Source organism: Dipodomys ordii, unplaced genomic scaffold (assembly GCF_000151885.1).
Source record: "Dipodomys ordii isolate 6190 unplaced genomic scaffold, Dord_2.0 Scaffold39, whole genome shotgun sequence".
Lineage (NCBI taxonomy): Eukaryota > Metazoa > Chordata > Mammalia > Rodentia > Heteromyidae > Dipodomys > Dipodomys ordii.
In genome coordinates this window covers 12,583,404-12,645,587 of record NW_012267255.1, presented here as the reverse complement: position 1 = coordinate 12,645,587, position 62,184 = coordinate 12,583,404, and the positions used below count along the sequence as shown (strand labels likewise).

General features: G+C 37.8%; 1 protein-coding gene across 1 annotated transcript; it reads left to right on the top strand.

The window, feature by feature from the left end:
* The first annotated feature begins 3,005 nt into the window (after positions 1–3,005).
* On the top strand, positions 3,006–51,557 carry Arhgap29 (Rho GTPase activating protein 29). The gene is made up of 23 exons (XM_013018325.1): positions 3,006–3,136; positions 8,022–8,258; positions 19,913–20,047; positions 24,117–24,213; positions 24,554–24,626; positions 26,400–26,448; positions 26,855–26,992; positions 27,935–27,999; positions 28,460–28,570; positions 28,661–28,741; positions 28,917–29,099; positions 29,591–29,728; positions 37,261–37,418; positions 38,019–38,158; positions 38,315–38,419; positions 40,312–40,410; positions 41,150–41,289; positions 41,580–41,768; positions 42,046–42,183; positions 45,233–45,465; positions 46,623–46,950; positions 47,085–47,193; positions 49,510–51,557. Exons 2-23 carry the CDS (start codon positions 8,054–8,056, stop codon positions 50,364–50,366), a joined length of 3,771 nt encoding a protein of 1,256 aa, XP_012873779.1. The 5' UTR covers positions 3,006–3,136; positions 8,022–8,053; the 3' UTR covers positions 50,367–51,557.
* Positions 51,558–62,184: the final 10,627 nt, after the last annotated feature.

Below are 62,184 nucleotides of genomic sequence, written 5' to 3'. Positions count from 1 at the left end.
GCCTGAACTCTGGGCCTGGGCGCTGTCCCTCAGCTCTTCAGCTCAAGGCTAGCACTATACCACTTGAGCCACAGCACCACTTCCGGCTTTTTCTTTTTGCTTATGTGGTGCTGAGGAATCGAACTCAGGGCCTTGAGCATGCAAGGCAAGCGCTCTACCACTGAGCCACCTTCCCAGCCCTCAAGGGTTTTTTTAAAAGAGAATTTTCTTTTAACTTCTTTTGCAACTTTTTTGTTGTTGTTGAATGTATCAGGCTAACTGTACTGTAAAATGCCCAACAGTCCAGATTTTGCCTAATGCATTTTGTGGATAATTTATGACCTCTATCTGTCCTATGACTTATAAAGTTGTCTGTAGTTATTGTCTGATTATTATAGGGTATCTTAACCTTGGCATTTTTGATCATTTGGGGCAAGATAATTTGTTGAGGGTAGGTGTTCCTGTTCACGTAGACTATTTGACAACATCCTTGTCCTCTCCCCACTAGATGTCAGTAGTAACTCCTTCCTCAATTGGGACCACCCAGAATGTCTCCTGAGGCTGTCCAATGATTTTAGGCCCATGTTGTGCTATGACAAGTCATCTGCCTAAACAACAGAACCAACTTCAAGATTATGAAGACATTTTTCTAGCAAAATTAACAATACAGAGTATACTAACATTTACAGATACATTATTTTCTATTCAATCTGCTACCAGAGACATTTTGAAAAGAACACATGAAGAAGATTTGAGGAATGTGTTGGTTGAGGCTACACAGAATGACTCACACAAAAGTGCCATGTAGAGGATATGAATTTTCATTTGAAAAGGCCAAAAATAGTAGAGACAGTAGTAATATAAAATGGTTTTAAAATACATGCAATTTCTTTTCAATTATGAGTTGCTTCCAGAAACATTTTTCCACAACTGAAATATTTTAAAATGTTGGACTTCTATAAAGATACAAGAATGGTTTTACTTTGGGGAGGAAAACTTTATAGTTGCATTACAAACCCATAATTTTGGACTTAATGATAAACATTTCATTAATGTACTTTTCATCCTTAAAATTTATGTGGTATAAAATTATTTTAAATAAAGTCAGGACAGGTTAATAAAGTAAGCCTTTTAATTTAAACTTGAGTTGCCATTTTTGTATTTGCAAATATCATCTGGATGAAGGATGGCAGATAATACTTTTTTTCAGAAGATGTAAGAGCAAGAATGATACAAAAAGGCTTAACAAAAACTTTCTTTAATAACCCTAGCTATATTTTAACCACCTAATAATTCTTACAGATTTTTTCTGTAGGGCCAAACTTTGCTTCCTTGAACTCTCTGCAGGTCACTCTGTCTTCCACTATTGTGGGCCTTCAGAATCGTCTCCTGTTGGTACACTTCAGTTTTGAGTCATTGTTGATTTCATAAGTATATCATTCTTCAGTGGCACTTGGAATGTTTTTTAGGTGTCTTTCATATTACTAGTGATTTCAATCTTGGTACAGTTATGATTAAGGCTTTAGTGGGTGAAATTTTAAAAGTTAAGTCTGAAATATAATTATGGAGCTAGGTAAAAAAGAGCTTTCAGTTTTATCTTTTTCAAGTAACAACCTGGGAGGTGGATAATTAACTTCATTTCCCTCAGAACTTTTTGCTTGTGTGAAGTGCCCCTTCTCCTTCCTTTATCTGAGGGTGGTCTCTCTCTCTCTCTCTCTCTCTCTCTCTCTCTGTGTGTATATATATATCATCCTGGTTTTTGTCTCAGTTTTACTTATTTCTAACTTATTTTCTCCTTCACAAACTCCCTTGTCTCTGTAGTTCCTGTCTTCTTTGCTCTACTTTAATTTTTCTCCTTTTTTCCCCTCTATTTCCACAATTGTCTGTCTCTGTCTCTTACACCTTTCTTTGCTTCCCCCCCCCCCTCCTCTCTCCTCTCCTTCCTATGCCTCATCTTCTGTCCCATTCAGTATGGGAGTTTGAACTCAGGGCCTCATTGAGTTTGCCAGGCTGGCACACTACTCTTCAAGCTACTCCACTAATGCAGTTCAAAGATAGTTTAGTTTTGAGGTTCTCTGGGTATTTGTGGCACAAACTAGGTGTTCTGTTTGAGGGCTGATGGGATAAATTTGTGTGAGTCTGAAAAATCACGTTTGTCTTTCTACAAACAGCTTTTCCTGCAGTGGTTTGAAGTTAGAAGGTATCCCATTCTCCTGTCTCACTACCCCACTTGTCACTCTGCTACACGTTCGCCTCCTTATTTCTCTAATTTCACCGGTTGCTTGGTTTTTGCCCGTCTCTCTGTGCGTACACTCCCACTTGCTTTCCAGTTCTCACACTGTCCTGGGTCGTTTTCAGTTTGTCCTGTGTGTGGTCCTTTCTCTCTGTGCCCCAAGACTATGCACCGTCAGGCTGGCTGTGTTTCTGGGTTGTGCCAGCGCTGAGGTGGATCGCATGTTGCAGTGGAACGCTTGCTTGTGCTTTCCACCCGTGCTGCTTTCTCCGATCGTTCTTCCTTACTCCTTTTCTTTGAGGTGGTTTGCTAATGCGGTTGGAGAAAGTAGATAGGTAAAACCCGCCAGATAGTTGGCGGGTTTGGAGATAGCTAGCGCATTCTGGGAGGGTGCTGCCGGCGGGGTGCCCACTCCCTATGTGGCCACCTCTTGGGTTGCAGGGCTTGGGGAGGACGGCCAAAGGTGTCCCACAGAACTCTTACCAGAAATAATTTTCATCTGGGAATGCCCATTAGTTGGATTGAGGCTTCAGGTGACTTTCCCCCTTGCTGCCAGCAGCAGACTCGTCCCGCGGCACTAGGGACTGGGTCTGGGCTGGGGTACTGATGACAGCCGGCAAGCAAGTGGCCCCCACCTGCTGCAGGCCACGCCTCCACGGGCGCGAGCCAATGGGCTGGGGCGTGGGGGCAGGACTTTCCTGGAGGGGCGGGGCTGGGGCGGGCGCTCGCGGCTGGCGCGGTGGTGGCGGTGGCGGTGGCGGCGGCTGGGGTGGTGGCGGCGGCGGTCGCGGCTTGGCCGGGCATCCAAGGGCTGTGCATGGGGGATGGGGGCGGCGAGCTCGGGCCCGCAGAGACCGCGGCGGCGGCGGCGGCCGTGAGAGTTTGGCGGGCGTCCGCATCCGGGACGCAGGATGGAGCCCTGCGGTGAGTGAGAGGCTGCGGCTCGGGGGCTGCTGGCCCGCACTAGGTCGCCTGCGGCGGTGGCTGGCGAGCTAGCTGCACTCCGGGGTCCCGGCGGCCCTGGCGCGGGCCTCCGAGTGGAGGTGGTCGCGGGCAGGACCCGGGATGACGGGCTGGCGGGTCTTGGTGAGGGTCCCACGGGTCCTGCTGGGCACGAGGGGCCTAGGGAGGACCCGAGCCGCAGCTGGGTCACCGCCGAAGTGAGCTCGGAGCTCGGGGGAACGGCACTCCGCACGCCGGATGAGAACTTCTCGCCTGGCCGCTTGCTCGCTCGCTCGCTTGCTCGCTAGTGCGGCTCGCAGTCCCCGGGATGGGTCCAGTTATTTAACTCGTCTTTCCTTCGGGGAAACTGAGGCCAAGCCTGCCCAGCGCGCCGAGCAGTGCCCGACCACGGCCGGTCGTGAGCCGGGGCGCCGTTGGTCCCGCCACCCTGCGGGGCTCCTCACTCTTCGGGCAGCCCGGCCCCGGCCCCGAGGTATTTTAGGATTCCCTCCAGAATTGTTCTCCCAGGAGTCCTCGGGGTATTCTGCTTGAGCATTCTTCAGGCTCTCCAGATCGTCCCAGTTATGTGCTAGGCATATTTGCGGTCTTGAACTCGAGGGGACACATACTGACGGACGAGCCTCGTGAACCCCACATCTGGTTTTATCTTCTTCTCTTAAGAGAACTTGCCTAATTCCTTTTCTGGGGAAGGAAGTTCCCTTCAAAAGGCGATGCTGGGCGCCCCTTCCCTTCCCCTGGGTGTGGCGCGCAGGTCCCCGTCCCTTTGCCCAGCGTGGCCGTGCTCTTTGGCACGGGATAGCTCCGGCCGGCCAGAGGCTAGCCCTGCCTGCAGGAATGCTAGACATTTGGAGCGTGGGAGGCTGGGCAGCTTCCTATTTTTTAAGCAGACTGCGTCCAAACTGCGCAGGAATGAAGTGTATGTGTGGTGCATGCCTGCCTTGAGAAATTGTTTGCATATTACTAATAAAAACTGTCGTGTTCCCGTTCTGTTTTTATGGGGGGTGCTTATTAAAAATACAAAGACCTTCAGAATTAACGACTGATTTTTTTTTCAGTATCTTGAAATAGATTCTTACCAAGGCAGAAGTTGTGCTGAAATAGCAGATTTCTGAAATATCTAAAATAGTTCCTCAAGTAGAAATAATAAAGTGGGAAATATTAAGTACAGGTCTTTGCAGCATTTTATATGTCAGAGTTCAGTGACTAAAATAAAAATCACCCTTATTACAGTGTACATTATAGGGTTTTTGTGTATGGGACCATGGATATTTGATTGACGTGGGAATACTCGAGTTTTGGGAAAACCACCCTTTGGGAGATGAGGATGTTTGCATCCACAAATATTTTGCTCAAGAAATCTGTTTGCACAGTTCAAACTTCACTTGGAAGCAGTCTTGTAGGTTTCCATGAAATCAGTTAAGCCTCAGGGATTGTTTCCAGGGCTGTATTCTGGCTAGCAACCCATAGATACAGTGTGAAACTACAGTTTGTTTATTACTTAAGTGTGCTTAAAAACAATCTCCCACAATAAAGTACTGCTGGTAGTAGTGTCTTAGTCTTCTTGCTAGGTACCATGCTAAGTACTTTGCACACACTAGCACTTAAATTGCCAGTTAAATTGCCTGTTGTAGTCTGTTATTAACTACATTTTATGTTGCCACTAACTAGAGGATGTTCATTTTAATACATGGGAAAGTAGTGTATATGATCTTGAAAAATGTCTATTATCTAAACTTTCTCATCATTTTGAAAGTTTGGTTTAAATTGATTATTCAAAACATCTTTTCAATTGTAATGTTTCATTTAAAAAATTTTAAGTGCCAAAATAATAAAAACTAACAAAATTAGCACATTAATCATAGTGCTTTCTTAGAGGTAGAATAAATCCTTAATTTTTATAGCCATCTTTACCAATGGCAGTCACTAATTGTCTAAATTACTAAATTTAAAAGCTGCCAGAAAGTTAAACAGAAAAGTATAAACTGCAAAAGTGATTAAGTTTGTTAGTCTAATTTTCTTAGTGATTTGTAAAAGAGCTGTGCGCACAAAGCAGTTGAGTTTTATTGTTGTATTTTTGTTGGTGAAAAGGGGGATTTGGACATAATGCACAAATATTGCCACAGATTCATTTTAGAAATTAAGGATTATTATTAGATTATGAACTACTTTAAAAATTATATTCCCAGAAATAGTAAGTTGAAATTAACAAAAAGATTGCATAAGGGAGATTTAAAAGGTTTTGTAAAATGGTAGAGGTTCACCCTATTTATTTGATCAGGATTAAGAGAGGTGTTTTTAATAATCTTGTTTTCTTTCGTTTAGCTTCATATGCTTCTTTTTCAGAGAATTTTAGAGAATTAAAAAAATTCTAGCTAGTTAGAAGTATTTTATTATTACTCTATTTATTGTTTCTGTAAAAATCACTTGTAACTTCTAAGCCTATAAGTCCACAATTCTTTCTTCAGATTCCTTCATCCTTCAGAGTTTGAGAAAGCTATCCTTTATATGCTGAGCATTGTGCTGTGAGCAAGGAAACATGGTTAACTGACAGACCTGGGCTTGATTTTCTCCAGATTGTAGATTAGGTGGGAAGACATGAAGCATCTATTTGAACTCTGATTCATGCAATGATAGAAATTTATAGGATATTATTGACTTTGTAGTAGAGACCACTTGCTGAGGAATCTGCTATAGTTTGGTGGTGGTGGTATAGGGGGACTGCAAGTCATACAAGAAAGGAGATTTCTTTAATGAAGTGATCTCTGTGCTGAGCATAGTAGAAAGTAAACCAAGGAGAAAGAGAGAGGAATATTTCAAGCAGATAGAATTACATGTGGACAGGACCCCGAGTCAAATAGTTTGTATTTTTTTTTCAAGCTTTAGAGTCAAGTATAAAGTCAATTTAGTGAGTTACAACTTGCATTTTAAGACATGATATTAGAAAAAAATCCAAACACGTCACAGAAATCCTTAGGAAACACATGCATTCTTACATACAACAGCAACGGTATTCACAAGTATACTGGTTATGATGCAAAGTTATTTCATGCTGTAGGTAACAATAACTGTTATAAGAAGGAAGAGGAGGCATGTGTAGTAGGAGTGCTGAGAGCTAGGAATATGACTTCAGATGACAATGCAGAGGGAAGTGGGAAGTAGATCTCATTGTGACTTTTCACTTGTTCTTTGGGAGAGTTTTGAGCAGAGCAATGACATCATGAGATTTATGTTTGAAAAGTTCACTCACAATGTCTGTAATGGGACAAGAATTGATTTGGAGAGATCATCTGGAAATTAGTGCAGTAGCTCAGATCAGAAATAGGGGTAATTCACTAATGTAATAGTGAGACAGACAGATTAGAGAACTAATCAAGAAGGGAAAAAAATCTGAGTTGTGTTTGACAACGATAATAACAAAACTTTCAAGACAAAATATTTGAAAAACTTGGTTTTTGTCTTCGTTTTGTTTTGTTTTGAGACAGTCTCTTTTGCCATTGTAGCCCAGGCTGCTTTAGAACTCTCTATGTAGCCCAGGCTGTGTATTCTCAATCCTCCTATTCTATCACTAATACTAGGATTACAGGTGACAATGCTGAGCTAATTTAATTCCCCTAGTTGTTTCCTTTTTTATTTCAGGAAATACAAACTAAGTTAGGACTTGTAATTCTTGAAAAGTAAGGGGAGGATGAATAAGGAACAATGTAGAACTTTCTTGAGGGCCAGTGGACCAGGATTAGATTTTTAACAACAAAATATATTTTGTGATCCCTTGTGCTGAAACATTACCTTTTTATTATTCTGAAATCAAAATATATTTATTCTTAATCTCATATTTATTTGTTCATGCAGAGTATGTGAGAGAATCCTTAGAACTTAATTTCAGCAAACATATTTTTGATGAGCCTTGGTAAATCAGACATGTGTTCTTGTTCTCCTGTCTATGCATCTTTATGCTGCCATAACTGAACTTCTTTTATGTGCTGAATGGGTACTTCGGTCACATTCAATTTTTATAACAATTTTCCTAAGTAGGTGTTGTCAGGATGTTTTTCTCACTTTGTAAGTGAGCATAGAAAAGCAAAGAGATGATAAACAGCTTATCAGGTCATACAGTAGATGTTAGAGGAGGATTTTGAAGCATTTATTTTTTCAAAGCCCCTATTTCATCCTTATTTTTGAAGGTGATATTCTGGAGGCAAAATATGACCTTTCCTTCCGGCATGTGAAAGATCAGAGCAATATTTAAAAATTAAAAAAATTCTGTACCCCAGGAATTAAGAGGAAGTTATTTAGGAGCACAGAATTTGGTGTCAAGGTTGATTTAGGGTTTAATTCCCATTTTATCATCTAAGATTGCACACAAAACATCAACCTCTAAACCTCATGTTCCTCACTTGTGAAATGAATATCAGAATTGTCAAAATTACTGGACACTTCATAAATGGAAGCATTAGCTGGGCGTGGGTGGCTCATGCCCATAATCCTAGATACTTAGGAGACTTAGATCCAAGGATCGAGGTTCAAAGCCTGCCTGAGCAGGAAAGTTTGTGAGACTCTTATCTCCAATTAACCACCAGAAAACTGGAAGTGGTGCTGTGGCTCAAGTGGTAGAGCACTCGCCTTGAGCTGAAGAGCGCAGGGACAGCACCCAAGGCCAGGGTTCAAGCCCCATGACTGACCCCCCCCCCAAAAAAATGGAAGCATTAGAATTGCAGTGTTTTATTTATAAGATCTAAAAATAGGATTCTAAGGTGGGCCATGGGCTATTGGTAAAAACTTAGTATGTTTGCCTGGCTGATACAGTGTTTGTGTTTCTCTTTCTTGTTTTTGTTTCTTTCCCCCAAAGGATTTCAGTTTTTCTGACTGTTTAATGAGAGGATGATTGCTCACAAACAGAAAAAGGCAAAGAAAAAGCGTGTTTGGGCATCAGGCCAACTGTCTACTGATGTTACAACTTCTGAAATGGGGCTCAAGTCTGTAAGTTCCAACTCCATTTTTGACCCGGATTACATCAAGGAGTTGGTGAATGATATCAGGAAGTTCTCCCATATGTTACTATATTTGAAAGAAGCTATTCTTTCAGGTTTGTCAACTGTTTTTTCTTAGCATTCTTACTGGATAGTTTGTTAAGTTTGAATGCCAGTTTAACTACAGATAAGTGTGTATACTTTGGTAGGAACAGGATATTCTGCTTTAGTTATTTCATGACTTTTCCTCCCAAATGTTTGATGTTTACAATGTAAACCATTTTGTAGTCAGATAATAGCACAATGCACAATAAAAAGCTTTGTTTAGTGTGAGCAAGCAAGACAGTGAAAAAGAATTAGTTTCTTCTTACAGGTCCATTTTACATGGGAAAATTTGGAATCAATGGTGTTCTAACCTTTCTGTCAATGGTAATACACTGATTGGTTTTTAATAAGCAGATTCATGTTTGTAAATTACGTTGTTGATATTTTGCCTCAAATTCAGTTTTCCATATTATTGTCAAAATTTAAAAATGATTGCATTTGCATGAAACTTTTTCCGCAACAGTAAAATTTACTTCTCTTTTGCTGACCTGTAACCTTTTCTTAAGGTTAAGGGATAGTCACAGGATTTAGTCTCTGTCTAGAAATGGATAATGGAACATGAAACTCGATTCTTCTGAAGCAAAGGACTATATGCATTCCTAGAGCTTTCAACTCTTATATCTACCAAGGTCTCTAAACTTTCACTGTCCCTGTAATATTCAATTTGATTTCAGTAGTAATAGTTAGAAGCAGTTCCTGTTCTTTTGTGATAAATAGCAGTTTGTAATTGTTTATCTAGATAGAGAAAGTGAAGATTTCCAGTGGTATTTTGTATGAGACTCCTAGACATTCATAGACAAGTATCACATTTCAGCATATATTTCTGCATATGTGTTAAGTGTTTATGCTGATACATGTTTTGTAAAACAGAATCTAAAGTCACATCTTGTGCTGGTACTAAATTAAAATTTTATTTCTAAATAAGTTGAACTTTTTAGTATTAAAGCTTAGTATTTGTGTTAAAAAACGAATTAGAATAGCTTGAATTTGGTTTTGTTCCTAAAACAGTAGTCATACGTTCTTTTGAACTTGTGTAAATATTCGTAGAAAAGTTGTTTATGTTCTATTAATTTTAATAGTTTGATTTTGAAGCTAATTGTGGATTTATTAAATGTCAGTAAACATGTTATTGGTGAAAGATATCCTAAAGATATTACATTAGTAATATATTTCTTACCAAAATGACACATCTACCATTTATATAAAGAAGTATAATTTTGTAATAAAGATTTGTTAACCGGGTTAATTTTTTTAAAAAATTAAGTTTACATATAGTAAAATTTATCCTTTCTGGCGTCGTTTTCATTTCTGGTTAATTTTTTTAAGATGAAATTTAAAATGATAAATTAGTTGAAAATTTTACTTCATTTTAAGGTAAGACATTTTATTTAACACAGCAACTTAAGTTATTTTATTTTATTTATTTGTCGGTTGTGGGGCCTGAACTCTGGGGCCTGGGCGCTGTTTCTCAGCTCTTTAGCTCAAGGCTAGCGGTCTACCACTTGAGCCACAGCCCCAGTTCTATCTTTTTCTGTTTATGTGGTGCTGAGGAATCGAACCCAGGGTCTCATGCATGCAAGGCAAGCACTCTACTACTGAGCCACCTTCCCAGCCCTTTAAGTTGTTTAAATTAGTATAAGTAATATTTTAGTTAGAATTTCTGTTTATTGTTATTTTCCTTAGGGTATTTATATTCTTTAAAAATTCTTATGTAGTTATCTTTTGTTTCACAGATTTAAAATGAAGGTATTTTAAAGTGAGTTGGACCAGTTAAAAGTTTTTTTGTTTTAATTTATGATTAGATAATTCAAGAATTAGAAAGGAAGAGGATTGAAGTTATCCTGAGGAAAAAGAAAAAGAAAAGTATAAGATACAAAACCAGTGGGCCCGGTGGCTCACACCTATAATCCTAGCTACTCAGGAAGCTGAGATCTGAGGATCACAGGTTCAAAGCCAGCCCAGGCAGGAAAGTCTGTGAGACTCATCTCCATTAAACCACTAGAAAACCGGAAGTGGCGCTGTAGCTCAAGCAGTAGAGTGCTAGCCTTGAGCTGAAGAGTGCAGGGACAGTGCCCAAGCCCAGAGTTCAAACCCCACAACCGATTAAAAAAAAATACAAATTTTTATTAGTATTTTTGGCCACAGAATTTTCATTTTTTGCCCCAATTTGATTTTAATACTTGATTTGTAAATCATAGTTAAATGGACATATGTCTGCCCAACAAAAATCTATTGGAAATTTAACAAGAATTTGTTTTCTTTGTGTTGGATCATTGTTACCAAAGTCCAGAAATACTCTTAATTTGAGTTGTAGAACCTTTTGGTTTTGTTTTCTTTAAGGAAGCATGAATAAACATATGAAAGAAACCCATTGTAAAAGATAAGAATACTTAGTAGTATTCGTGTGTTTAATTTTGATCATGATTTTAGAGTATCAGACTGACTTATTTACAAGAATCACTGAGATTTAGTCTTCAGAAAGGCAGATGAAATAATAGGCCACAACTATTTCAGGTGGCAAAATTATACATATTCCTGTGGACAAAGGTCATGGATATTGAGAAATATCCTTGAACCTCTCTAATTACCACCATAGCAATAAACAGCGGCCAGGTTTTTCTCTTGGAGTGCAAGAGCCTTGTAAGTGTTTTCTCAGTGCCTTCCTCAATATTTAGTCTTGTCTCTTTACTATGAAGAGTACCAGTCTTTGACCTTGTTTGTTATATATTTATTCACATGCATTAGCTGTTTGCCCTTAAGTATAATGAATGTGACTATAGAGTTAAGTTACTTTCTTGTCTTATCAGAATATAATTTTTATGTTTGCATTAGCTGTAATGAGGTCATGATCTACAAATTCTTTTGACTATTGCCTCAAGTGTTTAATCATACAATTGAAGTTAGACTTAGATGAATAGACTTGTGATTAGTTTATGGTTATGGTCTCCTTTGTCTTCATAGTAGATAAGTAGAAATGATGTGCAGGTTGAGAATCCCTCATCCAAAACTCCAAAATTCAAAACTTTTTGAGCCCTTTGGCCATGCAAAAGTTTTAGAAGTCAAACATTTTGAATTTTGGATTTTCAGATTAGGGATGCCCAACTATTATAGTCTATGAAAATATTCCCAAAGTGAAAAACCCTAAAATTGGAAATATTTCTGGTCTCATTTGGATAAAGGATGCCATTTTTGATAAGGGACACTCAGCTTCTAAATTATATGTGATACTTTTCATTTTACAGAATACTTGCACACAGAAAAATGTTTAATCATGAGTTTTCCACAAAGGTAGATGCCTTTACTCTATTTCATGACATATATGTAATATGTCATAATATGTACATAAGTATGTATAACAAAGATCATGCACTTTTGTAAGTCTTCAAGTTTTGATAATTAATGACTTCCTTTGGAGCCCAGATGTTAATGGAGAAATGTATATTTTTTCCATGCTGTCTCAGCTCTGTCATATGGTAGACACTCTGCAAACACTGCTCAGTTTTCACTATTTCTTTAGCTAATTCTGTGGGAATTATCTCGTTTCATTCTGTGTATGATAGCCATGAGATTGTAGCCCTTCAGTTACAGTAGCTACTTTTCACATACTCAGTAGCAGATGTGGCTTGTAGCTTACCTTTACAGATCAAAGATACAGTACATTTTGTTATTTCAGAAACTTCTGGCAAATAGTGCTGGTATAGACATTTGGCCTTCATTAGTATTGAGATGAGTTCTTAAGTTACAAATAAAATTTATATTCGAAGAGTACACCTGAAATCCTAGCGACTCAGGAGATCTGAGGATTATAGTTCAAAGCCATCTTAGGAAGGAAAGTCCATGAGACTCTCCAATTAACCAGCCAAATGCAAGAAGTACAACTGTGGCTCACAGTGGTGAAGCACAAACCTTGAGCCAGAAAGCTAAAGGACAGTGCCCAGGCCCTCAGTTCAAACCCCAGGAATGGCACAAGAAAGGAAAGGAAAGGAACAAAAAGGGGAAAGGAGAGGGGAGGGGAGAAGAAGGGAAGGGAAAAATAAGAATGAGGATGTGGCACTTGTACCACATGCTGTCATTTTATCATTTTGTGATTCAAGGTTTGATTGATGTTGGAGACTGTTCTGATTTATGTACAGTACTTAGCTAAAGACAGCTGAATATTTGTTTCAAAATTGTGTGATGCATTTTACAGAGTATCCCTTCTCCCTTTGCCCCATGCCATCCATTCTGTGATTTTTTTGTGTGTGAATTTTATGATAGGTATTTTAAATGTGACATTAATGTAAGTTTTCCAAATAAGGACTTTGAAGCTCATATTGTAATAGTGATTAAGGAACTGATTAGAAAAAAAAAAAGTGTTTGTCAAAGGGCTCTGTGCAGCCAACAGTTTTAATATATGCATGAAGTCTTTCTTCCTTTTTCTTTTTCTTCCTTTTTTTTTCCAGTCCTGGAGCTTGAACTCAAGGCCTAGATGATATTCCTGAGTGTTTTTGCTCAATGATGGTGATTTATTAGTTGAACCACATTTTTACTTTCAGCTTTTTGGTGATTAATTGGAGATATGAGTCTCACAGACTTTCCTGCCTGGGATGGCTTCATACTATGATCCTCAGATCTCAGCCTCCTGAGTTTATAGGCTAATAAGATTATAAGCATGAGCCACTGGTACATGGTTGAATTTTTATTTTAACTTACAAATAAAAATATGTGAGACCTTAATATGAGAGATCCTGAGATTGTGAAAACATTCCATTCTTACTTTGATATATAGGGTAAGTGGTTTTGTGACAAGTGGTTTTGAGTTTGGTTGATCTTACACAAGTAGCAGGTGTGGAATTCCCTGTTTTAGATCTCTTGCCAATGCCATTAGATACATTATGAATAATTACCGGGATAATTTTGGCATCTTACGTTAAAACATTGAAGGTACTCACTTTTGTATGTGCACTTGGTGTTTATTGATGATTCTGTAGATTACTATGGAGTGTGAGTATTCAGGTTTATAGTTGCTCTTTAAGAAGTATTGTGTTCCATAATTCAAATAACAGTCTTAAATGTTCTTCTAGCTTATGTGGTAATTTTAAAGTATGTCTTTGTGACACATTTCCCCATTCCTAAGTAGTACAGTATTAATTAGCAAATCTTTTCAGTTTTGTTAGAAGGAATAGTGCACATTGTCTGCTTTTTCTGCTATTTGCTACTTGGAAGTATTGACTATCATTATAAAGTATGTTGAAAGGAAAAACAATGGTCTAATGACTCCTGTAAGCTTTATCTTTCAATTATATAGCTATATATATATATACACTTCAAATGGATTTTAATGAAAGTTACTATTGTGACTATGGTTGCCTTCCTTTTCTGATGTCTTCCCCCTTTCTTTTTCTTTTTTTTGATGGGGGAGGAATGGTGGTGGTTTTTAAATAGGCTAGGGAAAAACATAGATTTATTACCAGTTTCAGATAAACTAGTTAACATTTTTAAAAAATGTTTTCAAATTTAAGAGTATATTTTTATTCTATAAAACATAATCTGGAAAAAATTATGCTAAGTGGAGTAAGTCAAATTCAGAGAGACAAAATTATGCTGAGTTAGAGTAAGTCAGACTCACATATCTGAACGTTAGGTATAAATTAAAAATGTGTATGAAAAACATACAGGATCATATGCTTTTATACACAAATATATTGACTATAAGTATGATATACTCAGGGAAGGATTGCAATAGTGTAACTCCTTTAAGTTGCTAACTTAAAAGTTAGCAATATGAATACCACGAAGCAGAAATGTGTTGTCAGGAGGCAAGGAGAGTTCAGTGGGAGGCAGGGCAGATGAGTGGAGAAAGGATGGATAAATGCAGTCCATGTTCAGTGTGCATATATGGCTGTGTGTAATATGTAACATATTAATATGCATGGCAATATGTTAATGAGTTTAGATATGTAAAGCTCTTAAAGTAAGTGTCTTCCAGGTATTATTTTTACAGTTCCCAGTAGCAGAGTAAAGAAAGCTGCTGCTCCTCCGCGTTTACTTTCATCCTGGGAATTCAAAAGTTAGAACAGAAAAAAAAAAAATTAGGAGTTTCCTAGTGATAAGTTCTGATGCTTTTTTCCTTTGGTTGTTTTCATTGTTTTCCCTAGAGAGCTTAAGCTGAATTAACAAGACTGGCTTTAAAATTATTGTCAGTTTTTCTTTCTTTTTTTAAATCAAAGAAAACATGATTTTTTTCATTTATTTACTTAAGTATTTCCATGAAGTGTTTGCAGTATAAACATTAAAGTATTGTGTTAGTGCATGAGAACCAAAATGTGGAGCTGGCTAATCTGTTTTCACTTGATAAGCTGAATGAAGCAGAAAATAAATGGCACAAATGGGTAAAATAATAAATCTAAATTAAAATGGGACTAGATAAACAAGCAAAGTTTGGGATTGTGCTTTACTATTCTAGATAACCAGTATTAAGACCAATTGGACTTCAGTATATTCACATTTATGATACCTTTGTACTATAAGTTCAACTTTATCACATTTTTAATGAGGACATAGTGACATTTAAAGTTGGACTAGAGTGAATATTGTCATTTAAATTGCTATGTAAGCTGGGCACTAGGGGCCTACATCTGTAATCCTAGCTACTCAGGAGCCTGAGATCTGAGGATTGTTGTTTAAAGCCAGCCCAGGCAAGAAAGTCCATGAGACTCTTATCTCCAGTTAGCCACCAGAAAACTGGAAGTGGCACTATGGCTCAAAGTGATAGAGTGTGAGCCTTGAGCAAAAAAACTCAAGTACAGTGCCTAGGCCCTGATTTCAAGCTCATGACTGACCAAAAAATAAATTGCCATGTATATAAAACATTCTTTTTTCCATGTAGTTGGTTAACCTTTTTTTGTTTTGTTTTGTTTTTGGGTGGTGGTGGTATGATGGTACTGAACTGATGTGTTTGCAAGGCAGGAACTCTACCACTTAAATGAAGTTTCCAGCCTTTCTTTTTTTGCCTTGGTTATTTTTTGAGGTAGAGCTTTACTTTGTGGCTTCCCCACGTTACTGACAATGGCAGGCTCACCCTGTGTACCCAGACCTCATGCTTCCCGGGTAGGTATGCACCATTGTGTCCAGCCATTGAATGAGATGATGTCTCAAGAACTTTTAGGCCCACATTAGCCTTGGACATCTGCTTCATGGGTAGCTAGGGTTACAACTTTGCAGTACCACACCTGGCTATTACTTTAGATTTTACACATGAAATGAAATTGAAATCAAAACATGTGGGTCCTGGCTATATAAGAATCTTGGTTACTGAATGTATTTCTGTATGAGGCATATCCATTTTCAAGAGTATTTATTTTGAATGGCTTATGATTTACTAATGATCACTATTTGTGTGTATTAAGACAATAAATAATTTCATTTCTGTTGATATTTATAGCTACCTTGGAAGGTAGGTCAAATAGGAATTTCTATCAGTTTTTACTGGTGATAAATCAAGAAACATTTCAGTCAGGAAAGTGGCCTGTCAAGGATTGGGACCCAGGTTTCTTAATCAAAGCCTAAATTTTTCTTCTGCATCAAGCAGCCATCTTTCTTTACTTCCTCTACTTAATGTGTTAGTTTGTGGCAGAGAAGAGGAATATTTTGGCATTGATGATGGAGCCGTTTTCTGTCTATTTTCCCTCGTTTTACTTGTGGTAGTACTGGGATTTGAACTTAAGGCCATGTGCTTGTTCTGCCTACCTTCTTCTACTTGAGCCATATCTCCAGACCTGCTTTTGCTGGTTATTTTGGAGATAGAGTCTAGTGAACTTTTCTGCCCGGGCTGGCTTCTTAAACTCAGATCTTCCAGATATTCAGAAGCCTGTTGAGTAGCCATGATTACAGTGTGAGCCACCACTATACTTGAAACCCCCATTATACTTTCAGTTCTCCAGATCACTTTTGCTTCATAAAGAGAATATGAGGTAATTTTATACTAGGGGAAAATATTTAATGAAAGTAACTTTTTTCTGGTGCACACATATAGTTGAGGGTTTGTTAGTTTATGAAGGTCCCGTTGAAGTATTATCAGGATATGCCGAAAATAGTCTGATAATAGTCCTAGTCATTGACTCTTATGTAAAAGAATACATGAATCCTTGTTTAGTTGTATTCACTTTTGGGCTTCAGAAGTGTGTTTAATCATAGGAATTCCAATTATTTATAGTGTAGTATAAAATATGTTATTAGATAGTTTATTTTTCAGGATGTTGATTTGGAACAACTTCAGTGTCTGTTTCCTACATGGACTTTCCTTATAGGAAAAAAAAGGGAATTTCAAGCTGGTAAATCTTTCAAGAAAAACAATAACAGGTATTCACATGATATCTTTATATCATGCTAAAAGGAGCCCAGAGAGTTTTCATGTTACCTACTATGTTAGAAATTAAAACGACAAGATTTAAAAGTATTTGTCAGATGCTGGGGGCTCATGACTATAATCCCAACTACTCAGGAGGCTGAGATGTGAGGTATGAAGCCAGCCTGGCAGGAAAAATTCATGATACTCCAACTAAACACCTAAAAGCTGAAAGGAGCTATGTCTCAATTGGTAGAGTGTTAGCCTTGAGCAAAAAAGCTAAGGGATAGCACCTAGTCCCTGAGTTCAAGCCCCAGTTCCAGCAAATAATTTTGAAGTATTAGTTTCTATATATTTGTCTTTACTCTGAGAAGAGCACAGTTGATTGCTTTATTTAGGCATTAATGCAATTAAAATTTTTCAGTTCTTGCATATTATCGCACACTAGTTTTGAATACTGATGGCTGTTGACAGTCAATTAAAATCAAGCTGTTTTCCTGAGACTTCAAAACAAGACAAAGTACTATCACAGAATTCTGAGTATCTATTAATATATTTATATTTAACATTTATATTAGAATAAAAATGAAAAAATACTTTTCTTTTTTACTACTTTGGGTCATTATGCCAAAGTACATGAAATAATTCTTTATTTACAAAAGAGAAATTTTGTCATTGTTTACAGTCCATGGTTTGTGGCCTGTTATTGTATATACAATGGAACAAACATCTTTATACCATGAACTATGGGACAAAAAAGAAGAGAAGAAATAGGAGTCTCTGAGTTCTGAGGGTCTCTTCTGGTCTTTGTGGGGGCCATTCAGCATTCAAACTAGAATGTTAACATAGGCTACATTTCTGTAACAGTATAGTACAACTCTTTGTGGTAGTTCTTCAACCTTGTTTTTGGTAGGTAGGCAGAAGGACTAACATATGCTAGCATAGACTTTGCTATGTATAGCTAGGCTAAAATAAGAAGCCAGGAAAGTTTTGTAATTATTTCTTACTCATGTTTTTTTCAGGAATATCTTTTATTTGAATGGGGCTGGCTTCCATTTTAGAGCTAACCTATGTCTACTATTGCCTAAGATAATAATTACTGGCTGCAGATGTTTATAGAGAGCTATGTTTTAAGTGCTTTATGGGTTTTAAGTCCTAACAACAACTCTACGAAGTAGCTCTCATTATCTTCTTTTTATAGGTGTGAAAACTAGACACAGAGAAAGTAATTGGCTTGGAGTTTTTCAGACATGAAGTTGAAAACCAGATAGTCTGATTGCATTGGATGTGCATGTGTACATGTATGTGCCAGTCCTAGGGGCTTGAACTCAGGTCCTGGTCACTGTCCCTAAGCTCCTTTTGCTCAAGGCTAGCACTCTACTACTTGAGCCACAGCTCTCCTTCTGGGTTTTGGTAGTTAAGAGTCTCATTGGCTTTCCTGCCCAGGCTGTCTCAGCCTCCCGTGTAGCTAGGATTATGGGTGTGAGCCACTGACGCCTGGCCTGCTATACTTTTTAATAATTGTTGTTGTCTTAACTAAGTAAAACTACCTACCTAACCACTGAATTACTGATTTCTTTTTCAGTAACTAATTATGCTATACCTACTCTAAAACAAAAAACTCTCCTAACATCTATCTATCCATCTATCTTATCTATCTGCTTTATATATATGAAATACTTAGTGTTCATTTAGTTCAAATAATTTAAACTGGCTATTTATATTTTCCTTAGTGAAGTTTTGAAAGTCATATGTGTATTGGAAAAAGCCAGGCCATCTGCTAATCATTTACTCAGTTGTTCAGTTCAAATACAGCAATGTCAGAATTATTAACCCAGACAGTACTTTATCAGCTACAGAACAGTGTTCATGTGCATTTCCTTTGCCTTTTCCAGATTCTACTCATTTCCATAGTTACTTAAATTAGCACCTATTCTTCTGTGTCAGTAAAATTGGTTGTATGAATGAGTCAGATTTTCTTCTGGAAGGCACTGTGTTCTCTTGGCATCTAGCCCTACTTGGACTGCTCTTCTTAGGTGCTTCACCCTTTCTTTGTACTGCTATACCCAACTCCTTACAGTGCTCCCCCCCTTTTACCTGGAACACCCTCTCCCAACCCTACACATTTCTTTCTGTCTTGATAGTGCCATTAGTGAGTAGATGATATTTTGCTTTTTCCTTCTGTAGGTTTTCTTTTTGAGGGTATGCTTTTAATCTTTTTGGAAAAAGAATTTGTGTAATTAAAAAGAGCACTTTAAAAATTGTTTTGTTTTTTAAGCTATTTCAGTAGGAAAGTCAGTAGCAGAGTATCCTGCACATACTAACACTTAATAAACGATAATCATTATTAAACACCATTGCTCTGTAACATCACAGAAAAGAAAATAATACCAGACTATCATATTTAGAGTAGATTACTTTAGAGTTTTAAAGGTAGGGTGAAGTGTCCTCCTTTTGAGGTACAAAAGTATTTTGGTTTGGATGATACATGATATGGTCACCATATTTGGAGATTGTGCATTCCATTGACTGAGGTGGTATAAAAGAACAGATAGGCTGGGGTTAGAGTAGTGTGGGATCCTGGGGAAACACACCTACCAGGGCAGCCCAGCTTTGTCCCAGCTAAGGAAGGAGGCGGACCTGAGGTAAACAGATTTCAAAAGTAGGCAAAAATCTGGATAGTCCCCAATTTTCATCGTCAAAGATAGGCATGCATTTTTAATGTAAGTTAAATCACAGTTTTGAAAATGGTGAGGTCACATGATGGTCCTTACATATACCTTGTTCCTATGGTTACTGGTTTCCATTAACTAATAATGTAGCCAAGCTCTAATACTGAATATTGGTTTTGATTAAGTTGGTCATTGTATCAGACTTTGGGATGGGGGACTTTGACTTGTTGCTATATTATTAAAATATACATGATAATAAGGCACAGCTCAGTGGTAGAGGGTTTGCCTTGCATGTACAGGGCCCTAGGTTTGATCCTCATTGGAAAGGAAGTATGTGATAATAAGAAGGATAGATAGGAAACACCTTAAATTGCTTCAAGGGAAATAAAGATAGCATATTTAGACTGAGTAATTTTTTTTAAAGTAGTGTTAAATTGATCATAACTATGATTGCTTTTGAACTCTTTAATGAATTGACTTAGGATTATCTGAAGGTAATGTAGGTTGTATATTACTCTAATAGTTAAAATAGGAATATCTATTTAGTAGATAAATTTTGTGGAATCAGTGCTTTGTACTTAAAATATACTTCACATGATCTTTTGTAGCTTTGATTTCTAGAACTTTTGCTTTGAAAAAAATGTAATTTTTTTTGGTCTTTTTTAAGACTGTTTTAAAGAAGTCATTCATATACGCCTGGATGAGCTTCTTCGTGTTTTAAAGTCTGTAATGAATAAACATCAGAACCTCAATTCTGTTGATCTTCAAAATGCTGCAGAAATGCTTACTGCGAAAGTGAAAGGTAAGGAAGATATATTAAAAGTGGGTAGTTGTGGGCAAAAGGGATCCAATGGTACAGTTTGGTCTATATGATTACAGCACTATCTTAGCATTTGTATGATGTGCATCAAAGAGTTAGGTATGTTCTGATGTTAAAATATTCCCAAGTCATACTTCAAGCTTTCTTTTTCATAAAATTAAAACTGTATTTGGTAGCAAACATTGCAATTATGTTAACTTACACCGAACACCTGATATTTAAAATTTGGGTTTTATGAATCAGTTAATTGGTAGGATAGTTTTGAAGCCTTTACTATGTGAAGGCAAGGCATTTAGATGTGGTCATTTGTAGTGATCTCAACTAGTAAAAGGAAACAAAATGGAGAAAAACAAGGCTTATTTTAAGATATGAAAATGAAATTAGAATTGTTAAGTAAGCTTATAGTGTATGTTTATGGGTAGGTACATATATGTACATGCAACATCAATACTTGAAATGACTTGCCACTCACTTTTGTTAAAATTCTTTGGGCCTGCAATACATAAGAAGTATTAACAGCAAAGGTAATGGTTAGATCATTTAGAAGAGTGTTGAAATAATGGGTTATGAAAAGGCTGAAGGTCTGTTCTAAGAGCAAGCTAGGGAACAGTACTGATAGAATGTTGTCATATACAAGGCTGAGTTGGATGGCAAAATAGAAGACTGAATGTTCAGAACCGTGAAGGAGTATGAAGTTAATGATGTGGACTTGTAGCAGTGGAAGAGATAGCACTGACTCAGTGTGCAGAGTAGATAAAGGGTGGGTGTGAGATCAAGGGACAGAAGATGGAACTCCAGAAGCATCCAGAAAGCAGGAAGATGATCTGAAAGAAGTGTCCTGGATTTAAATGGTGCACAGTGTTGAGTGAGTCTAATGGCACTGATGAGGCAATAGTCATTCAAGCAGTGGTGATATAAAAGGTGGCTGTTGGGTAGCCATGATATAGTGGAGTCAGTGACAGACAAGGTCACAGCAGTCCTATCTGTGCATAGGTAGGAGGGAGGCACAGTAAGCAGTATCCTAGGCTGACTAAGGAAGGGAAACCTCTTTATTTTAGTTAGTTTTACAGATCAAGTGCAGATATTGACTGGGCTGGGATAGCCCCTTTATAAGAACTCTGGATGTGAAGGAGGTGGTGAAATTGGTGAACACATATTTGCAAAGGGTAAAGGGCAGTGTCAAAGGATGAGGCAAGAAGAAAAAATAAAAGCCTACCAAAAAAAAAAAAGTAAAATACAGCCCAAACGTGAGGACCCTGTCCCCAGAAGTGCACGAGTGCACGTGCACACACGCGCGCGCACACACACACAAGCTCCCCCCCCCCGTGTCATTTTCTTTTTTTCCTCTATTTCAGGCAAGATGGGGAATAAGTGTTGAGGATTAATTTGAGTGTGAAGCCCAGGTAGCTTTTGTTGCAACTTTAAAAAACATGCTTAGTAACCAAATTTGTTTTTAAATAGATTGGTTACAAGTGCTATTTAACTCCACTTAGATAGGGAAATTTGTGTCTATAGATAGTAAAATTTCCATGCTTGGAAATAGCAAGCTAGTTGAATTGTCAGTGGCTATTGTGTGCAGTCAGGATGTCCTGGGGAAGGAGCGTAAGAAGCATTGGCCTGTGCTGCTGAGCACAGTCCATAAACAGACTTGAGGAGAGGGGTCTCTCTGCTGCCTTGAAGATCTTTCTGTCGTTGAGGTAAAAGTCTTCTGAATATTATTTCTTACAGTGACTACCTTGGGGTAGTGAATACTTGGGGTTATTGTTACCTTTTATTTTTGTACTGAACAAAATTTGAAAGAAGATGACTTAGTTCTCAGGAAACTTACTGTGTTTCCATAGGATTCCATGAGACTAGGAAACTGAAAATTGTGTTTTCTTTGGGTAGGTTATGTTTCTAAATAAAAACTTTTCCCTATTCTTACTCGTATAGCTAAATATATTGAGACCTGCAAAATGAAGTCAGATCAGACTTATTTAATGTATCCATTTCATAATAATACAGTTTTTAAAACCTAAAAAGTCAAGGGATAGAAACCATTTTTGAACATCTAATCTGTGCCAAAAATCAAAATGTTTACATATTTCAATCTTTGCCAGAAATCCTAAACCTATAAATATATTTTTAATTTTTATTTTAGCCAGTCATCAGTGGTTCAGTCTAGGATTCAATATAGAATTCTTTCATCTTTTTAAATAACAGTGATCCTAGAATACAGAATAGTGTTAGAATCAAAGATGTATAAATTTCATATTACCACAAGTTTGAATGAATAAACTGTAGCCACTTCCTATGCATAAAAAATGAGAAATTGAATCTTCAATTTCTTGTATTTTTATTGTACATGTGGAATTTACCTTGTAATAACTGTAAAAGAAAAATCCTTAGTATTCCTCATTACTTCTAGTAGCGATTTATATTTCCTGTGTCTTCTGTCTCTAATCAGGAAGGTCAGTGTGACAAAATATTTGCAATGTGGCAATAGAGATAGTCTATTTTTTTTTTTTGCCAGTCATGGTGCCTGAACTCTGGGCCTGGGCGCTATCCCTCAGCTCTTCAGCTCAAGGCTAGTGCTCTACCACTTGAGACACAGCACTACTTCCAGCTTTTTCTGCTTATGTGGTGCTGAGGAATCGAACCCAGGGCCTCATGAATGCAAGGCAAGCAGTCTACCACTGAGCCACCTTCCCAGCCCCAAGATAGTCAATTTTTGAAGCAGATAACAATATCTTTAGAACTTAGTAATTTATGATGTGTACCTAGTATTTGTATTTTCAGTTATTTGTAAAATAAGTAAAAATAACCCTGGTATTCAAGTTTTTCATGATTTATATTTTGCCCTTAATTTTTAAATGGCCAAAGAAAAAAGAAAAACATAAATGAAACATCCACAATTGTCAAAGCCTCATATTTTTTTCTGTTCTGCAAACATGGTTCATTCACACAATTGAAAATACAGATGGTTAGCAGAATATTCAACAGTAAAGTTTCTTTCTTCAGATTCCTAACTACCAATTCCATTCCTTTCTCTAGATAAGCAGCAACTATTACTGCTTTCTTTTATTTCTTTCCAAAGATAAACTGCACCTATACAAGCAAATACAAATGGCAGGGTTCTGCTCATTTCTCTGCTCAGGAAGGGTTTCTCTGTTCTCTTGTTACTATTTTGTTTTGTTTCTTAAAAGCTTCATGATAATCCATTTAGTCTATTCACTACTAATAAATATTTGGATTGTTTTTAGTTTTTGTTTAAAGTGATATTTCAGTAAATGGCTATGTAGATTTCTAGATGGGCAATTGTGGCTCACAGAGCATTGTATTTATACTTTTTAATATTGCCAGATGTCTCTAGAGGTTCTGTTAGCAAATACGTGTCTGTGTGTGTGTGTGTGTGTGTGTGTGTGTGTGTGTGTGTAAATATATGTGTGTGATTTGTTGGCACAAGAATATTCAGAGTTGTTTTTTTTTTAAATGCCAGAAAGCAGTAAGCAAGAGAGAAAAAAATAAAAGCCTAGGGCTGAGAAGGTGGCTCAGTGGTAGAGCGCTTGCCTTGCATGCATGAGGCCCTGGGTTCTGTTCCTCAGCAACACATAAGCAAAAAGAAAAAAGCCGGAAGTGGCGCTGTGGCTCAACTGGTAGAGAGCTGAAGAGCTGAGGGACAGCGCCCAGGCCCAGAGTTCGGGCCCCACGACTGGACCCAAAAATAAAAAATAAAATAAAAGCTCAGAACACTGTTAATAAAGTGATCTGATGTAACGTGGACTCTGACTCCAAGACTGATTTCACACTGAGTCACTTTTTAGATATGTCAGATATGTAATGCTGAGAACAGTCAGTTTGGAATGCCAGCAACTTTTATGCCAAGTGATTCTTTAGAATGATTTCATCAATGAAGAACTTTGACATCCTATCCATTTTGTGTATTAGATACTGTAGTTTCTGGATCTTTTAATGCTTGTTAGTAATGGTGAATAATTAAAGGCTTCAATGATTTTGCATATAGTTTCAGATATTTTCTTCCTCACTTACTATAACCAACCTTTCCTTATAGCTGTGAACTTTACAGATGTTAATGAAGAAAACAAGAACGATCTGTTCCGAGAAGTGTTTACTTCCATTGAAACTTTGGCTTTCACCTTTGGGAATATGTAAGTAGAGGATTGTCAACTTCAAGTAACTTGTCTTAAGCATCTTAATGAGTAGATTGCATAAACCAATGATATACACAGAAAGCAAAGTCTTACTTAGTAACGTGGCATTATCACAACTTGGGAAAAGCTACATTCTATGTTGCTTTATTACTATAAAATCTCATTATAGCTGTTTAGAAGCAGTATCTATTTACAAACGACTGTTGTGGTTTATGGGAATGGATTCCTAGGTTTTTGTCAGGTTCTTATTAAGTAACTTCTTCTAGATGATATATGAAATGTAATGACAAAAAATGTAGCCACTTAACCTTTTGATATCCATTTCTCCCCTGGATAGACTTACAAGCTTCCTTATGGGAGATGTAGGTACTGACTCATTGCTGCGACTGCCTGCCTCTCGGGAAAGCAAGGTGAGCTAAGTTAGTTATTTCTTAGTCATATTTTTTAATTTAATAATTTATCTTATTTCCCAACTTAAATTCAGCATTACTCTTTGCTAGTTTTAATATTTATAATAGTAGTAATATTTTCATTTAACTGATTTCATTTTTTCATCACATGTAAAAGATTTGAAGAAATTACATCAGGGACATTGGTTGATTTTTCCTTCTAGCAAGGTGCTGGTGGCTCACACTGGTGGTGCAGGAGGCTGAGATCTGAGGATCAAAGCTAGCTCAGACTGGAAAGTCCTTGAGACTCTTATCTCCAATTAATCACAGAAAATGCCGAAGTGGTAGTGTGGCTCAAGTGGTAGAGCAAAAGGAACTCAGGAACAGCACCCAGGCCAAGACTTCAAGCCCCAGGACTGGCAAATAAAATAATATAATAATAATAATAGCTAAAACTTATTTAACAGTGCTTGTGTATCCTGAACGGTGCTAATTTTTAAAACAATCTCATGAAAATAGTGTTGTCCCTTTTTGTAGAAGTTATGTGAGCTTAAATGTGTAGCCTAATGTCATCCCGCTAATAGAGTTGGAAGAGAATCAGATCTACTCAATACCATTTGTATTGAATCCCTGCCTATCCTGTATTGATTGATTAAATTGGTATAAAATCTAACAGTTTTGATAGATGGTATTTTCAGGTCTTATAGGCATTAATCACATGTAGTTTTTAAATGTAAATTAAGGGCTGGGAAGATGGCTCACTGGTAGAGTGCCTGCCTTGCATGCATGAGGCCCTGGGTTGGATTCCTCAGTACCACATAAGCAGAAAAAGCCAGAAGTGTCACTGTGGCTCAAGTGGTAGAGCACTAGCCTTGAGCTGAAGAGCTGAGGGCCAGCACCCAGGCCCAGAGTTCAGGCTCCACAACTGACAAAAATTAAATAAATAAAATTAAAAATGTAAATTAATAATTAGTTTTCTAATTATTCTAACCACTTTTTAAGTGGGTATGTAGCCACATGTAGCTAGTACCTACCACATAACATGTTTTAAGCAAAACAAGCCAGAATGAGAAGGACAGACTTTACATGTTTTGTTTCATGCAGAATTTCACCTTCAAAAAAAAGATAAGATATGTAAAAGGGGGTATTTGTAGGGAAGACAAAAGGAGAGATAAGAGTAAAAGGAGAGAAGGATTGGGGAAGCATATAATTGGAAATTTTTTATGCATGTATGAAAATAGAATAAAGAAATCAATTAAAACTTTATTAGAAAGAGGTAGGAGATAAGAGATTAAGGGTGAAGTAAGAGGAGGAATTTGATCAAAATACATTATATGTATGTATAAAAATTAAAACAGCTAAGTTACTAGATTTGAACAACTAGTGAACGTTTTATATATGAATCATTTTCATCATCATAGAAGGTTCGGGGCTAAGTTACCCAATACACTTGGAAAGACATGTTATAATAAAATGGTAAAAGATAGGCTGGACAATAAACATCTATATCTTCTATTTAGATATGTTTTGGGGTCTGCAGCATTTAAGGTTTCGTGTGAATTCATTAATTTTAACTAATGAGGTTAACAATAAAGTTGTTCACTATTGAAGCTTGAGAACTGTCATAGAAAGTATTCTGGTTTTAAACAGACTTTTTTTGGCCCTTTGGGTGTTTAATATTGGTTGTTCTTTAGCAGGAAATATGTCAGTAACATATTGAGATGCAAAATTTGTGAAGCAAAGATTGGTTGTCTTTTCCTCTAACTTCCAGTTTGTTTTCTTCCATGTTATAAGTCTTTTGAAAACATTTCTGTGGACTCAGTGGACTTGCCCAATGAAAAAGGTAATGTTCAAGGCTCTTTGAATTTTTCTATCAAACATTTTGTGATTTCTTTCATATATATTTTGAATTATTTAATCTTTTCTTGCTTAACCTAGTACATTTATTTTTAATGCAAAATTATACATGAAGTTTCACATATGAAACATAAAGGAAAAACCTTGATTAGATAATGTGAAGTATACTAATAAAGAATTACATGATTTATAATTTGATGAATAATAGAAACATAAGATAAAAATACAGTATAATTTGAAATAATTTTAAATTTAAGCTGTTTTATAAATTTGCTACTTGAATTTTTAAAAACCAATTGTTACTTGAAGAATATCTTGGGACCTAAGTGTTTGTTTAGAATTGTTATGTGAAATTACATTTGTGTATACTTACCTTGCTACTTTCTTTTCAGGAAACTTTTCTCCTATAGAACTAGACAGTGTGCTGTTAAAGAACAGTGACTCTATAGAATTGGCTTTGTCATATGCTAAAACATGGTCAAAATACACCAAGAACATAGTATCATGGGTTGAAAAAAAGCTCAACTTGGGTGAGTTATCCTGGAGCATCTCAATAACTGAATAACTGAGATTGTTTGTGATTCATTTTCTGTTGACTCTTAAGTATTAGTTGTTGTATTGAAATAATAGATCCAGTTTTACTTGGAATAAACAATAGTAGTTAGTATACTAAATTTTAATTCAGTAAGCTTAATTAGTGTAAAAAAAGATTTGTTTAGTGTCATGTAACATAAGTGGAATAAAATAGAATTTATGAAAACCTGTAATCTTTCTGCTACATTATTTGGGGGGTGGGGTGGGGAGGCTTTGTTTTTGTTGTTGTCATTGTTTGATACAGTCCTGGGCTTCAACTCAGGGCCTGGGTGCTGCTCTTAAGCTTTTTTGATTAAGGATAGTGCTCTACCATTTGAGCCACAGTTCAAATTTCAGCTTTTTAGTCATTAATTGGAGATATGAGTCTCATAGACTTCCTGCTCTGGCTGGCTTCAAATCACAGTCCTCAGATCCCAGCCTCTTAAGCAGCTAGGATTGCAGGCATGAGCCATCAGCACCCCGCTTGCATTATTTGTTTTAATGGTCAATACTAATCGGAGTCAACCATGTAGCCTTTTAAACAGTACACAAGTATAGGTCCTGTCGTCCCTCAGAGAACTAAAGTCTAGCAAGTTAGGTTTTTTTTGTTTTTTTTTTTTAATTGGTCGTGGGGCTTGAACTCTGGGCCTGGGCGTTGTCCCTCAGCTCTTCAACTCAAGGCGAGCGCTCTACCACTTGAGCTACAGCGCCACTAGCAAGTTAGTTTTTTAAAACTTTTCTCAGTTGATTCTGATGAGAACTTATAATTAAGGCTCACTGCATTATATCATAATGCATACTTGTTTATGTGATTGCTTTTTAATGTGAGAATTATGATTTTAGAGTATAGAAGGAGAAAATGAGTTAATTTTGTTTTCTGATATCTTCAATATTTTCAGAATTGGAGTCCACTAGAAATATTGTAAAATTGGCAGAGGCAACTAGAGCTAACATTGGACTACAGGTAAATGTTTGATGAACTTCTTGACTTCTCTACTAAGAGACTACTCAAATGAAAGTATTGGTTTATAAAAGAAAACTTAATTGCTAATCTTTTTTGCTTCCAAAATAAAATCACTTAAAATTTTAATGGCTGTTCATTGTGAGAAAACTAGAAAATATACAATTATTCAAGTATCTATTATCTTAATAGGTGCCTATTTTGCTAACTAGTTTATAGTTAATTATAATTAACTTCAATATTTTCTCATATAGTCACGTTTATCACTGTACATTTTTCTGAGGAAAAAAAATCTAAAACTTTCTCTTTTTCAAGGAGAATAAGAATAGGAATAGATATCTAGTGCTGTTTTTGTTTTTCCCTTGTACTGAAGGCTCAGCCCCCACAGTCTCATGAATGCTAGGCAAGTGCATCTACCTGCCATATCTACTATAAAATCTTGCCTTTCAATTTTCAATTCTAGGAGTTTATGCCACTACAGTCTCTGTTTACCAATGCACTTCTTAATGACATAGAGAGCAGTCAACTTTTACAACAAACAATTGCAGCTCTCCAAGCCAACAAATTTATACAGGTAAAAATTTATATATGTACAGTTAATATGTATTTTTGTAACAGCATAACTTTAGAAACAGCTTTTTTTTTTTTGTAATACCCTTAACAGCCTCTACTTGGGAGGAAAAATGAGATGGAAAAGCAAAGAAAAGAAATAAAGGAACTTTGGAAACAGGAACAAAATAAAATGGTTAGTATTACACTAGAGTTTCATTTACCTACTATGAGCATCTAAAATCATCTGCAGTATATAATTACCTGTCTTACTCTTGTTCCAAAACCCTTGCTGTTGTCTGAATATGCAACAGCAACATGGATAGTAGAGTTTCTTTCATATTTTGAAATTAACATTCTCTTCTATGTAGCTTGAAACAGAGACGGCTCTCAAAAAGGCAAAATTGTTATGTATGCAACGTCAAGACGAATATGAAAAGGCAAAATCCTCCATGTTTCGTGCAGAAGAGGAGCATTCAAGTGGTGGATCAGTCAAAAATCTCAACAAACAATTAGAAAAAAAGCGGAGATTGGAAGAGGAGGCTCTTCAAAAAGTAATTTTATTGTTTTTTAAGTTGTGTTATATTCTGCCTGGTTCTTTATAGTGTGTAGGATGACCTAGAAGGATTATTCAGACAGATTATTGTGCCCCACTGAAGGGTTTCTGATGCAGTAGGTCAAGAGTGGACCCAGATAGCTTGGATTTCTAGCTAGTTCCCAAGTGATGATGAAGTTCACACTTTGAGAACCACTATGCTAGAGACCTAAGAATTTGTGAGTTTGTGAACTAAATACCTTTGAGCAGTAGTTTTTAGTAGAGTATAATAGTAATAAATTAGTAAATTGTATTTGACTACCCATCAGAGTCATGTCCCCATCAGTCACTGACCAAAGACATTACTATTTGCTTGAGAACCATTGTGGTTGAAATACAGGATTTTTCATGACTAAAGGTGTATCAGTTATTGAAATTTCTTTACCACAGTACGCATTTTAAAATGTAAACTTTAGTGATAATGTTATTTTTTCTATGATATTCCTATAGGTAGAAGAAGCAAATGAACTCTACAAAGTTTGTGTGACAAATGTTGAAGAAAGACGAAACGATCTAGAAAATACCAAAAGAGAAATTTTAGCACAACTTCGGACCCTTGTTTTCCAGTGTGACCTCACCCTGAAAGCTGTAAGTGATTACTTAAGTAATTTGAAGGCAAGAGGGGTAAGGAGTCTCACTAACTGCAGAAGGGAGGTGATGTGTGATTCTTACCAGATTTAAATTCTGACGTTAGTGGAACATGTTGACTTTCAATTTTAAGTAGTGATACATAGTTTGGATAGGTTTTTGTTGTTATTGTTTTAGACAAGAAGTCTTGCTATGTAGCTCAAGCTGGCACTATCCTCCTACCCCACTCTTTAGAATGATGAGCTTACAGGCATGCACCACTATGCATAGTTCTTTTGGTTACTTTTGATCTCTCTCCCCACTCCATGTCCCCTAGATTGATGACATTGTTATAGTTAAATGTAAGAGTTTGCAATGACCCTCTAAGCCATTATTTGGCCCCTAAAACTTCTGTTAGCTCTGAAAAAGATATTCAGAATTTGAGTAAATATTAAAATTGAACCCAGTGATTTACTTGAAGATAAGGCATTTGCCTTCACATTTCCCTTTACCTCTTCAAAGACATTTTTAATTAAAACTTTTTAGTTTTGAATGTTTAACAAATGTATAAATCTGTGATGACCACCATAATCAGTATTCATAACAATCACTTCAGAACTTTTTTTTTATATTGCCTATTTGTTGTCAAACTCCACCTACCTCTAACCTCCTAGAAAGTAATTCCATCTTGTCTGGTCTTTTCCATATAAATGGACTCATGTAACCTTCTGAAATAGGCCTCTTGAGAACAGACTACATAGATCACTTTTTACGGATGTCTTTGGTGTTCATCAGTGTTATATATTGCCTTAATTCACTTCCCTTGAATTGCTGAGTTGAATGGCTTATATTGACTACATCACACACCACTGTGTTTATCCATTTGCCATTTGGACATTTGGGTTATTTCCACTTTGGAGTATTTCTAAGTAGACCTATAAAATAATTATTTGCATACAGCTTTTTTGTTGAACAGAAGTTTTCATATTTTAGGATAAACACCTGGTTGATTTGCCAAATGTATGTTTAACTTAGTAAGAAGCTGCCAGACATTTGGGTAGCTACATTTAGCAGTGTGTGAGAATTCCAATTCTAAATTGACACTTGTTACTTGTTTCTAAGTTTTAGTTGTTCTGGTGTACATATAATTGTGTGTACTTGTGAATTTAATTTATGTATCCAGAATGCCTATTGACACTAAGAATCTTTTCAAGGATTTACTTACAGTACATACAAACATACATACATTTTTAGCAAGGCCTTTCAGAAGAGAGCAAAAGGTTTCAGTTGTGATAAAGTCTAGCTTATTAGCTTCTTATTGTGTGGGTCATGCTTATTTAAGCTAAGGTTACAAAGTCTTCTACCAAAAGTTTTACTTTTATAAGTTACTTTTATGAGTTAATTTTTTGTAAGGTTTAGATGGAGATGCATCTTTACATACAGCTGTTATACTAATTATACCTATAGAATTTTGATTTATGGAAGCTCCTCAGTACTAACACAAAGAAATCAGTACCATTGAAAGCATTATTGTTTATATCTTGAGAAAGGGAAGCATCGAGCCATAAACTGCCACAAAACTTCACATTCAACAGGGAGAAGTAGAAGGGGGCAGAAAGCCGAGGATGAGAGTCTATTGGGGGTTTCCTCAGGAAAGGCCAGTGCACAAGATAATGACTTATGATCAGCTACCAAGTAAGGGGAAATCTCCCTGGCAGGCATGCTTTTTAAGATACCAATATATCATGAAATACAGAAAATAAAAAATATGGCCAGTGTAGCTATCCACTTGTTGTAGTGCAATTAGTTAAAAACATTATGCTTTTTCCAGTAAATTGCTTTTATAGCTGGGCACTGGTGGCTCACACCTATAATCCTAGCTATTCAGGAGTCTGAGATCTGAAGATTGAGATTCAAAGCCAGCCCTGGCAGGGAAGTTTTTGAAACTTATCTCCAATTAGCCACCAGAAAATGGGAAGTGGAACTCTGGCTCAAGTGGTAGAGTGCTATCTTTGAGCAAAAGAGCTCAAGGACAGACCCCAGGCCCTGAGTTCAAGCCCATGACTGACAAAAATTTTAAAAATTAAAAAAAAATATATGTATATATATTGCTTTTTCAAAAACCAAATTTGTGTGAATTTCTGGGTTCTCTACTTTAGTCTATGAAAACTTCTTTATCCTTTGCCAGAATCCCACTGCTTTGATTATATTTTATATTGCTTTAGGGCAAGTCTTAAAAATCAGATAATGTGCTGGGCACCAGTGGCTCATGCCTATATTCCTAGCTACTCAGGAGGCTGAGGATCACAGTTCAAAGACAGCCAGGCAGGAGAGTCCATGTGAGACTCTTACCTCCAATTAACCACTCAAAAACCAGAAGTGGCACTGTGGCTCAAAGTGGTAGAGCACTAGCCTTGAGCAAAAGAGCTCAGGGACCGACAGCACCCAGGCCAAGTTCAAGCCAACAACTGACAAAAAAAAAAAAATCTGATAATGATGTGAATCCTCCAACCTCACTCTTTTTCAGAATTGTTTATGTGTTTAGAGTTCTCTAACATTCCCTAAAAATGCTAGAATCAGCTTGTGTATGTCTAGAAAAAATGTCTTCCAAGCTTTTTGGTAGACATTGCATTGAATCTTTGATCAGTCAAATGATGAAGAATTATTTATATAGCATTTCAAGTTGGTTTTTCAAAGCATGAATACCATGTGTCTCTCCATTTATTTAGCATTTATAGTTTGCAAAATACAAAGTGTATATGTGCATGTTATTTGGGGTGGCTATTGTGAATGAGCTATTATATAATTTGTATATGTGTATTTTTCATTTAATTTCAAACTGTAGCCAAGCACTATGGCTTATATCTATAATCCAACCAAATAGAGGCAGAGATTAGGAGGATTGCAGTTGCAGGCCATGGCATGGAAACAATTACTAAGATTACCTCGACAAATAAAGCCAGTTCTGGTGGTACATAATTATAGTCCTAGCTTTGTAGGAAGTATAAAGATGCAAAGCTAATTGGAGACCCTATCTGAAAAATCACTGAAGCAAAGAGAGTTAAGGATGTGGTGAAAGCAGTGGAGACCCTGCCTACCAAGTGTAAGGCCCTGAGTACAAACCCAGTACTTGCCCTCCTCCCACAGTTTCAGTGTTCAACAATAATTTTAAAAGTTCAATATTGTGCCGGGCGCCGGTGGCTCACGCCTGTAATCTTAGTTACTCAGGAGGCTGAGATCTGAGGATCATGGTTCAAAGCCAGCCTGGACAAGGAAAGTCTGTGAGATTCTTATCTCCAATAAACCACTAGAAAACCGGAAGTGGCGGTAGAGCACTCGCCTTGAGCTGAAGAGCCCAAGCCCAGAGTTCAAGCATCACAACCGACAAAAAAAAAAAAAGTTCATTATTGTATTATTCTTATATCTTACAACTTTGCTAAACTCATTTGTTTTAGGAATTTTTGTAGATTTCTTGGGGGTTTCCTACATAGAAAATCATTTACCTACATGGGGCAGTTTTCTGCCTTCCTTTCTAGTCTTTGTTGCTTTTTATTTATGCACTAGTTTAGGCTCTACTCTGCCATTGAAGAGGAAAGGTGAGAGAAGACTCCCCCTTACCTTATCTTCCACATTAAGGACAGAACACTCAGAAAAGATGGACAGTGGAGGGTCTTTGAAGTTACCTCTCATTTAGTTAAGGAATACCTCTGTTCTTCCACATTGCTGAGAGCTTTGTTATTAATAAAGGCTGGATTTTACCAAATGTTTTTCCATGTTATTTGTGATCATCATCATATATATATATATATAAATTTTTCCTTTTTCTTTTTCCTAACATGGGGTCTTGCTGTTTAACCCAGGCTGGACTGATAATCACAATCCTCCTGTCTGTCTCAGCTTCTTGAGTGCTGGGCACCTGGGTTAGTTGTTCATCTTCCTGCAAATCTGCTGGATTGCATTGGCATTTGGGTCTTGAGCTAGCCTTGCATTCCCACAGTGAACCTCCTTGATTGTGATACATTGTTTCCTTTTTATCCTGCTGGGTTCCATTTGTTAATATATTACTAAATACGATTATTTTCTTTTTCTTATTAACAAAAGATACTGGTATATGTTTGTCTTAGCTTCCTTTTACTGTTTGTTTGGTTTTGATGTCTGGTTTCATAAAATGAGTTGGAAACTGTTTTCTCCTGGTGTTTTGAAAGAATTTGTGTGAAATTATAACTCATTTAAATGTTCAGTAGCATTTCCTGGTAAAAGTATCCAGGCTTAGCCGGGTGCTAGTAGCTCACACGTAATACCTGTAATTCTAGCTACTCAGAGGGCTAAAACCTGAGGATTGCAGTTTAAAGCCAGCCTGGACAGGAAAGTTCATGAAACTCTTATCTCCAGTTGCTTCCCTTTTCTTTTCTTTTCTGGTCCAAGACCAGAATTTGAACCCAGTATCTGACTCTGTTGGCCATGTGTTCTACCGACTTAACCATGTTTCCAGTCCCTCCTATCTCCAATTAACCATCTAAATAAAAACAAACTGGTAGTGGAGCTGTGGCTTAAGTGGTAGTCTTGAGGAATAAAGATCAGGGACAGCAACAACTAGGCCCTGAGTTTAAGTCCCACAACTGAAAAAGAAAGAAAGAGAGAGAGAGAGAGAAAGAAAGGGAGGAAGGAAGAAAGGGAGGAAGGAGGGAAGAAAGGGAGGAAGGAAGAAAGGGAGAAGGAGAGAGAGAAAAGTATATGGGCTTGAGGTTTTAGAAATTTACATACTCAACTTCTTTCCTGGGTATGAATTTTGCTCATTTTTTTCCTATTCTAAATTCACTTCTTGTATGTGTAAATTTAAATAACTTTTTAGGTTTGAGTTTTTAACTATTATTGCTGAAAAAATATTTCTGAGAAAAAATATTGAGCTTTCTTTCTCTTCCTCTAAGGCTTAGTGCTGTCAAGCCTCAATGATTTGTTACTTTCTCACAGGCTTTCATGGCCTGCCCTCTCCTATACCCTGCCCCAAAACTGTGGTTTTTATAGTGGGTTTTTTGTGGTATTAAAAACATTTTCCTCTTAGGGTGTGTTTATAGAAACATAACCCCATCTGAATTGAGAAGGGCTGTGTTTTCCCGATGGATGATCTGTCCATTTTCCTAGACACCCCTCAGTAAATGTGTTTGTTTGGGAAATTTTGTTACTCAGTAGTAAAATTTCTTTTTGTTTATTTCTTATGTCTACTTCTCTCTGTGACTTGTCGTTCTCCATTTCAAGATTGTTTACCCTTCTCACACCTGTTACAACAATCTTCATCTGAGATCCTGTATCTGAGCCATCTCAGTGTTGCTGTCTGGTTTTCACCTTTTTTTCTTGTGAGTTACTAAGATTTTCTTTTTTTTGTTGCCGTTGTTGGTGGTGGTGGTGGTGTGCGTGTGCGTGTGTGTGCGTGTGTGTGTGTGTGTGTGTGTGTGTGTGTGTGTGTGTGTGTGGAGAGAGAGGAGTATATTTGGATGTTGTCCTATACATTTTCAGTGTAACTTTTATATTAGTCTCAGAGTTCTGGTTATAACCTATATTGAAGACTGTTTTGAGTTTTATTTTTTAAAATCAGCATTTGATGTAAGTAGGCTTTACTCCCTAGCACTTCTGTGGCCCTCTTCCTGGTCTTCTGTTCCTGAAAGCTTTTCTCTAGATAGTCAGAGGCATTAATTCTGACTAATTACAATACATCTGGCCATAAAGAATACCCTTAGTTTTAGATATCTGTCCTGCTGCAACTGCCACAGGATTGTATTCTATGGGGTTGGACAGACTTGGGGGAGTGAGACAGGAGAGAAAACAGGGATTTCTCCTACTCTGTCATTCTCTTCTTAAAACCCCAATCCCAATCCCTTTGGTTTCCTGGTATAGAGAGGGCTTCTTTTAGAGCTTTCTGTCCATTCCCAGTTTATACTTTTGGGAATCAAGCTGTGTTTGAATAGCAGCTGATCTAGAAATAAGATTAGGAGCTAGATTGGGATGCAGTTAAGAAAACATACCTGAAATTGTAATTGATTTCCACAGTCTACCTGCTACCATTTATTTAACTTTAGACTCCATAAGCAGGCAATTCCTGCATTCCATCAAGGATTCTAAGTGAATTTAGTGTGAGAATGGGTCTTTCTCACATCCTTTTTCCAAATGTTAATTTATCAGAGAAGCTCTTCTTAATAATCTTCCATGTTCAGAATACCCTTCCAAAACACATGGTCATATTCCATAATCTCACATTCTTGGATAGTATTGCTAACATTTTTTTAGTACCAGGAAATACTTGCATGACTTGTTAACTCTCCCTGACACACCCTCAGGAAAACACAGAAGTGGGTGAAGACCAATATCTCATCTGTCTGTTTGCTACAGTAAACCAAAGCCTAGGGGATTTTTTGGTGAATGTTAAGTTAGTTAATTTAAATCTCTAAGAATGAGTCTGCATGTCATATGAACTTTATGGCTGCTATCATAGTTGCTGTTACTTTGTTTGGCATATGTGTGTGTGTGTACAAGCACATGTGCATTTATGCATGCATGTGTATGTATGCTAGTCCTGGGGCTTGAACTCAGAGCATCTTGCTCCTAGCTTTTTCTCTCACAACTGATCTCTACCACTTGAACCACACCTCCCCTTCTAACTTTTTGCTGGTTAATTCTGTAGAAATTTTCTGCCTAGGCTGTTTTTTAACTGAGTTTCTCAGATCTCAACCTCCTGAGTAGTTAGGATTACAGGAATAAGGCACCAGCACCTGGCAAGTTGTTACTGTAAGTTGTAGGTATAATTACATTTTTTAAGTCCTTCAGTAAAACATTTCTACTTTTATAAGATTGAAAAAGTGAAAAAAGTACCAGACATGATCACACATATCTGTAACCCCTGCTGCTTGATAGGCTGAGTCAGGAGGACCTTGAATTCAAGGCCAGCCTGGGCAAGATAAGCAGACAGCTCCCCCCCCCCATATCAAAAGACAGACAGTGAAAAAATGCTTATTGAGTTTGCTTCAAGCATAGGCATTTAAGTAGTTGTGATTAGACCCTCAGAGTGCAGAGTTAGGATCCTCAAAATTACCTTTCTCTCCTAAAACTGAGGAAGTGGGATTGTGAGGTTGTGTTTTAACTGTCCAGTTTAAACCCAGTTTTCCTATCAGTGATTTTTCTCAGGTATTAGATTAAGACTACTTTTTTATTCATTAAGATTTGTTATCAGCATACATGAATTGTACTAGGGGAATTACATTGTGACATTTCCATAGGTGCATACAATGCATTCGCTCTGTCAACCTCACCCTCTCTATCACTCTCCCTTATCTTCCCCTTTCCTTCCTTAAAACAGTTCTCAGCTTTCATTGTTGTTTTTTAATATCTACAAATGAAGTTCTTCAGCTATATATATTCACTCTCATTTATGTTTTTTTTCTTTCCAAGCACAGCATGTGGACAGTAGTGTTCAGTGATTGGTGCAGCCATTGACATAAATGCATGCACATAGCATTCTGTACAGCATGAGTTATTTCTGCCTTTTGTCTCTGTGACCACAGGTAACAGTTAACCTCTTCCACATGCAGCACTTGCAGGCTGCCTCCCTTGCAAACAGTTTACGTTCCCTGTGTGACAATGCCAAACTCTACGACCCAGGCCAAGAATACAGTGAATTTGTCAAGGCTACAAGTTCAACGGAAGAGGAAAAAGTTGATGGGTAAGAATTAATGTATCAGTAAAATTATTTCAAGAGATGAAACATTTACTAAGTCCTTGTTAAATATAGTGATCTTTTCATCCATCTGCAGAATTAAGTTTAGAACATTTGGAATATTTTTATATTTTGTGGTTTCTTAGTACATTTCGTGAATAGATGTAACTTGGTCGAGAGTAAAGCTTTTCATTTTGACATAGACCTCAGTTCTTTTTTTGGCTTGAACTCGGGGACCTGGAGCTTGCTGTACTTGTTTACTCACAGCTGGCAGTCTACCAGTTGGGCACATCTCCAGCCCTAGACCTCAGTCCTTTGAGATAAAAAATAAGGAGCATATGTATTTTGAATGTCAACAAAACTTAACCAACATTTTTTTACATTTTCAAGTATAATCATGACAAGTTACTGAATATTCTGTTGCTGCTCCTTTGAGGCTGTATTAAGTTATTCACAAAGTCTGAAACAAACTGAATGATGTGATGTAATCTGTTCTTAATATCTAATTAGCTTACCTTAGTTGCACTCAAATTAACAAATTTTTCTGAATATAGAATAAAATGGACTGATTAATAATGCTGAACTTTATTTGTTTTCTCCCCACAGGAATGTAAATAAACAGTTAACAAATAGTCCCCAGACATCTAGATATGGACCTGCTGACTCTTTGGAGGATGTTGGACGACTTCCAGACAGCTGTAATAAAATGGAAGAGGACAGGTGCTCTAACAGTGCAGATGTAACAGGTAGGAAGAGAAACTTGCTTAACTGTGACTACTGTGACTATATTGAAACTCATAAATTGGTCATTTGAATGGTCTTAATTTTATATAATGTCGATATTTTACTTTATGGAGGTCATCTGGAGCCCAAGTTTTGACTTCAGTTTTTTTCTTTTTAAGGTCCTTCTTTCATAAGATCCTGGACATTCGGCATGTTTAGTGACTCTGAGAGTACTGGAGGGAGCAGCGAATCCAGATCTCTGGATTCAGAATCTATAAGTCCAGGTACATAAATACTTAAAGCAGTGAAAAAATTCAATAGTCAAATTAACTGTAACAGACATCAAAAAAGAATATATATAAATATCTATATGTATAGTTTACTGAAAAATAATGAAACAAACCCTAAGATAATCATCACTCAATCTAAGTAGAACAGTACACTAGAAGCCCCCTGTTTACACCTTCTGAGGTTTTATATTTTTATTAGCATTAATTAGTAATACAAAGGGGTTACATTCTTACATGTCCCTATATGCATTCACTATACCTTGATTAGACATACCCCCTCCATCTTTTTCCCTGAACCTCCTAGCCCCTTTTCTCAAATAAATTTCAACAAATTGTGTTGTCTTTCTTTCACATACACATAAAGTATTTTGACCAGATTTACCTTCCTCTTTGTTTGCCCCTTCCAGCACTAGTATCCTCAGCAACAAGACCTGTTTTATAGTCATAAAGAAGGTGCTTCACCATGGTATTTCACTGGTGCAGATGTGTTAGTCAGATTGACGCCCATGTTTACCATTGCTTTACCATCTCTACTTCCCACTATTAGCCAGCCAGCTTTTAGTGAGGTTTCTTTTGCTATCTTCATTCACAAATGCATAATATTTCAGTACTAGCCATCCTCTAATGTTCTCTTTCCTCTTCCTTCTCTAGTCCTCTCAAACAGTCCCACAATTACATATGTTTACTGCATACATACATACATACGCATGTACACATAAATATATGATCCTTTATGTGTTTAGGTATGTTTATCTTTTAGGTTAACATCAACATATGAGAGGAAAAGGCATGTTATCATTCTTTGTCTTCTTTAAAAAGCATTGCCCATTATTCTACCAGAGTAAACTGTCAGGCTAAATTTTATAAATCATTCTGTAACTATTTTAAGTGCTTTTACTACCTGTATGTAATGGACTTTTGCCCTCTCGTGTATGTTACACAAATGAAACCATATTGTTCTTTTTTATGACTTCATTCATGCATGCTCCCCCACTCTGAGTTCCATATTGATATGAGTGGCTATCTCTGTTTTCATACTGTATATTATATGAACTTAAATATCATTATCTTTAGCTTCATTTATGGTTATTGTTATAATGAGTAATTCCATTATGACAGTTTTTGTGCCTGTGATAATTTTTTTTTTACAATGTGTTTTAAAATAACGTGATATCTCAAAATCCTAGGAGAGGCAATTTTTTGAACTCTAGTGTTTCAAGGAGAGTACCTTACCATAGCTTTTGCAGCTAGCAGGAGTAGGTAGCTCTTGAACACATGAGCTTTTCAGTTCAACTCTTTCTTCCTTCCCCTATCAAAAACTGTCCCAGCCTTGTTCTTTCTGGCTGTTACTTCCTCTTAAAATCTTGAGAGGTGTGTTAGATTTAACCACTTCAAATTCCAAGGTGTTTTTGAAAGCATTTTATGTATTACAGAATTTTTATTTATGTAGACCAGTGTTTCAAGTTAGGAATTTTTTTCCATGCAGCATGCAGTAGAGTTTATAGACAGATTATTATCAACTGCTGCTTTGCTGCCTCCTTTACCACAAGCACTTTTCAAGGGACACTTGGAGATAAGAGGCTGAAGTCTTCACTGAATAATTTGTAACTAGCTTTGTAAAAACAAAATTATTCAAGCTAGTGCTAGCAATTAAGGCCCTGATTAGAGCAAATCCTAAATCATTTGGAATGCCATAGACATCAGAATTCATTATTTTATACATATATATATATAATATATATATATTATATATATATAAAGGAAAAATTTTACACTGAAGCTAATAAAATAATATGACTTGTATAATTCCAAAAGTTGTCCTCATTGCCCATTTCTGATACTCTCCTGTGAAGAGTCAGGTTACGGTATCTGCAATTTTCTTTCAGGAGACTTCCACCGAAAACTTCCACGAACTCCATCCAGTGGAACCATGTCTTCTGCAGATGATCTAGATGAAAGAGAGCCGCCCTCCCCTTCAGAAGCTGGTAGTGTATTCACCTAAATTAAGACCCACTCCACTACACTAGTAGAACTAATAGCACTGTATGACGTTGGAAAAATTATATATAATCAATTCTTTGCTATGTATTTTTAAAAAGGCATCACAGTAACCTAATACATATCATGCCAATAATTATATATAAATACGGGTTGGAAATTATTAATCAAAAGATCAAATACAACAGGGAGTTACTATGTTGGCATGGTGTTAAAATAGGCTAGACGTGATAACCTTTCATAAACACTAGACTGTGAATAGGATAACAGTAAATGAGAAATTCTGAAAAACCTTTCTAAAACAGTTCAGGTCTAGGAGCATAGCTCAGTGTAAGAATAACTTTTATCCTTTGTTGCAAATGATGCAGACACCTTAGCTTCATGTAGTTCTTTTCCTTTGAAGCATTTATTGGGGTTTTCCCCAAGAATGGAATGCTATCTAAAACACATCTTAATAAAGGCATGTATCTTCTGATTATGAAAACATCTTTCAGTAGCATCTTAAAATCATCTTACTGGTTTTGTGCTGATTTTTACCAAAATGCTTGATAAATGTGTAGTTTTAAAGTCTATAAAATTGGATGTTATTTTGGTATTAGAAACTCAGAGTAATATCTTTGCATCATATGTGGATGTTACAAAATTGAAAGATTTAATCAAAGTGCAGTATCATGTATAATATTTAATTATCTTGTCATTCTTACATATTGTCTTTCCTGTTGCAAGGACCCAATTCCCTCGGGGCATTTAAGAAAACATTGATGTCAAAGGCAGCTCTCACTCACAAGTTCCGCAAATTGAGGTCCCCCACAAAATGTAGAGATTGTGAAGGCATTGTAGTGTTCCAGGGTGTGGAATGTGAAGAGGTATGATATTTTTAAATTTTCATTTGCCCTTACATTTTTTTTGCTATGTACTTTTTAATTAGGATTGTACTTACTAGAATCTTTTGCAAATCTGTTCTTTAAAAATACTGTATCTTCTATAGTTATGTATTTGTTTTGCCATTTCATATATTTTAAACACCACACATAACAGCTTTTAAACTCATTTTTGTTGCTACTATTGTACTTATAGTTTTCCTAGTGGTGAGTTTTTTAAGGTGAATTAATCCGTTTTAAGCTTTGTCTTTTTTTTTTTTTTTTTTTTTGGGTAGTGTCTCCTTGTTTGTCATCGGAAGTGTTTGGAGAATTTAGTCATTATTTGCGGTCACCAGAAACTTCTTGGAAAAATACACTTATTTGGAGCAGAATTTACACAAGTAGCAAAGAAGGAACCCGATGGCATTCCTTTTATACTCAAAATATGTGCCTCAGAAGTTGAAAATAGAGCCTTATGTCTACAGGTAAATTGTGCCTCTTAAAATTTAAAAACCATGAATGTATATGTGATTTGTTCTAGTGAAAAGAAAACTTTAAAGGACACCAGTGCTATTAGTTTAAAATAACAGATTTATTCAGATATATTTGAATTATTAACTCATTTGTCTCTGACTAGGTGTTTTCTAAAATGCTAACAAAAAAATTGGAGCAAACACATCAAATAAGTTTAGATATCTGCATTTATCCATTTTTACTAAACTGAAGGGATATTTTATGGAATTTTTTTTGTTTTTATTCAAGGGGATTTATCGTGTTTGTGGGAACAAGATAAAAACTGAAAAACTGTGTCAGGCTTTGGAAAATGGAATGCACTTGGTGGACATTTCAGAATTCAGTTCACATGACATCTGTGATGTCTTAAAGTTATACCTTCGACAGGTAAAGCTTTTATTCTTGAAAATCATGAAGTTTAAAGAATAAATATATGATTGATATTTTGTTTATAACATTTGCTATGCATATCTTTTCATTGACATAGACCATACTGATGTCTTCTAATTGTTAATGTGGAGACCAAAGAGTATATAAAAGATTCATGTCTTTTAAAAAACAAAAAAAAATAGCAAGTGAGGCACCAGTGGCTCATATCTGTAATCCTAACATTCGGGAGGCTGAGTGTTGAGGATCAATTACTTGAAGCCATTCCAAGCAGACAAATCCAAAAGACTCCTATCGCCAGTTAACTAGCAAAAAGACGAAGTAGAGATGTGGCTCAAGTAGTAGATTACCAGCTTTGAGCAGAAAAAGCTAAACAAGAGCATGAGACCCTTGTTCAAGCCTCAGTACCAGCACAAAATAATAATAAAATTCTGGCACAAAAGAATAACAAAAAACTCACTACTTATATTACCCACCTTAAACAAGATCTTCCCTGATCAAATTAAAGGAATAAACAGTATTTTACTAAGCAGAAGCAACTCTTTAAGCTTTAGAAAATGACTTAAAAGTACAATTCTGGCTGTGTAAAAACAATCCAGTGTTCACACTGTTACATGATTAGATTTTATTTTTTCATTTTTACATTACTGGGTTTGAACTTAAGGGCCTCATGCTTGCTCAGCAGGTGCTGTGTCACTTGAACCATGCCCTCCAATACTGAAAATCCAATTTATACAATAGTGTTTAGATCACAGTATGACTTATCTTCATTAACACCTCAAAATAGCTGCTATTGGAGGTCAGTGGGTAAGGCCAGGAAGTTCATCATATTTGGACCATCAGGCAAAACTATTGTATAAGCTAGGTACTAGAATGTCAACAAGAATACAATCAGAGAGGGGGGTTATCCTAGATTTTTTTTTCTGTACTTATAGGAGTAGATCCAAAGAAAACATCTGTGGGGTGAAATAAGTGGCTTCCAGCAGTTATCTTATAGAGGAACTTAATCAGCACATTGTCATGAACTAGGCACAGAAATGATCTGGGCCAAATCCAGCTGGCATCAAGTCCTTGGGTGAAAATGAAGACATAATAATAGCAGAGAAAATAATGCTGGTAGTCCTCAACAATCAGCTTATGGAACTCTTGTTCCAACTTGATCTTTTTAAAACCACTTATGTAGATATTTCCTTGGGATCTGTTGGCATGGTCTTTTGTAAAGAAGCACCTTCAGACTTTCCTCATGCAGCCCACCTTACCCTAAGATCAGAGAGCCTGGTGCCCACACTTCAGGTGTCCTTAGGATTCTATAAATTAGGTTGAGTCACAGTTTAGCAGTCGCTTTAGGTTGTAAGATGCTGCTTTAGTCTATTCAAATTTTTTCTTTTTTCCCCTTTATTTGCATGTATTTGATACTAAATTTATTCTTGTGCCTTAATTTTTTTCTTCAGTTTCTTCTCAAACTTGTTTCTTTTGTGCAGCATCCTCTTCTGGTTTAGGAATGATTGACTCCTTTTCAGTAAGGGTCATCTCAATGGGAGGAGCTCGTGCTGGGTTAATCTCACCAAGAGCTCTTCCCAACAGCTCGGCAGAGAGTTTAGATGCTTGGTTCACCTGGATATGTTCAGTGACTAGAGAGTATATAGTTGAGCTTTGCTCGCTGCATCCTTACGCATGCACAGCAGAAATTCAACACTAACTTTTTGGGCTGACCCTATGTCCAGCCCACTATTTAGCCTGGGCACACTTGACAACTCCACCAGAACGATACACACTGCTTCTTTAAAGTGAATGTCTTTCAAACACTTGGTAGCTTTTTGGATATGCATACCCTTGATGACCTGGGCTGTTTTGTAGGTGTTCTTAAAGTAAACATGAAACACAAAGATTGACTTGCATGATTTTGTGGGATTTTCTGGGTCAAGAGAGGAGCAAACCATTTTCACAGATCACCTCAGGCTGTTTATAGGAGGAGAGCTTTAAAAAAAAATTCTCCTAGTCGTACTAATCCAGAAAAGTATTGCTTGTTCTTTAGTTATACTTTTGTAGATTCCTACATTGAGAAATAGAAATGTGTCCCCCTTTATTTTTTCTAGCCAATCAGGGAGAAGAGATGAATGGGGTCTAAATAATAAACTCTTGTTCTGTCTTGAATATTAGAACATAATCAAAACTTTCATGTGGGAAATGTGAAGTTTCAAGAGGTGAAATCATTGCCCCCATGTCTCAGAGTGGCGGGAGAAGCTGTTCTCAAGATGACACTTAGCTTTCCACAGATCAGACAGGACAGTGGGTAGCCAGAGCACATTGTATTTTTCCATTTCAGAACAGTGTGAACATTGAAATTCGTACTGTAAGAGCACATTTGTTATTTGGAGAGAGGAATATTTTCTTTTGACAAATCAAGGGAAGTTAAACTGTATTTAAAAGTTAGATAAATTGTTGCCTGTATCTTTTGTAGGTCTATTGTCTGGTGCTTCTTTGTAATCTGGCCAAATTATAACACTAAGGCCCTGTAGTATTTTATTATTTCTATATCCCCCATACCAGTAAAATCCAGGTTACTGCTTTTTCTATTTGGATTGTTTTGTGTATTATCCTAGGTTCATTTCAGTAAAAGTTGGTGGTCATCTTGTCTTTAGAGCACTCATGAATATAATAGGCATAGGGAGACTATTGGTTAACATGGTTTATTTATTTATTTATTGCCAGTCCTGGGGCTTGAACTTAGGGCCAGGTCACTGTCCCTGAGCTTCTTTTGCTCAAGGCTAGCACTCTACCACTTGTTTTCTGTTTATGTGGTACTGAGGAATTGAACCTAGGGCTTCCTGCATACTAGGCAAGCACTCTACCATTTCTTCCATTCCCAGCCCAACATGTGTTTTAAATATAGTTTATATTGATGATTCACTCTATAGGTCACATCTGTACTTGAAATTTGTTAATCTAAAGGGATATGCAAAAGCATTGAAAAGCTGTAAATACAGTTGAGTAGTAACCAAAATAAACCAGAAAAAAATATATTCCTAATGTAATTTTATTTTATTAGCTCCCAGAACCATTTATTTTATTTCGACTATACAAGGAATTTATAGACCTTGCAAAAGAGATACAACATGTAAATGAAGAACAAGAGACAAAAAAGGATAGCTCTGAGGACAAAAAGTACCCAAACATGTGTATAGAAATAAACCGAATTCTTCTAAAAAGCAAGGACCTTCTAAGACAATTGCCACCATCAAATTTTAACAGTCTTCATTACCTCATTGTGCATCTCAGGCGGTAAGCATTTTTTATAAGTAGAGTATCCATTGGTGGGTGGTTTTTGTTGAATAAAATGTCCCTATCTTAATCATTTGTTGTACACTCTGGTAGTGTGAAGTCCATCTACCTTGTTGTATTATAGTTTGTAAAACAAATTTCATTTTTCTGTGTTAGGGAGAGGGAGTGTTGAATGTAAGTTCATGCACCGACACAGTCTCTCAGATGCTGTCTATATGCCAGGTTCTGGCTGGGAAACAAAGGATTTCTGCTGTCTATGAGACCATCCTTGGGGACAAACCTGCATACTAGCCCAGTGCAGCATCATTGGGTGCAGAGGAAGATTGGGGTGCGGTTATAGGTCAGAGGAGATAGCCCTTGAATGAGACCTAAAGAACTCAGTAGTGATCTGCTGGACAGAAGATTTACAGAAGAGTGTTCTAGGCAGAGGATTACAGACATGAAGATAAATGAGATTGTTTTAATTTGGGAAATACAAGTGATTTGATGAGGTTATAATAAAGCAAGCAGAAGCAAAAACTGAACTAGGTAGCGGCCTGATAAGAAAGTCTTACATACTTAGCAAGCGAATTTACCCTTTTGCTCTGTACCCAATAAAGAATTGCACGCTAGATGTTTAATATACTCAGATTTACCCATTGGCTCTTTCCGGTAGAAATATATAAAATGGGTTGAAGACCTTCAGGTCTCCTTGAACAGTTACAGAAGTAAAAGGTAATGAGAGCTTGAAGTAAAGCCAGAGGGTGGGAGTGTGATAGAATAAAGTGATCTTCAGGAGAGAGGATCATGGGCTTAAAACCTAGCAGTGGCAATCAGAAAGCCGGTGATGCTTTGTTCCCGCATATGGGAGGGTATATCATATGCTGAGATGGAAATCATTTTAAGGGACATAATCTCCTTTCCACTGGTCAAGCCTCAGTAGTTCCTTGTACCTGGATTTTATTCTGATATAAAATACTGTAAACCCTATTTGTAACAAATACTTTAATTGAATGTATTCTTTTCCTAGCCACCCCACACATACACTCAAACTTGACCCTTAACAAATTTTTCTTAGTCTTTTGCAATCTATTTTTCCTTCCCATCCCATAGTAAACCACAATTAAGGAACCGCTAATAGGTTGATCTCCTGTAGCTTTCTGTGCTCTGCTTTGCAGGGTTGTAGATCACTCCGAAGAAAACAAGATGAACTCCAAAAACTTGGGAGTCATATTTGGACCAAGTCTCATTAGGCCAAGACCCACAACTGCTCCTGTCACCATCTCTTCCCTTGCGGAATATTCACACCAGGCACGACTGGTAGAGTTCCTCATTACATACTCACAGAAGATCTTCGATGGGTCTCTCCAGCCACAAGATGCTGCAGCTGGCACAGGTGCTGTGGCACACCAGGTTGATCAAGGCTGTCTTCCAAAACCTCTGTTGTCACCAGAAGAAAGAGACCCAGAACATTCTATGAAGTCAATGTTTTTTTCTTCAAAGGAAGTGAGTTTTGACTTTTATAAAATTGCATTAGAACTTTGTAGTATTGATGTTAGTATATTGTTAGACATCTTCAAGCTGTTTATTCTGCAATGTGTTGTGCTTCTTCAAGTGTGAAAATTCTCTTCCCTTGACAGGATATTCACACTGCAGTTAATGAAAGCAAAATGTTTGAACCAACTACATCATTTCAGGAATCAGAACACAAGCACAGTGCATTGGAAAAATGTGACTCATGTCTCATTGGTGAGTGGCCATGTAGAAACTCTGTTTACTGACTTTAAAACATAGCAAATAAATCAGAAGCGAAAATGAATAGAATATTTGCTTTGCACATATGAGGCCTTGATTTCAATCCCAGGTACCACTAAAATATCACTTAAAAAGGAAAAAAGCAAGGTGCTGGTGTCTCATGCCTGTGATCCTAGCTGCACAGGAGGCTGAGATTTGAGGATCGCAGTTCAAAGCTAGCCTGGGCTAGCAGGCCATGAAACTCTTTATCTCCAATAAACTACTCAGAGAAAACCGGAAGTGGCACTGTGGCTCAACTGGTAGAGCACTAGCCTTGAACAAAAGTAGCTTGGGGACAGCGCCTAGGCCCTGAGCTGAAGCGCTAGGACCAGCCAAAAAAAAAAAAGCCAAAAGCTAGGGTGAATACAGTTGAGGCGATCCAAACCTCAAAATTTTATTAACACATCTGGGCTAGCCATTGAGAAAGTTGCCTGTTAGTGAACCTTTTGTAATCATACCTTTTATAATACCTTTTATTTTTTAAAAAAAATCCTTAGTTTCATAAATGTTTTTGTGTTCCTTCTGAAAAGTGTTCTTGTTTTCATGTTTGCTTCTTGTCATAAGTTTTACGTCAAGGCAGAAAAGAGCTGAGCCATCTGCTAACTCACAGCATGTTCTGTGCTGTATTTCAGATATTAAGGAGTCAAATGAGACTTCTAAAACTCAAGGAATTGAGACTCCTAAAATTAACTGTGACCTACTTTTAACTTTAGACCCACATATGTGTATGTCTTTCAGTTCTTTGACTAATCATTTTAATCACTATTTTCTCAGCAGTTGTATAGCAATAAATGGTAGCTGTCAAGCAGGTATAAAGGCTCGCATTTGTTGTTACAGTTCTGTATTCTTGCAGCACTATATTTAAACCGATGATGGGATTTTCCCCATTTTTGGTTACGCTGTAGTGCAAAAGAATTCCTGGCTCTTCGTGTTGCACAGCTGTTATATGGCACTCAGTGGTTGCTGTATAGAGTCAAGGAACATGAAAAAAAATCTATTACAGTTGAATCCAGTTTTTCAAAATATAGCCATATATATTAAATGAGCAGAGCCTGAAAGGTTGAAAAAGAAAAAGGAGCAAAGTACCTTCCTACCTGTGTAAAGCACCAGGCCCATGCATCTGCTCTCATCTTCCTAGTTCTGTGCCATACAATAGAGCACAGGCATCTCCACATGAGCCTGTACATTAGGGTCAGAGAGCTTACTGAAGCCAGAAGTCATGCTTCTAATGCACTGGGAAGTCAGGACGGGAGTCCAGTCCAATCTTGATTGGTCAACCTAGCCTGGTTTTTACTATCCCATGGTCTAGAGCTCCCAATTAAGATGAATAAATATAAATAAATGTAAAGTAACATTTTTGAGTGTTTATTATATACCAGAGAGTTGGGTAAGCACTTCTTTTACAAGATCATTCAAAACGCAGGACAATGTACCTGCACACAGGAGTCTTTCTTGACAGGTGGTAGCAGATAGACACACCTCACAAGGGCCCTGTCCAGCCCAGAAGGGGAGCAGAAACTGAGCCCGGGACCGGGCAGCAGCTGGCTGCAGAGCAGCTCTCGCCTGTGTTCCATGTTTTCCCTGTAGAACTAGAAGGATGTCCTGGGGCTTCCAGCCCAACTTCGGTGGGTCAGGCGCCTTAGTGTCTGCATTGTTGGGGAGGCCCAGAAAACTAGGTATAGGAGCATGCCTGTCAGCCTAGGGAAGAAAACTCAGCAGCCCTCGCTAAGGAAGACGGGTGATGCTGGTGGGACCACTGGACAGATCAGTGTGGAGAAGGAGCCCACTGCCGTGCCATTCAGTCAGAATGGTGTCCCAGCCTGGGGATGTGTGGTGTGTCAGCTGCCAAGGCTTCTGATTTGCTCTCCTCACTGTGGACTGGTGGCTGGAAAGCACACCACCAGAGCTGCACAGGTGCAGGGGCTCGTGCCTGCCCGCATTGGTCAGCCTCCAGAAGCTCTGGCCAAGATCAGACAATTGTTCTAATTAGACTAGTGCTTTCATTTTTACTTTTTGTCCGTATATTTTTACTAACCTACAAATCTGCTTTGTAGCTTATTAATTTTGATATATTTTAAAACTTTTTTAATCCAAAGTATGCCTTTAATAACATTGAATATTTAGCTCCTCTGTCTAGATACCAGAATATTGCAGATTTTATTCCAATCTAGTATTCTCAGACTCCTATTTCTAGAGAATTTCGTCTAAAATTTATTAGATTATAGCCCTATGCAATGAGGTTAAATACATCTTCTGGTTTTCTTTTTTCAGACAAGAAAAAGCGTTTGCTTCGAGACCAGGAGCTTGAATTGGCATCGCAAAAGAGGGAAGATGTTTGTAAAAGCCCCAAGTCACTTCTTCTGCATTCGGATAGGGTCACAAGCCATATGCATAGGCATATGCCAAGGACCAAGATTCGGCCTGTGAGTTTGCCTGTGGAGAGACTGCTCCTGGCAAGCTCTCCTAATGAGAAAAGCAGCCGAAATATGGGGAATGGAAATTCAGACAAGTTTGGCAAGCATCCTATCTTTGAAGAACTTAATAGAAAAGATCCCTCTACTACTATTTGTTCCAAATTCAATGGCTATGACCCACAAAAAACATGGAGCCAACAGTGTGAACAAAACAGTGTAACTGTCAAAATTGCGACAGCCACGGCGCCCAGTGTGCTTCAAGAGAAAGGAGCCACACCGAGCACCAGGTTGAGTGGGGACTGTGGCAGCACCTGGCAGGCGGCGAAGCCATGCACAGAGCCAGGCAGGGCTGCAAGAGAGGCCGCCGAGAGACGCTCCTCGGACTCCAGTCCTCTTGCTCCTGTCAGAGCTCCCAGGACACTGCAGCCACAGCACTGGACGACATTTTATAAGCCACGCACACCCACCAGTAGCGTCAGGGGCAGTGAGGAGAAGCCAGCTTTGCCCTCCGCAGCCACGCCACCTGGCACAGCCCCCACTACCCAGGGCCTAGACTCAGACCCATCGGCCTGCCACACACCACCAGGCAGTCAGCCGGCACCGCCCCCAGAGGAGCCTGGCTTGCCTGACATTACGCCAGCATGCCAGAGACCAAGGCTAAAACGGATGCAGCAGTTTGAAGACCTTGAGGATGAAATCCCACAATTTGTGTAGGGTTGTCTGAATTCAGCTGTTCTCCTTTGTGTTGTGTTGTTGTGTGATATTGTGTTTGTGTTGTGAAAGAATATTTTGACGGGACTCCTCTTGCACAGGATTGCCAAAGCGCACACGTGTCCGTTCCGTGGCTGTTGATCACGTTGTGTCTGTTGACCACTTCCAGTGCCAGAGTGTCTTGACAAGGCCTCACCGTGCCTCACTGGAATTACCTTGGAATTCTGTGTTTTTATATTTACTAAAGTTTTCCCCACAAAATGGTCCATTGAAAGGCATCCCTAATATATGTTAGAATTCTCAACTAATAGGTGCAATTGGGGGAAAATTAGCTTTATTTTTTGACGTGAAACTAAATGCTTATTTATAAAATGTTTCTAAATGCAAGTGCCCAAAACATCTTTATGTGTTATGAAGGTGGTTTTTTTCCCACACAGTTTTATAGTTACATCTTTGCCCATTTGTGCTTGTAGAGTATGTATGTAAGCTTTTTTCAATTGGCAGTTCACTTTTTAGTATTTATATAATGGCCAGAAGGCTTACAAATCTGTATTGCATTTTAATCGATTGCCAGTTTTTATATATGGTAGTCAAATTGTACAGAGAAAGTGCACTTAAACCCTTTTTCTAAATTATATGGCTCAGTTATATTGTATTTGGCTCTAAATACATTTTTTTACCCCTTTGTACACTGTTGTTTTTCAACAATTTGAACTTCTGGTATTTTCTATAGTGGTCAAAAAAATTGCTGTTTCAGAAGGTTTTTAATTCAGTACATTTCCTCTTGATACTGTCTGAGTTTTGTTAAAACCAGTTCTTTTATATGAAATGTTTTAACTTGCAAGACATGACAAACTTTTTCTGTCTGGACTGCCAGTCATTGTAAATGTATATTTCATTCAGATCTAGCAAAGATTTATTTAAGTTGACTCTGAGAGTTCAATACGTCTCATGTTTAGAATTTGAGAAGTAATAGATAATGGGGCTGTTTCATTTATAAAATACCCAGTTAATACCCAGTTTTTAGAATGTGTGCATTTCCATTGTTTTCTTGGTTTCACTGTTTTGTCTAAAATAGGATATAAAAGGGACAAAAAATAAAAAGGCCTTTTTTGTATGCGTGCATTGTAATTCTGGTAAATGCTTTTTATATGACCACGTTACCCTTGATAAATATATTGACTTGTTAAATTATTTCTGTTCCTGTGGCGTCTCTGGCATCATGCCTCGGGAGCGTGACACTTGGGTGTCATTAGTCAGGGTCTCCAGTGGCCACGATATGGAATGGGCTTCATGGCAGATGGTCTCACAAGCATCTGTGACATTATGTCCAGGGATGAGTGGATAACCAGCCTTTGTGTGCTGGAGCGTATGGTCCTCATTGTACACCATGAAAACCTAAAAGAATCAGAGCCAGCACTGAAATGTCTCACCCTGAACTTCGCAAAATTCCGATATAAATTCATTACTACCTAGAATGGCAAGTGAGCATTGTATTATTCCTGTGTCACCGATAAGAAAACTGAGGCATAATGAAGTGATAGGATTCTAAATTCACAGATTTAATAAGCAGAAAGAACCCAATCTCAAACAGATCACCATCCTATCTTGATGACTACATGATTACTATAGTACCGGGAGGTGCTTAACAATAGGAAACCTACTTTTAAATCTATATAATTGCAAAGTACACATAAAAATTACCACTGAAGCATGTTTAAGAGTGTAGTTGCAGGACATCATGTCTACCCAGGCTGTTCTGCAGCTGTGCCCATGTCTGGCTTCAGAACTTTTTCATCATCCCAAACTACCACTTAGAAAATGGACTCTTAGACAGCATATCATATAATAAAGTTGTTGCTCTGTTTCCTTTTACTTAATCCTCACAAGAGATCAATTGTCTTCATAGGGCTTCCTGGCATCTCTCCCACACTGTGCTTTCTAGTTTCCTGGGGGCTAAAGCCAGTCTCACCTGCAAACAGCTATTTGTAGTGTGCCTACAGAGCACTGTGTCCTGGTACTGATAAAGTAATGGATGTTACTCCCTGGGAGCCATCCATGACACTGGGGGTGAGATGTGAGCAAGAAGAAAGGACAATTATGAGGACCACCAGAATGCTGTGCTGGAAGCACATGCAAGTTTTGACAAGTGATCGTGAGGGTTGACGATGCTTCCTTAGCCACACTGAGAAATACTGAAAATCATTTTTAATAGTGTGAATTAAACAATAAATGTAATCCAATCATTAAATTACAAACTGAATAAATGGTTCTCACAAGGAGAAACAAATGGCTGATACAGAAGAAATGTTAATATCCTTAATTGTAAATGCAAATCAAAACTGCACTAAGATTCCATTGTAGTTCAGAGTGACAGCCATCAAGAAAACAACGAATGCTGGAGAGGATGTTGGGAAGAAGATCATACTGTTGGTGGGAATGTAAACTAGTGCAGCTTCTGGAAATCAACTGGGAGGTTCCTCAGAAGACTAAAAGTGGATCTTCATTATGATCCTACCTTAACAGCTGCTGGGCATATATCTAGAGAGCGAATCAGTATACCAGAGAGATACCCGCACATCCATGGGTATTGCAGCACTCTTCATAATAGCCAAATGATGGAATTAACCAGTGCTAAACAACAGATGAATAGATAAGATGTGGATAATGAACATGGAATGTTATACAGACATAAAATGCCATCTGCAGGAACATGATACAACTAGAGGACATCATACTGAGCAAGACAAGACAAGCTCAAAAAAGCAAAATACTGTCTATTCACTTGTGGAAACTAGACCTAAAAGATTCATATTCATGGATAGGTGCATCCATATATCCACATACATATTTATATGGTTAAACAACATGAGTCAAGCTAAGAGACAGGAAAAGGGGAGGGGAGAAAGGAAAAAGGATGAATGACATTGCAACTACGTATGAGAGCAGCATAGAGAAGATCAACAAAAGGGGATGATCAATAGGTAAAGGGGGAGAAAAATAGACTACAGGTGGGTGGAGACAAGCAGGAAGAGGTTGGGCTGCTGGGGAGAATAAAAATGTCCACATAGACTTTACAACTGAAAATGGAACAAGGAAACCTGTTGGAGAGGGGCAGGGAGTGGGATAGAAGGGGTGAAATTAATTGCAATACAGGAGAAATGTGGAGTTGTAACAAAATCTCCCTATGTTCAACAACTATAAGCTAGTAAAATCAGAAACACAAAAGATATAGAAGACAGCTGAATATGGCATTCTTTTTTTTTTTTTTTTTGGTCAGTTGTGGGGCCTGAACTCTGGGCCTGGGGGCTGTCCCTCAGCTCTTCAGCTCAAGGCTAGCTCTCTACCACTTGGGCCACAGCACCACTACTGGCTTTTTCTGCTTATGTGGTGCTAGGAATCGAACCCAGGGCCTCATGCATGCAAGGCAAGCACTCTACCGCTGAGCCACCTTCCAAGCCTGAATATGGCATTCTTGCTGTACACCAGCATTGAAGGATTTATAGCTGAAGTTTAGGCTCCCAAAAATCACATGCATCCAGTGGTTTTTTTTTTTTCTCCTTTAATAAGTAAAAAAGGGGAAATCTTGAGAGGCTGAGGGTCAGTGTATGGATTCCAACTTGGACATTTTTAAGCCCAAACCTATACCGTTCTACATCATTGTAATTTGCCTTCCGAGAAGGAACTGAGAATGAAAAGACAGAATGAGTGAGCAACACAGGTGGCAGAGAGACAGGAGAATGTATAGCAGTATCATGGGTACCGTGGAGAAAGCAATTCAACATAGGATAATGTGTGATTCCTTTCAAGGACTAGGGCCTAGCAGTCTCACCAGCAAGTAGAACGGTAACCAACTCCTTCAATGCTTTCATGTAAAGATCAACTAAGTCTACTATAGTCCCAGACATTGCAATGTCTAGTATTTCTTTAACTATAAGCATCTCTCTTAATAACAAAGCTGTAGTCACAATTCTACTTAGAAACAGGAAATGATTTTTGGTGTGTTGATAGGTAGAAAATTCCATCACCATCTGTAACTCAGCAAAGTCAGCACAGACCCTTATCAGATGCACAAATCAGTTCTATCCTGAATAACCCAGACTAACAGAAATGAATGTATTTAGAAAGATCTCTTCAATGATAGGATTAAAAACTGAAGCACCTAAGACCAAATCACATAGAGAGAGAGAGAGAGAGAGAGAGACAAGATCATCATAGAGAAAGTTTTGGACTCTTATCAAGAGTTTTCAGAGGAACTATGAATCCACCAATAAGCTAAACTGTTACTGAGTTAAAGCTCTTATGATCCAATCACCTCTGAACACATACACTGGGACTTGGCCTTCAGCACATGACCTTTCAAGAACATTCCACACATTTATGGATTAATGTTTCAAACAGGATGTCCCATTACCTCTATTTGAGTATGTACTCAAACCAATGACACTTGTACAAACCCAGCGTACACCCAGAAAACTCCAGAGATCAACACAACAGGGTGTTTCCCTCCCTCTCTCTCCCTTCCCACCTTCCCTTTTTAAACATCTATATTACAGAAGTTTTATTCATTTAAATAAATTTAAAGTCAGGAAAAAAATTTCCTCATAACATTGGGGTTTTTAGACTGATTATAAACAGCAACTTGGTTAAAGGTACAGCCTGGAGATGTGGTCCCTTTGTATGTGTCTCTGTGTGTGTGTATCTATGTCTGTGTGTCTGTGTGTCCGTGTGAGAGACAAGCACACAGATAGGATGTCACCATGTAACCCATGCTGACCTTAATCTTGAATCTCCTGCCTCAATCTCCTAAACACTGGGAATATAAGTATGAGCCCTATGATTGGCCTGAGCCTAAATATTAAACTGACTGTTAAAGGGTTCTAGTGAAATTAAGGCCCAAACTGGAGAAAGCCCAAAACTATTTGTGATCCTATAAGACTTCATGTGACAAAGGCAAGCATTTTCTGTCATGAAGGAGTTGGCTGGGCTGGGCTAGATCACTACAAAATCTTTTGGCTATCCACTGATCCTTTCCTTTCTCATTGCCTTCCTCTCTTTTAAGCTACATTTGCTTTTAAAGGTGGCCCGTTCTTTTTATTTATTTGAAGTTCTGAGCATTAAACCCAGGGCTTCATACATGTAGCCAAGCATTCCTCCCCTGAGTTATACTCCCAGCTCAAAAGAAGATGTTTTTAAAACTCATAATCTTATTTCAGCTAAGTCATTGTCTGACAAAGCTCTTCACAAAGTAATGCATTTCATTCTATTAAAATTGGGACATGTGATCTTGTGATTTTTCAGTTACTTGGGGACATATTCAGATAAAAAAAAAAACTAGATGAATAGGACTGTTTTAATCCATTCCTATATCTGTAACAAAATACCCTATGTAATTTATAAATAAAAAGGTTATTTTTCCCCTGCACAGGAGCTAAGAGGTCCAAGATCAAGAATCATACAGTTTCCATGTCTGATAAAGGAGGCTAGCTCTTTGCCTCCAAAATGGCACCTCTTTCTCCATCTTGAGGATAATGGCAGAAATAGGAGAGGTGTAAAATAATAAGATAACATTGCCAAAAGCCAGCATTCTTCCACAAAATCTGAATATTACCATTTTGCCACAAGCAACCTACCCAAGGAAATTTAGTCCTTTGGTTTGATTCAGATGTGAATGAGCCTATGCTACGCTGACTTCTAAGCCTGTGGCTCTTCCATCCCATGGCGTAGTATACGCTAAAGAAACAGAGATCTTAATAAAATAGCTGTGGCCGGGCGCTGGTGGCTCATGCCTGTAATCCTAGCTACTCAGGAGGCTGAGATCTGAGGATCGCGGTTCAAAGCCAGCCCGGGCAGGAGAGACTGTGAGACTCCTATCTCCAATAAACCACCAGAAAACCGGAAGTGGTGCTGTAGTTCAAGTGGTAGAGCGCTCGCCTTGAGCTGAAGAGCTGAGAGACAGCGCCCAGGCCCAGAGTTCAAGCCCCATCAACCGACAAAAAAAAAAATAGCTGCGTAGTCTGGGGAGTTACTGAATCAGGTACTGAGCTAAGCATTGTTCATCACTCACCAAGTGCTAGTGAGGCTCTGTTAATTTACAACAGAGGGTTTATGTATCTATAAACTCAGTCACACTTGGCTATTAAGTGACTTGTAGAAAAAAATTAATTGACATGCATTCCCTTCCCCCACCCCCGCCCAGGAAAACATCAAGGTTTTGCCCCTGATCAACCAAGATATTCTCAAGAAAAATGGGTCAGTAAACATCTAGATCTTACTCAGCTCCAAATTCTTGAACTGCTTACATAGAGAGAGAGAGTTGAAGCCTGCCAGGTCCTTCTGGAAGCTTTCTGGGTTCATTACCCACACCACAGTATTTTGGGTTTTGGAACTGATAAATGCAATATGCTGATTTAACATGTTAAATGCTTCATTGGTTTTTCTCTCCCATAAAGCCATATCTTTTAACCCATCTTCAATAAAGTACAATTGTCAAACTGATGGAAACAGCTAGGAGCAATCTTACTTCCTAGACCAGAACTAAGTGCTTAAAGTATAAAAAAAAAACAGCATTGCCAAGTATAATAGTTGTTTTTTTATGCTCCAATATAAATGATACGGTTTTTTTTAATAAAACACTTGTTCTCTATTAAACAGGAGGATTTTTTATTTCATAAATGGCCATTGGCAGTTTCATTTTCTAATATTTTTCTGTAATAGCTAAAAGCTACCAACTAATATGCACATAGTCTCATACTTAGCTTTTCATTTGAGCCAGTCTTTAAGCACATAGCTGCACAGAACTTCCTTCTGAGCCATGCTGTTTACTTACATCTCATTATTTAGGTTTTAAAACACGTTGAGTCTTTCAGGACAGACTTCAACAAGAACGTTATACATTTCCAGTGCGATTCAAGGCTGGCAACTTAAATGTTTTGCACAGTGGTGAAAGAAATCCAGGACTGGATTACAGATTCAAATACTAAATTGTACATATACCAGAATTAGACAGAGTTTTGAAGTATTGTTTTCAACCATATTCCAAACATGATCCCTTTGAACTTCACAACTCAAAGAGCAGCTTCACTGTCCCTTTCTTCATTGCATAAAGGACACTATAGGAAACTGTCACATCTGAAAATACAAGCATGAAAAATTCAGTATAGCTTGTAGTTTTGCATAATTATGTAAAATATATGTATTGATTTGTAATATATCAAGTGTAGGTTACAAAGATTCCTATACACAAAGGTAAGTATCTTTGTTTGCACTGTCACATAATTGTTAAATAGTACAAAGGTCAGACAGATTTACTTAAGCTTGTTGGGGAAATCATATTGCTTAGAGTTTGACATCTTATCTAGAACAAAGGTTAATTTTTGTAAATAAATTTTGCTAATTGGTGGGAAAAGACCATCAGATGGATTTCTTAGGCACCCTATCAGAAGTCTTGATGGCTGCTATACTTGGTGAGATTCTGACTGAGGTCTGGAGATCTCTTTTTTATCTGACTTTGTCTGACTTCATCACTTGAAGACTCAATTACAAAGCTTTCTCTTTTCTTTTCTCTGAGTACCGGTGACTCACACCTGTATCGTAGCTACTCAGGAGGCTGAGATCTAAGGATCATTGGCTTGAAGTCAACTCAGGCAGGAAAGCCCATTAGACTCATCTCTAATTAACCAACAAAAAGCCAAAAATGGAGGTGTGGCTCAAGTGGCAGAGTCTCAGCTTTAGGCAAAATGGCTAAAGGACAGTGCCCATGCCCTAAGTTCAAATCCCAATACTTGAATTATAATTAATTATGTATTAATATATTATTAATTGTATAATAATATGTAATAAAATATATAACATTAATATATATGTAATATATTTACACACATATATAATAGAATGGATAATAGGTGATATTAAATATATAACAATATATATTATATATAAGTATATATACTTACAAGTAATTATACTTATATATCATATGTTTTATATATATATATAAATAATTAGCAATTTTCATTGAAATTCCTAGTCTGTCTCACCTCTGAAGACCACACCATCTGTACTCAGCTTACCCCCTCTCTTAAAATAAAGATGGTTGTGACTTTTTCCAGCAATGTGAATCCGTGCTTAGCTTCCAGGAGAATGCTGCTCTCTCAACAATTACTGTGCACTAGTCTCCTGTAATAGCACTTGAAATCAGATGGCATTGACCCAATTACAAGCAAGGATTAAAGAAATCTGCTTAGAACTGAATTGAGTCCACTGAAGCACCTGCCAAGGAAATGCATTCCCCACAGTTGCCTCTGAGACCCTCTCATTAGCCTGGCTACTGCAAACCTTTGGTTTCTGCTTACTTCGAATTTGACCACTGCAGGGCTGGGAACGTGGCTCAGTGGTAGAGTGCATGAGGCCCTGGGTTCGATTCCTCGGTACCACATAAGCAGAAAAAGCTGGGAGTGGCACTGTGGCTCAAGTGGTAGAGCGCTAGTCTTGAGAAGAGCTGAGGGACAGCACCCAGGCCCAGAGTTCAGGCCCCACGACCAACATAAATAAAAAAATTAAAATTTGACCACTGCAGTTCATTTAGGTTCACACATACTAGTTTAAGCTTTTGTTTTGTTTTGTTTTTTTAAAGTATAAGCTTTTATTTAACTTTTGAAAGAGTTAAAGCATTTACCCATTTTTGGGGCAGGGATGAGGGAGGCCGGTATGAAGATTTAAACTATTGCCTACCATTTCTGCTCAAGGCTTTCCCTCTTCTACTTGAGCCACAGCTCCACTTCTAGCTTCTTGCTGGTTCATTGGAGACAAGAATCTCAGTGACTTCCCTGCCTTGGTGGCTTCTAACCATGATCCACAGATCTCAGCCTCCTGAGTAGCTAGGATTGCAGGCAGGAGCCACTAGCATCTAGCAAGAATTTACCTTTTAAATTCAGCACCAGCTTTTCTAACTATAAAGCCTTTAATGTGAAAAATCCCCAAAGAGAATAACGGATTTTAATTTTTCCTTTAACCAGAGGTGATAGAATCTGCCCAGGTATAGGCTCATATAGCCTTAACCTCTGCCAATTTTGAATTGACTGTCTCTGTATTGTTTCTCGGGTCATTCCTTGTTATTTGTGGCAATTGTGTTTTGCCCAAAATATGTTCTTCATATGTTTCCATCTACCCAAGACCAACATTCTCCGAAGGGGAAGGTTCTTAATGGGATCAAACGGTGGCTTTCCCCCTTGACCATCATTAAGTGCCCCTGGAGAGGTTTGACCAGTGTGACCTGGGCACTGCCCTTGAAGGCCCCGACTCAGTGAGCGTGGGGTAAAAGCCGTGCTGCACCGTTTTTAAAAAGCTGAACAGGTAACTCTGACATATGGTTAAATGTTGAGAATCACTTAAATTGTCCCCATAGTGCCCAAGGTAATTGCCAGCAAGTAGACAATCCTCAAAAGCTGTTTATATAGCCAGGTGCTTGTGGTTCATGCCTGTACTCCTAGCTCCTCAGGAGGCTGAGATCTGAGGATTGCGCTTCAAAGCCAACCTGGTCAAGAAGGTCTGTGAGTCTCTTTATCTCATGTTAAGCAACACACACACACACACACACACACACACACACACACACACACACATTGTTTATAAAACGTGATCTAGTTAGGGATTGGGTTCCATGAGAGATAGTCCTTCTCTGAGATGACCATTGGCAGCTAGCACATCAAGTCAGACCCGTGGTTCTGAGTAAATAAAATGCTGGCAAAGCCACTTTACACTTGCTTCAACTGTACCAATCCAAACCCAACAAATTATTGATTTAACCGGGACAGGCCCAACCTCTTTTGCACTTACAGATATTTTTTGGGCGGGGGAGGGAGTGGTGGTAAGGAGATTACTTTCTTTTAATTTTTAAAAATTAGCCAGGCACTGGTGGCTCATGCCTGTAATCCTAGCTACTCAAGAGGCTGATATCTGAGGATCACAGTTCAAAGCCAGCTCCTGCAGGAAAGTCCATGAACCTCTTATCTCCAATAAACCACCAAAAAAATAGAAGTGGTGCTGTGGCTCCAGTGGTAGAGCGCTAGCCTTGAGCCTGAAGAGCTGAGGGACAGCGCCCAGGCGCGGAGTTCAAGCCCCCAACCACTAAATTAAATAAATACATACATACATAAAATAATTGTACAGAGAGGCGCTTATTTCCACATATCAATTTATGACCACAATGCATCTTGATTAATATCACCCCTTTTTCATCATTCTCCCCCATTTCAGATTCTTGTCCCTCAGTTTGTAGGAAACACGTGTGCCTTTGCTATTATCATGGACTATTCTTTATATTTGTGATGTCTTTCCTTGATTAAAAATGGGTAAATATCTGTGCTTGTGCAGTCCAAATAGAGCTTCAGAGAAAAGATTCCAGTGCTGAGCTAGGTGGTTAAGTACGGGAAAGTTCCATATTTGGTTTGGGTGGGGTACACCTATTGGTATTACAGAAGTCGGATTCACTCTCTTAGTATAAACGGAAGTAGCAGACTCCCTACAGAGGTGATGGGTTTGTAGCAGTCCTAGAGCTGAGAGAACTCCAGAGCCTGGAGGCCAAGGCTAGCACTCGGCTCTACCTTTCCTATCTCTAAGCACTCCAGCCTATCTTTTATCTCCTCCGAACTGTTTCTCAATGTCAGATGCCCCTAAGAAAACTGAAAGCTTATTAACAATCTCACCTCCAGGGGTTCCTACGGAATAGCTTGACCACCAAGCCGAGGAATGTGGTTTCATTGCTGATTAATTCTGATACTGGAATGATCAGCTATCAGAAATCAGGACCCGGTTCCCTACCACTTTGAAGGGTTGATATTCACAACCAAAGAATTGGTAAAGAAGTGTGAGAAAAGCCAGTTTGCTTCTTTTCTTTTAAACCTTGAAGGAGTGGTTTTTCTGAAGGGCTTTCTGCTTTGGCCAGGTAACATGACCCTTGTTAATTATATGTTCGGTCCACACATCCTTTTCCTGAGCACTTTCATTAAGACATCCTGTTGGGAGCTCCTTGAATTTTAGTTGCATCTTTTCGCAGATTGTGAACCTTAGCTCAGCCAATCTGAGCAGAGGGGTGGGGCCTGCAGGTTAGTGATAAACAGGGAGCAGCCTGCCAGCTCTCTGAGCTGGCTTGCAGGATTTTTGACTGATCCCACCCCTGCTGCAGACGTAAACTTAGCCTGGCCAAGTTCTTTCAAGTTGATGTCCTTATTCCTACACTACGCGCCAGCTTTCTGAGCTCTTCCTCACAGAAGGAATCTGATTTATTCAGGAGTTGTCTCCAAAGAAGATGGAGGGGTTACCATCCTCGAAGCTCTATCTTGGGAAATTCAGGGACACAAAGTGCTTTTTCAGGGAAGGAAAGGGGATTAAAATTGAACCACCTGATCTCAGGATCTCAGTTCAAAACCAGTCCAGGTAGACAAATCTTGTTTCCAATGTACTAGTAAAAAATTCAAAAATGGAGGTGTAGTTCAAGTACTAGCTAGAGTGCCAACCTTGAAAGAGAAGGCCAAGCAAAAGTGTGAGGCCTTAAGTTCAAGCCTCAATACTGGCACTAAACAAACAAACAAATGGAGATACAGTGAAACCAGGTACATGAAGCTGCATACTGAGCCAGAATCTCACAGTAGACTTTAAGCCTCCTAGGTGAGTTCCTGTAGTTCCCCCCTTCTCTCCCTCCCTCCCTCCTTCCCTCTCTTTCTTCTTTCTTTCTTTCCTTCCCTCCTTCCTTCTTTCTTTTCTTTCTTTCTTTTCTTCCTTTTCTTTCTTTCTTTCTTTCTTTCTTTCCTTTCTCTCTCTT

Coding starts and splice junctions, on each gene's coding strand:
- Arhgap29 (XM_013018325.1), top strand. CDS start 8,054: ATGATTGCTCACAAACAGAAAAAGGCAAAGAAAAAGCGTGTTTGGGCA. Junction 37,419..38,018: donor GAAGAGGAAAAAGTTGATGG/GTAAGAATTAAT, acceptor TTCTCCCCACAG/GAATGTAAATAAACAGTTAA. Junction 46,951..47,084: donor TGTTTTTTTCTTCAAAGGAA/GTGAGTTTTGAC, acceptor TTCCCTTGACAG/GATATTCACACTGCAGTTAA.